Genomic DNA, 72,089 nt, shown 5'->3' on the forward strand with positions numbered 1-72,089 from the left:
AAATGCAGTCGACCATGCACAGTGAACATGCCGTACACTGTGGCAAGCACCAAACCCACTTTCCCTGCCGCACATGAGTAAGGCTTTTCCAAATATGGAGTCAGATGTTCAGTGGCCTGAAGGCCTTGTGGAAGAGATCTAGACCTCAGCACTAACTCAGCACTAACTCACTGCTTGGTGCAGTGAAAAAACATTCATTTGTCCTGTGGCCCTGAAAGCAGCTAGAAGCCGCCCTCTCATGCTGGCATGGGGTGACTGTATGACACGATGCCATCTTCAGAAAGATGACAAGCGGTCCAGAGTGGTGCAGGGGTCAGAGCAAACACCAGGAACTGCAGTGAAAACATATAACTCTTCAGCGGACTTGGCTCTCACCAAGAACAAGAACAAATATAAATCTAAAGTCTTGTGTTTTTTTACTGTCAAAAACATGAGTTTTGTTTCTTTACCAGATGCCAAAATCCCAATAGGTGTCAACTGGTGTTGTTATTTGCTGTTTGACAAATCTTGCCACCCTTCTCTGCTCTATTTTACTCTCACAACCGGCTCGAAGTATAAAGTCCACAAACATGTTTGATCAATTGAACACACCAAAGGAGTCAACTATTCATCAACCTCCATTTTGAGTGATTACATCTGATCCAAGCAGCAAAACCACGGGTGAATTTTGAAGCCAATAAGGAAGTAGCAGCAACAGCATTCTTCTAACGTCCTCCAAACGGCTCCAAAAAGACTCCAAACCCAACTCCATGCTGTTCAATGGGACCACGGGCAAACTAAAAATATAAAGTTGATAAATATTTTCCACAAGAGGTTAGGTTCAAAATAATTGTGTCATAAAATGTCAACATGGCGGCGACTACAAACACAATCCCCGTGCTTCAAAACAGCCCTTCAGAAGCCACATTCACTACATCCATCTGTTTTTACAATCTATGTTCTGATCTTCACTGCCTCTGTTTTCATTTGTCTCACATTGCCAGGAAAAAGCTTACGTCAGACAGGAGAGAGCGCAGCCTTTCACCTGTGTTTCGCAGGTAGAGCTGTATTCATCATGCTCTCAGGGTTTTATTTTGCATATTAGTCAGTTTCCCTTAGCTACTGAGTTATGATGAAGAGAAAATGGAAAGGACCATGAAATTACCCCACAATAAAAGTTTGCATGTATTACATATTTGATTCAATTGTTGAATAAGCAAAGCATACATAGAGTAAATCACTGTACCGTGACAATAAGAAACATGAAATGAAGTATCTAGTGCTTCAACTGATATATTCAATTGATTAGATTTAATTTCACACATGATATATACACTTATATTTGTTTAACCCTAACCCTAACCCACCAACTGGTCACCATGATCAGATTTATTACGTTGAATAAATGGTATTACGAGGAATAAATGGTCAAAAATGTTACAAAAAGGAAGCATATTATTGTTTTTACAAGGCTGACCTATTTTTTTATGCTGCTGTAAAGTTTGTTGTGACAGTAGCACAACACCTGACTGATTACATTTAAACTTCAAACTGTAGTGCCCATACTTAAATATTCTTTGTGTTTAACATAATAGGTTTGATTACAGGCAATTATTAAAAATAGTGCAAGTGCTGTTCTGTATGACATCGCAACACTTTCCATGCACATTAGGTTAGCACATGCACCGGAGAGATGGCCCTATTTCTTTTGGCGAAACATTGCTGATGACAGTGGAGAAGAGCCTCATAAAAATGCAACAACCAAAACAATCTGCTGTTACTATGACAACATTACCATTGCCTTCAGATGTGGGAAGCCTGTGTGAGGTGGAACATTTCCGAGGGTGTTACTCATGGTTGATCTTCACATGGTGCATGCCCATGACTGTGTCAACTTCCAGACAAATTTAACTTCAGTGAGATTCTGTGCTAAACAAAGTCTAACAGAGAATAAACCACAAACTCGCAGAGTGCAGCTATGAATGGAAAGGAAGAGGTGATGAACACTCATTGAAGTTCCCACAGGCCAAAAGTCACTTTACTGGTCTTCTGTTGCCATTAGAGGCTGATTGTTGCAAAATTTTGAATTATTGTTAAATCCTAAATAAACATTGTACAGTGTTTGCATAATACAAGTAGTTGTGATTGTGAGAAACTATCTTATACTATACTATACTAACTTATAACAAGCATTTGCACTATTTACAATGTCTGCTTTGCGTACACCAAACTTTGCACACTGTGACACTTTTCAGTCTCAGTAGGTAGATGTAGATGTAGGTAGAAGATGTAGTAGATGTAGTAGATATAGGTTCTCAAATGGACATAATCTATTTTGTGTATCTCTTTCTATTCAGCATTATGGTACATTGAAACAGCGCACTTTGCCGCTCACTTCACTTTCCTCCACAGCTGCAGCCGCACTGTGTATCACGCTGCCTGGAAGCTATATAGCTAGATTACTGAATGTTGATATGTGTGATCTACTCTCCATAGTTTGTCTTCCACTGTCTCCGTATGTGAGGTCTTGTTATTGTTTTATGAAACTCTGCAAGTTGTCAATATGCCTCGGCGTAAATGTCACCATGACAAACTGCTGCGTGTTTATAAAATGCTTCTGATGCTGTTCCCCTGCGGATTTTGACCTTTGACCCCTACAGTTTTCACTCAGGCATACTTTCTAGGTTTTATTTAGCATCGGTGTCTGTTTGCCTCGAACTGCCATCCATCTCACGGAGAATGTGACTCTCGTCTCTAAAACCATGGTGAGGAAAACACAAACATCTCAAACAGGGAGAGTGATGGAGGGAAGCTCAGTGAAGCAGTTCGTCTGAACCGGTGGACGCTGTCGGTCTAAACCAGATGTGCTGACAAAACAGCCAGCTGCTGTTTTGGCAACTCCTAAACAATACTGTTAGACAAGAAGTTAAATTGCAGTTGTCTTACAAAAATGTATAGTAGGAATTTAAACACAAAAGAAGGGAAATACATCAAATGTTATTGCATATTACACAGGAGTTTTCTCTTTGGTTTTATAGCTACTGTGTTTTTCTATCCGAACATGGTCAATATATAGGGTCATTTACTTAGACTAATTACTCCATATATAAAATGACATAGGCTGCAGCTTGTCTCACCAAGCAAGTCAGTGTTAAAGAGCCAAGGCTTGATTTAAATCCACTTTGAAGGAAACCCTCTGTAAAATACTATGATATGTATTTCCAGCCTCACTGGCTAACAACTGTCCTCTGAATCAATATTATATCCAGAAAAATCCAGACTCATTACCAGACAACCGACCCCAGGCTAATACTGGTTTGTAATGCTTACTTCGCTACAAAGCCATATAGAAGTAGAGAAGTAAAAAAAACAACAGCAGTAATATCTATAGACCTATTCGTTTGTAGAAGCTGTATCTTTCATTTTCACATTTTTTTATTGATTGTATATTTATGTGTATCTATCTCTGTTTTTAAGGCTGCAATGACCCAATTTCCTCTCAGGGATCAATGGCATTCATCTTAATTATATGAATCTTAATTACTTGTGCTGTGTAAGAGCAATAATTCTGATAACTAACTAATAATTTTATCATCCATCTACCCAAAACATCAGACAAAAACAAGTCTTCCAATCTAACTCTTTGATTCTCTTAGCACTTACTGTACCAGAGGCTTCATCCACACTCGCACAGATCCAGCTGGACCAGATGGACACGCCAAGTCCTCTAGTAAGAGCTTCCGTCCATGAAGTCACCATCCAAAGCCAAAAACATACAGAGGGTTAAGTCCCAGAGCCTCATACATGATCCAGTGTCAGAACAGGAGGTATGTAGGAATTATTTTACACAGCTCTGTACTCCATGGAGTAAATGGTGCTGATGCTGTTGTCCGATGTTCTTGAAAATCTGAAAATCATATGTAGATAAACAGCCTGGAAACCAAATTTCTAATGCTCATCCGTGCGCTTAGTGACCAACAGTCACTGATATGTCCATGGGTAATCTGCCTCCCTGCTGGAGTCTGTAAAATGAAGGAGCCAAAATCAATACTGATAATAAGCCATCAGTTGAGCAAAAGAGGTCAGTGCTTCCAGACATAGAGGGATTAGAGTTGGCATGCCTGTCTAGGTACAGCAGTTTGAACATTGCTGTCTGTTATGGAAATCTGTGAATGTTATATTAGAAAACAACCCGACTTTTATTGGATGTACAGTCCATTGTCTCCATGGGTTTATTCAGATGGTTTGAGAAGATGGCTACAGTTTTCAATGATTTTTTGCACTTTTTTTTGTTTGTCAAACATTAGCAGGAGAATATTTGTCATATTACCTAAACCATCATTCATATTTCATAATTGTTAAATAGTCAAGCTCTAGCAGACTAAATGTATTTATGAAAGTAATGGGGAATTACTGTGTTTTTGAAAACCATTCCCTAGTAAAACATGTCTAAAGGTTACAAGAAATAGTCTATTCATGAAGCAATATTCACTACAAATCTTGCAATATCTTAAACAATGCATTGACACTTTGCTTAGAGACATTGGTTGAAAGTGGTTGGTATATGGCTGAGGTACAACATCAGAAAAGTATGGGGTGTGAAATCCAACAGTGGGAATGAAAAAAAATTATTTGGAGTGAAAATTACGCTTTTGTGTGTTTGAAGCAATAACATGGGCATTAACTTAGTATTAAATCTTCTTTCTGTTTCCTCTGGGCTCTCAAAGCTGTGTTTAATGAAAGAAACTTATCATCCAGTAGTGCTTAGCACAGGCAGGGGATCTTTGATGTAGCCTACTTACGAATGTGCAAGCACCATCCGTTTCATTCATTAAGGCCCTGGTTCAGATTTGGCTGACTTAAGTCACATTCCTCAGTTCTTCAGATAAGCCAAGAGATACCTATTCATATTCAGATTTCACTGAACTCGACGGTGCATCAAAAATGTAGAAATCAGCTGTTTGCAGTACCTGCCCTTGCGATGCCAAGTTTTTGTCATCAGAAGGATTTTGGGAATGGGGTTTTCAGTCTTCCCCTTTAGCAAAGCACTTTCTTTTAACTCTAACAAATTGGTTTTAGCTGATATACTGTTGCCCAAATAATATAGTTTAGGCTTCAAAAAATGGAAGACATTTCGTTTGTTTTTTTTTATTTATGCAATTTACAAAGTTATTTTTATAATATGATCAATTTCTGTTGGGTTCAAGAGAAGGACTCACCTTTTACCAGATATCAAACATATCTGACTTAATCCATGCAGACAGCAATTATGAGCACTCATGCTCTGACATTATTATTAATTGAATTATTTCTCTGCATCAGATTCTATTGTCAGTGAGCTGTTTAAGGCTGTCATTCTTTTGTATAACCATAGGCTATGAATATTATTATTATTAGCCAATGACACTGAATTGTAGAAATGTTTAGATGTGACTCTGACGGAAACTCAAAGATTGCATTTGAGGCTGGCTGTGCGGACTTTGATCAGAAGGCCAGACAATAAAAATATTTTATCCTTATCTATTTGTCTAGAGAGTTTTGATTACTAATCTATTTTAAAAAATCTTCTCCCCTGATACCATAGTTTTGTCATGTTTGAAAATACTCTTGAGAAATAAGCATTAAGGAATTATGGCCACATAAAAATGCGATTCATGCCCAGAGGAAAGATGTCTTTACACCGGTTGGCCTTTGAGGTAACGGCTCCCCCAAAGTGAAAAAAGCCATAACTCTGCTCTTGCTCCCGAAGAGAAGGTGTTGAAATATACTTCTATAAGGTCCTGTGTTAAATATGTCGTAAATATTCTGTTTTCAAGTTGGTTAGCAGGTCAGAGGTTAACATGGATACTTTCTTGGCTTCTTTGATCTATTTCCTTGGGAGGTTGTCCTGGGGGCATCCATGGAAGCCTAGTTTTTAGCCCAATGATTTATGTTGGTCATGAAAGATAAAAGAGTATTAGGAAATCCTCTGCCTGTGCCAGTTATCTAATCTCCAAACCTAAACAAGGATTTCCCTCTTTCAATGTAGATGTTTTGTGTTAGTCCACCTCTGGGCTTTTCATCTGGTGACAATGAGGTGAAAAAGTAAATCACGAGTCTCTCTTTGAATCTGGAGGAAATTTTTGACATGTGACCTCTGAAGTCTCATCAGTGGACCTTGTGTTTCTTAAAAGTATTTGGATTTTATTAATGCAAAATACTAAGGTGAATTTTTATGCTCACCACACAAAGTTCATTGACTTCCATGCAATGAGAATGCACTTCTAGATTCACCTCCTCTGACACTAAAGTCATTTACATGCCGAAGCAGGTTGCCTTGGGTCTATTTTTGTCATTTGTGTGATGTTGTCATCAGCTTAGTCTACATACTGCGAATTATTGGAAATTTTGAATGTAACTGATATACTTACTGGGTTTGATACTTTGTTGTACAGACAAAACAGGTGGTGAGCTTGAAACTAGAACTAAGCTTTTCATTTGTTTTGAAGTAATTCAGACCCTGGCTTCTTGTCAACACTAATTCGTCGACTTTATTCACTGGAAATCCCTAAAGGTTTACTCTTCAGAAAATATACATGGATTTCCATTTTCATTGCTGCTTTAAATATTTGGATTCAGGGAAACCTCAACATCTGTGGAAGAGTTTTTAGGTCACTGGCTGACAAAAGAGGCCTCTGACGCAGCATTTTTTTTGCAAATCAGAAAACTTTTAAAGTCTTACAACGACAGTGCTGCCTGTTTTGGATGAGATTAACAATAATGAATAAGATGATGCTGAGCTCACAGTACTGTTCCAATCAGTCCGCCATGGATGAATGGATAGATCGCAGTAGGAGAGTTTATTCAAAGACTTCCCTTCCCACGGGCTCAAGGCATTGTATTAATGATGTGTGTTTTGGCATTGTGCTGAAGGATTGTATTTTATAACTATGCAACACCAATCTTTTACTGCTCAAAAGAGACCAAACCAGGTCAAACTAGACCAATCTGTAAACACCCTTGTGAATGCAGACCAATGCTAACATCAACTTCATGGTAAGAATCATCTGATGAATCAGGAAGCTGTGAGATCACCACTACAGGAAGCTGAAGGACCTCTGACATCACTCCGGGCCAAGTGCGGAACAACACTAATGGATAATTAAGATGAATAGTCAGGATGTCCTGTGCTTACTTCTCCAGATGTACAGATATAGTAGTTTCTGTCTATTCCTGGCTTTTGTGGTGAAGAACAATATTGATAGTAAAAGTGATTATGATAATATTGACCATATGTGTAAGAGGTGTAATTGTCTTATAATGCAAGAAGGTATGGAAGTAAATGCATAAGATATAAACACTACTTGTATAAGTGATTTATTACAAGTATCTATGATCCAATTCTGACTGCTTGTAATTAATAATGTAATAAAAATAATGTTGTCTTTTCAGTCTGTTATGATCTCCAATGTAAAAAATCCTAAAACACTCCCAGAGGCTATTTTATATTCTTCTAGAAATGTTAAAGATATATCAGTTTGCCCCGCTTCTCAACTAAAAAGAATTGCAGAAGAGGCTTCAGCCGAATATTGAAGCTTATGAGGCCACCAATACCCCTCTCTCTTTCTGGATATCATGTGGCAACCTCATTAATTGTGTAACGAATATAAAAGCTCAAGGTATAAACATTCTCCTCTTTTTTCAGGTTCCTGGACTGTATTCTGTCTTTCCAGAAGGAACCAGGCCAGGAAGCCCTGGATGATCTCAAATTCTGTCAGGAAGCTGTTGAACAAGGACACCTGATTCAAGATCACCCATAAAATATACCCCACTCTGGGAAGCATTTTACATTAGAGAAGGACTGTCATTTTGGAAATAAGAAGATTGCTGATTAATGACTTTCTAAATTCTACCAAAGGTAGCTTCACGTCTATCGGTGATGTGAAGTTCAGCTTCTCTTTGGAGGGGATTGATTTCAAGTTGATCCAGATAAAAGAGTGAATCTTCTGTCCATTTTACCATTAATAAATCATAGTAATTGTCTGGCACTCTCTATCCATTCCTATTTCCTATCATTACATGGGGGCTTGGATTAATTATAGACTATTAGACCAAGAATACAGCTCTTGATGAGGACCAATTATAATATGGCTTATGGAATTAATTTTACTGCAGATTTGATATTAAATTAGCCAATCATATAGAGAGAGTGTTGTCCGGCCCTGAATGCAGCAGGGAATAAAGCATTGTGTGAGACCTTGTCTCAGTGTTTTCAGATATTTTTTAATTGGTCTCCGTAAGTCCTCTTATGTTTAAAGTCCACTGCTATTTGTTTCCAGCAGACCTAACAATATTGATCAGTGGCATATCTGATGCAGGATAGCTATCACCACATTAGCTGCCGGATGACTGCTCTCACAGTGGAAACAAGTGTGCTGGCCCTTTATAGATGCTCGGGTGGAGGGGTGGGGTGAGGTGGGGAGAAATGCATGATTGCAGTGGGTGAAACTATGTTGACTTTAAAAACTCCACTAGTTAACACCAAAGTCCTGTGGTAGCACAGTGTTGTAAGAGAATCGCTGAACAAAATATTTCATTTACGTGCTATGTGAAATCACCGAGCTACTTCCTGGTATGTGAATGTACCACAAACCAGTCTAGAGCAGGCTCATGCTGGAATACCATACTGCCTGGTGTATGAGCGCACACTGTATTTCCCTTATGCAGGCTCTTAGGACTCTGCGTGGCCTAAACAGTGTATACCGTAATTCCCCAAAACACTGTTCATTGTAAGAAGTGCTATGAACAAACAAAATAACAAAGAAACCAACAAACCCAAACCCAACCCTCCTCCCAAGCACCTAATAAACCTGTAAACAAGTGCTTAACACAAGAAAAAATTGAGACAGACAGACAGGCAGGCAGACAGAGAGACAGACAGACAGACAGACAGGCAGACAGACAGACAGACAGACAGGCAGACAGACAGACAGGCAGGCAGACAGACAGACAGACAGACAGACAGACAGACAGACAGACAGACAGACAGGCAGACAGACAGACAGACAGGCAGACAGACAGACAGACAGACAGGCAGACAGACAGACGGGCAGACAGGCAGACAGACAGACAGACAGACAGACAGACAGGCAGACAGACAGACAGGCAGACAGACAGAGAGACAGAGAGACAGACAGACAGGCAGACAGACAGACAGACAGACAGACAGACAGACAGACAGACAGACAGGCAGACAGACAGACAGACAGGCAGACAGACAGACAGAGAGACAGACAGACAGACAGACAGACAGACAGACAGGCAGACAGACAGACAGACAGACAGACAGACAGAGAGACAGACAGCAGACAGACAGACAGACAGACAGACAGACAGACAGGCAGACAGACAGACAGAGAGACCAATAGAGAGTTTTTAGTGAATGAGCTAACCACCAGGTGGAGGATGAATCAGCTGCATTACCCACTGGTCCCACAATCTCCCGGCCTTTATAGTGGAGCCTCTGACATCAGAGCTGAAGTGTTTGTGAAATGGTAGCAGGGCCTTCACTGTTACTCAGAACTGATGAGTAATGGATATTTCACTATCTGATTCTTCATGCTGGCTGTGTTGAATATTGTGGAGAAAAATGTGTGGGTTTATATGTCTGTGGTTATTCATTTACTTGTTTAGTAAAATTCCTCCAACAGTGTGTAATAATATGCTAACAAGCTTTGCTTGTAATGACATTGTTAACTACCTTATACTGTAGTACAGCCATCCATGATACAATCAGGAAAGAGTGGTTAATTCTGAAGCAGGAGGGATAGCACATGTAGTGTGTCTGTATCCTGTCCTTTTAATTATGTATTGACAAGACCCCAGGGAATGACCTAATTTCATAGCTAACTGTTCAACAAGCCATTAGTCGGCTACGGTCCTATGGGACATGGTAGGAGAGCAGCACATAATACAATACTGCACAAAGAATAAATAAGCCTTCTTCAGACTGGAGTGGCTTGTTTATCTCTTGTTTCTGTATTGTTAAGCAGCTACTTGTACCTCCCTTGCCAGGACACTCAGCCTCTTTGATAGTCAGTGCCAAAGAAAGAGGGAATGGCTATCAGTTTTGGAGTTAGTTGTGTGACTCAGATGGGACACTCTAATCACCTATATTGAGGGGGGACATGCTATCAGAAGGAACTGACCCTCATTTTTAAGAAGTTGGGGTGAGTTGTGTTGTTTTGTGATAATGATGGACACTATTAGTTTCATCTTTTATTCTCTAATATCTCTAATATCAAGGCTGCCCCACCATCTTAGTAGCTACACCCTGTGCATCAACGTCTCAAAACACTGACCATCAAAACAATGCCATCCTAACATGCCTCAGACAGTTGTATCAAATTCCCCCATTACCTTTTTATCAGACTCCTACATGAAAATGTATTTCAACTAGCCTACTGTATATTTAATGGATTGTATGTTCAGTTATTAGCGAGGTACAGAAAATGGGACAGGGATTTGTCCTGGTAGCACTGGTGCAGAGATACACTGATAACTTACACAGGAACTCAGTATATACTGACACCTGAAACGAGGTGCAGGAAAATAGTTATGAGCATCATAAACATTCCTGAGACTGAAAATGATTTCATGTGCAACAGCTTGTGCAGGCATCATGAATCATGCAGGGTTGTGCAAATATCTCTGGGGTAATAACAAATATAATAGCATGGGGATAAACTGTAACAGTAGTAGGTTTATGGACTGTTCTGTAGAGGCTGGTGAGGAGGAATACAGACTGGGTGTACAGTTGATTTTTAGTGAGTAGAGTCCCAGCTCTTGGGAAGAGGCGGTAGAGGTGATTGGTACCATCTCCCATGGGCAAGTTTTTGAAAAAGTGAATTACCTGGTTATGAGTGTACATGGTTGGTTTCTGTCCTACCAACCTTTTATTAGGCTTAGGGTTACAGTTAGGGCAGAGGACAACTTGGTTGTAAGAGGAGATTGGTTGCGATACATTGAGCTTCTTCATGGAGAATGTGTGTCACTGAAATAAATCACCTATGTGGTTGCAACAAATAAAAGTCAATTCTCCAATGATTATATGAATGGTTTTGGGCTATTATTACTATATTACTACAGTCTATAAAGTTCAAGAGGAATGCTATCGCTTAATAAAGAATATTCTTATGCCGGTGTATTTTGAGTATAATGATAAGGACCTTAGCTTGGTTTTGAAACTGACACAAAAGGTAAAACAACAGCCCAGGCTTTTTCATTGTCTTGATGAGGATAGAAAATGTCTAGCAACAGTCAGTTTGGCTGAAGCTCAAGCAGTAAAACCCGGTGTCCAGGCCGAGGAAATGGAAACTATGGTTCCTGTAAAATCCATGGGATGTTGCTACATTTGGAATTGTTTACAGCTTGTTTTCTCACCATGAACTCGCAACATACTAATCACCCTGCTGTGTGTTTAATTTGACTAACTGCTTCCACTCAAAAAGAACAGACATGGGAAAGACTATGCTTTATAGCAACTAGGAGAACTGGCAGTGCCTCGATGCGAGTGACGTGATGTGAGAAATGTTGTGCCTGCTGGCCTGTGAGGATATAAGCTGATTCCAAGCTGATCTCAGGCTGTTTTAAGTTGAGCGTATTGCTTCCAGGTAACTATGTGCCCTGTGCTTCGTATCCCCTTTCCAGGTACAATTCCTGATCTGGCAGTAGGACTGTTCTAAAAGTTTGAAGCCTAAATAAACTCGGGAACTGCAGGTGTTCATTCTAATCCCTTTGACTGACCGCCAACAAACCTTGGAGACCAGGCATGCCATGACGATAGCTATTATGCAATAAATGTACCTTCATCTCACTGGCGAAACAGGCGGCGCGTTCTTGTCGTGACAGCTCAAGTAAATATTTGACAAAATTAATATCTCTGTATAAACACCCATACACTCCATACATTACAATCCTGCCCTTGCTTTTTACAGTATCCTGCAATCACAAATACATTATAGAGGATAGATTATAGAAGAAATAGAGGATACATAATATTGCCAGGTATGGGAATAAGCTGTACCAGTGCAATATCAATACTCTTGTGCCCCTTTTCAATGATTTATTGAGGTTTACAGTTACAGTAGTTGTAGCAGTAAAAAATCACTTCAGACACATCATTTCCCCCAACACTTCACCCACATCAACATTCCTCACCTAATAGACCGGCAACAACTCATTCCGACAGATGACCACTTTATTTTCACTGAATGCACTTACTAATTAATTTTAACAGGGCTCTCCGGCCACAATCTTTCAAACACATTCGCATGTCTGGGAAATGAGCGGAGCCTTCCAGCTTCTTGTCTGGTTAAAGCTGCATTACACAGAGCCGTGGAATCTTGTACATGGTGACATCATCAGACATCATCAGCTGTTGCTACTGTGTACTATATGGCTGTGAGCGAGCGACGAGGCCTCTGCTGGACTGGACCTACCGTGTGAAGTGAATCTGTGGGAGGGAATAAAATACAGGTGAGGACAAGGAGACACAAATTCTAGCTGCCCTATATCGTCTCAGGCAATGTGAGACCGCTTTCAAATAAAACTCTGTGATTACCAGGAGCCATTATGGAGTATGGGCACTGCAGCTTGATATGCTCCACAGAGACCAGGCTTGATACCACAAAACCTGACTCACACCGTGGCACTGGGTGGTTTTCATACTATGCCAGCAGACACAAATCCAAAGCAGTGTACTAAGAAGAAAGGAACAGGTTTGGTTAACATAATCATAATCATAATAAACAATAAATGCTACCATTCTAGATAATAAGTGTCAAAGTCCAAGTGTACAATACTGACACTCGATTTCATACCTTGCCAGCGGACAGAAACCCGAAAGAGTTTTGCAAGGGATGCATATGACCTCCAACACATATGTATTTTGCCAAATGTGACATCTCTCCGGAGACGTACGTCAACTTCAATTGCCACTCATTCCCCTGGTAAATCACATAAAGCGACTTAAAGGATAATTCTGGTTATTTTCAACCTTATTTTCCTAGTTTTTGCCATTATAACGATTGATTGAGTTCAAAACTTCATCAAGTACTTTGCTGTAGAGCTTTATCTACCGTCTGGTTGCCGGGAGCGCTGCTGCCCAACAAACAAGATAGGATTTTTCACTGCAAAATGTTGTCCTCTGTTAAATGATGCTGAAACCTTTGTACATGCATTTGTTTCATCAAGACTCAATTACTGTAATGTCCTGTTTTCTGGCCTACCAAACTCCAGTATTAAAAACCTCCAACTTGTACAAAATGCTGCTAGAATATTAACTAGAACCAGTAAATTTGATCACATTATATCCATCTTGACCTCCCTTCCCTGGCTCCCAATGACTTTAAAGTGCTTTTGCTAATGTATAAATCATTAAATATAATGGGCTTGCGCTGTTATATTTATCTGACCTTACTGTTACCTTACTGTCCTGGGAATCAGGAAGAAATCAGCAGGCAGCAGAGTGTTTTCCGACAGAGCTCACTACCCCTGGAATAAACTTCCTCTTGTCATTAAGGAAGGTAATTCTTTGCAAATCTTCAAATCCAAGCTCAAAACCTGTCTATTCACTTGACCGACTCGCTTGATCCCTGGTGGGGGATCCGTCTTTGAACGTTTCTTCCATTTTTGTTTTTTTAATAAGGTTTTTCTTGTATGGAAGAGGATTACATGAATCTCAGAATTCTGAGAATAAAGTCAGAATTCTGACTTGTCGGAATTGATGTCAGAAGAATGAATTCATTTTAGATTAGCGACTATGATTACACAGAAAAGTACAAACAAACAAAGTACAAACAAAAAAACACTAGGTTTGCTAAACTCATTCCAACTACTTCAGAGTGCAGATATTACACATCCAGCAAGGACTTAAGTTGCAAATTTATGTGAAGAACATCTCTGGAAACCCCATCCTTGCATAATAGCTGCCCATGGAGCAGCACAAATATAAAAGAGGTAAGTCTGAGGCAAATATCTGCGCACGGAGAGTTAAATCCCACTCTGCAGCCTTAACTCAACTCTGAGTTACAGCCAAAAGGCCTATACCCCACTCATGGGGTCAAAGCTATGTTCCATTAGACAAAATAACACATTCATTATTCTACTTGTTTAGTCTGAAGGATGCTGCTGGCATCAGTGCTTACTGCCTGACTTAAAGAGCATAACCCAAAGGTGGTGAGGAGCTCAGGCTTCTGAATACATTGATGTCATGTTCAATGTCTGACTCATGGACTCTACACTGCTTTGTCATCCTTGTCTGTCCGGGCCTAGCCAAAACAGAGCCTGGTGAGAATGAGTCACTGAGATCTACCAGGCCTGTCTCAACTGCCTCAGCTCACTCCTTCTGCCGTCTCCATGGGTCAGTCAAGTCAAATCTCACACAAGGGGTTTGTAAAATATGGCCAAGGGATGTAATGCTCTGTGTAAGATGGAGGTAATGTAGGTTTTTCTATTGTCCAGATGGAAATAGTGGTGAGTTACTGTACTAGACCACCCTACAGAACTTACATGATGTCACTGTGATGTCATCTCCACTGAGACCTAACTGTTGCCCTCAAATCACACCAGCTGTGCTTATCTAGTTGAAGGTTTAGTGAGAAGCTAACCGCATGATACCATTAAAGTCACATGCATATAAATCACAAAAAAATAACAAAGAAGTTGACTTTAGGTCAGGCAATATAAAAGCTGTGCTGGTGCTGACTGCATTTGGGATACGGGGTCAGAGTTGACAAACATGACCCTGTGTCAGAGGTCAGACCTTGGAGGCCTCATGAAACCATCTAAGTACTTCCCTGTAGGAGTTATGTTTATGTTATGTTATGTTATGTTATGTTATGTTATGTTATGTTATGTTTGTTATTCATTCTTAACATAAACACAAATATGGCAAAGAAAGAAATATACTATCATTAGTGTGCATGCTGTCACTAGGCTTGCATCCCATTCCTCTTAATGTTATTGCATACATATTTATAGGGCTATATATAAAGATATCTATATCTATCAATACCATTCAACCTTTCAAATGTGCAGTAAATCAAGCTTATGTGGGTTTTTAGTTTTCATTATGATACCATTTGTGCTTTTTAAGTTTTTGTCAGCCAAAATATGAATAGAAATATATGATGCCTGAAAAAATGTATGCTATGATTTTGACCATTCTGATAGGTTAGCTCATCACAAATTTGAAGTTCTAGTTTTATACAACAATAATGCTGTCACTAACTTTACATTTACTGCCCTGCAGTCAAAGGGCTTAGTCATTTATATCAACACCAAAGCCCCAAAATTCCCCCTATAATAACCCAAACATTTGTTTTGAAGGTGTCACCATGGCACTGTCACAGTGAGTGTTCTCCTCAGTTTATCTATAGCGCTTTAGCAGTAAAGCTGCATTATTGTCCAAAGGCCTCGTAATGTAAAGTCATGGTTTACGAAGACCCCAAAATGTTTTCCACTCCTGATCTGTCAGAATATGGCCCACTGACTCATATACCGTGCAGCTACTGCGTGGCCATACAGTAGGTTTTGGGGCATTGCAGGCAATCAGAGGCATTTTGCACTTTAAAATATGTTTTTTAGGCCTAGAATAATATGTTTGCACCTTGTAATTCCTTTGTAATTGTTAGTTAGTTTTCTCTCCCATAAGTGCAATAACAAAAAAAGATAATAGACTTAGCAATATTATATACGCAATGAGGGCATACAATACTTTTTTATGTTCATCTCACTTTTGTATTTAAAAAACTATTTTGAATATGAATTTGAATGCAATCTTTAATAGCCTAGTATCATCATCTTTCCAAAAAAATAAGCTTGTAGGCTTCCACTTTCATTTCCATTCTCACTATATTAACGGCTGTGTAACGGGCCTGTCGTTTGTGGACTGTAGACAGAGGACAGATTAGTTTAAATTCGAGACATGATATGTAAAGTGAAGAAACCTAATCTCTATTATCTCCATTTGAGTTTTTTTCAGACTTTGCACCAGTTTTCAAATAGAAGAAAATCCTACACCCTACCCTTGCACATGGTTTATAGAAGAATCACTGTTTCAGTCATATGTGATCTTTCTTAGACAGTTGCTATGCACAACCCAGGTGTTGTCTTTTGACACCAGGTTTCAAGACAGAAGAATCGTCTCCTAATTGTTGACCATGGTGTTTGCTTTGCCCACCAAATATACTGTTTGGGAATCTCAAGAAACAGCAAACAGCTGCTTTCTTTAAATGAAAAACACCTGACCCTGTTGTTAGAATTCTACCACTGACAGGTCAATGCTGCACCAGTAAATTTACATGCTAAGTATCGTTATTACTGCAGTTTTCACTGACTCCCCTCATAAACCACCATACAAATCCAGGTGCCGATTACCATTGTAAACAGTGTTCACCTAAACAAAGCTTTGAACCCCAAGCATTGTCTTTCACATTGTAATTATGTAAATATTACAGACCACAGTGACAATCACTCAAGATGTACAAATAGCTTCACTGAAAAAACTGGCATAAATGGCTTGGAGGACCATAGGCCTAAGTGATACAAGAATGATCAATTAATGTGCATCATTGCAGTATTGTATCTCTGAGGTAAATCATACCTCTTTATTCTGGCCAGATGTAAGCGCTGATCTTGAAGAACTTTATTTCCTTGTTTTGTTTCATGAGAAGAATCCCATCTCTTCCTCTCGTCTGCCTTTTATGGGTTGTGACTGACGACAGCCTGAGGAAGGTGTCTTCAGTTGGGCATGCTGAGTTGAGGAGGCATGCTGAGTGAATAAGAATCTTGTTTTTTCGTTGACTTCCATTTTTTTTAATATATCGATTCCTATGGGACACATGTGCACTACTGACTACTGGCTGTGTGTGTACACATAACACTGTGAGTGTTGTCATAGGCTTTTTAAAAAAGACTGCAACAGTTCCGGGAATCTTTCTAAAAAAGCATATTTACATGTTATCATTGGACCATGGCTTTTCAGTGCTTTATTCATGAAATATACAAAACACCCTGCAATATTTTGCTCTAGAGTCTGAGTTTTCTTCAATATTAGAAAGCATATACCACGTGTGTGTGTGTGTGTGTGTGTGTGTGTGTGTGTGTGTGTGTGTGTGTGTGTGTGTGTACATATATATATATGCTGTGTTAAAAAGCATGTTGCATCCATATACAGCAGCCAGTTTGAAAATTTCCTACAAAATTGTATTCAGGTCCATGTAGAAATCACTGTTATGATCAAACAATGTATTTAAAAAAGAAAAAAAAAAGGAGCCTGAATACGTTTCTAAGAGTTAAATAAGCCCATCTGAAATGACAAATAAACATAATTAGAACATTATACCATGTCTACAGGGCAAATGTATAATGTATGTCATTAAGTTGAAGATAAAGGTGAAGACAAAGGGCCGTTTTAATGAAGAATTTCCATTGATTTCAGTGAGGGTCCATTTGACCCTGCTCATGGAAACTTGTAAGTCTGCGAGGTCATGCGTGCTAAAGTTAAATGATGTCAGCCCAAACATTGTCTCCATCACGTCCAATCAGTATGTGTAGAGTGCCAGAGGAACATATCCCCTGGCAGTAGCTGCATCCATACTAATTTCCATAGCTTCACCTGACAACACAGGAAAACAGAAAGACAAGTGGAGTTTGTCCATGTCAGTAGTTCATTAATTTCCCATCTGCTTAACTGCTCCCCTACTTTCTTCATCTATCACCCCCCAGAAGCACACAGGGAAAGCTAATATCGCAGGTTCAGAGAGTACTGAGCAGATGTTTCCATTCTGTGTTCTTGTTAGGGGTCCAAGCACTGCAGGTGCTGGAACCATGTTGTTTTTGTTAGGATTTGTCTTCCGCTTCTTGTGCTTCTTGTTTTTCTGCCTCAAAATAATCTGGGACTCAGAAACTCTAAGTCCCAGAGCAACCAGATTTGGTGGATAAGTGTCAACCCTCCCACACTGCTCATCCAAACAAAAACAAAAAAATCTATACACCAATCAGCCAGATGGTGGCGGTATAACAAGCAACTTCTAACAACAACAACAATAACTCCTGAACTGTATAGTGCAGAATCAACAATTTTTTCCTCAGATTCCTTCATTTTCCTCAGACAACTCTATTGCACATAATGGTTTTCATTTCCGCCATGGTACTATTTCAACCATTTTTAATTTTTTTTTACTATTTCTTCTACAAAGTTCATCCAATCTCCATAAGATTTGCACGCAGCATATGTGGACTTCCTAGATCATGGCTGTTACACATAATTTTGAAAATGATACATGTTGATGATGTACAAAGTTGATGGTAAAGACACACAAACAGGATTTTTTTTTTTTTTTCTAAATAATTGTGCCATTAATGGTATATAACGGATATAAAATGGGGTTGTTTTCCTAGTAATTGACAGGTCTCCTGTCCAGTGATCGAGAGGCTGCCGATTACGGGCCAATAGCAGGAGGAGCTGTGGCTCTGTGGACAACCCCCGGCTTCGCTTTAGATGCTCTTGCTCACAAAAATGTCAATATGGCGACCGTGAACCGAACCCAATCTCCAGGCTTCAAAACGGCCCTTCAGAAACCTATGGGTGACATCACACTCACTACATCCATCTTTTTTTACAGTCTATGGTTGAAACAGTGAGATTTGAATGTTAATGGGAAAATATCTGTAGCCCTTTCAACTTTCTGCTAGCTTGAAAAATTTAGCTTAAAACATACCATTGTGTTGGCTTCTGTGATATTCATATAGTCTAATCTCCAATGGCTTACATAGCCTGCATTCCAAATACATCCATCGTGCAAATATTAAGTTCTACATGCACAAATATGCAAATTGGCTTTGGCAGAAATGTCTAATGTACAGAGTGAAATTCTATGGGGCTCTTACATAATTGCAAATCATTTATTAACTTGTCAAAATAAGACTAGAATACTGGAATATTGTGTCCATAAATGTGCTTATTGGTTTATAAACAGGCCCACACTGTCAAACATTACTTGTCATTGCCAAGGCCTTTTGATGGAGACCAATTAGGCCTGTTTGTGATTAGTTGAATATTTTTGTAATTGAATAGTCTCATCAGTCTAGCAGAACAGTCCAGAAGTTTGAGTTTATTTGGATCTCTTTTAGTCCATTGGGCTAGTCTTCCAAGAGTGCATTATGTAAATGTTAAGTATGCCAGAATATAGCAAATTCTTCTCACTTCTGAAGTACAAATAGCAAAATACACAAAGCAATTAAATACATATTTGAAACAGCTCTGGATACTGGAATACCAATGATTGATCGTTGTCATAATATGGAATGGAGTGAAAATTTTGGTAGGACATAGCCTGAGAGCTCCTGAGCTCATCAGGCTTTAAGGAAAATGTAATAAATTTGGGGGCCGTATAACCAGGATGGATGTGGCCCCAAGCATCTGTGACCATTCACGTGTGTTTCTGATCATGGAGATCATGTCACCTCCCTTCACTGCAACAGATAGTATTACAACTTACTTAATTAAATAGCTAGCGTACAATGAAAAGATATGAGGCACTTTGATAATATGTTGATGCGTTTTACACATACAACACCAGTTTGAGGCTCATGCTGGTCGCAGCTAAAAAGGAAGAAAAAGGGAGAAACTAGGTGTAAACCTAAGTGCTCTGTCAGTCGAGTCGGTCCCGAAAATTTCAAAATACTTCACTGCACATGTGCCGTTGCGGGACACAGCTATAAAGACTCTATGAGCCTAACCGCTGCATCACTTTGAGTTTAGCTCTGTTAGGAAAGTGTGGAGGAAATTACACTATTATACTATTCTGTCTTTAATATATTATTCTGTCTTTAATATATGTACTGTACTCTCTTTGTATTATTATGAGAGCTCATCTCTGTGTGGAAATTTACAAACTGCTGTTCAGCACTTCTCTCATGCCTTTGACCTGACCTGAGACAGATAAGATAGTGGCTAGTTGAATTGGTCCTTATTTGAACAGGAAATCTTTTATCCCTGGAACCTGGCCATTCTCAGTTGAATGGTCTCTTGTCTTCAGTAATTGGGCCTAGAGGATGTTGCTGAACTGGTCTTTTGTGAGACACCACAACTGTTATCTTAGCACTTCTGATGAATGTGATCCAGCCCCCTTTGTAAACTGGATTTCACCTTTTAATACTGCAGGCAAACTACTGTTTTGCGCTCTTTTGTTCCACACACTTGATGGGTGAACATCTTATGCCTTGTTTGCAAACAATAAAAACAACAGAAGGACAACTCTACTTTCCAAGTCTCTTTTATTACAGAAAACTTCCACCACAGAAAGCATAGGTTCGCCATGCCAGAAATCCAAGGTTGAAAGCCAATGTCCACCAGATGTGTTTTTGATTAGACGTGTGTGTCGGAGCACCACACACGTTATCCGGTATTACTGCGTCCCCCGGCGTGGTGCGGAGCCGTGCGTGAGCTGCTGGTCTTCTTGCTTCTTGTCTATTTCCAAATATGGGACCCAAGAGATGCAGTTCAGCAGGCAGTCAGCACACGGCCCTTAAAGTCGAGATGAAATGAAAAATGCCTTTTTAACCCTTTTAGATCACATCCCCGGTCATATTGTGCACCTATATATGCCAAAAAAAATACAAAAAATCAATTTCTTTGTATTCTTATATCAAAATTCAATCATGTTTTCTTCCTGTAAAACAAAATATGCCGTGTGCTTACGTAAGCATGCCCATAACCAATTTCAACCAATAATATCATGACATCCACCCATCAATCAATCTTCAACTTTTAGCGCACAGAGCTAAGAGGCTAAGATTCATTAGTTAGCTAGCTAGCAACAGCATGGTACTTCGGTGTGTCTTCGGGTGTTATGACACACCCACTTTTCAACGTTCAAATCAAATTCCTCCCAACGTTATGTCCCGCCTGTCTTTCCTGTTTCACTCGGAAATACGTCACGATACGGAAGTTAGATACTCTCGAAATGCCGTTTCATCTCGACTTTAAGTAGAAACCTAGCTTGAATGTTAGAGGAACAACATGGATGAGAGCACCTTTTTCATTGGCGTTATCAAGAAGACACCTCCCGTGGCATCTTTCGGGTAAAGGTTAAGAGAGACCCAGGCCTTTTCATTCTTGGCCTTCCCTCAAAGGAGGTGACTCTAACCCATTTACAGTTCAAACTATGTGACAAATTACTATTATTGGCCAGAAAATGTATTTTGATTAACTAGACCAAGGATAAGCCACCTACTGCCACATTGTGGTACAGGGAGATATTTAGGGTCCTCCCTCACGAAAGAATTAGTGCAGTTCTGAAGGGTAATGAGAGGTCCTTTACTGAAATGTGGTCTCCTTTGCTTGACTACTTACCTGGGGAATTGACTCTGTTAGTGCTGAGGGGCCAATACTCCTTGCAATGGCCACACCCATCCAGAATAAACTCATAAGTGTCTTCTCGTTGCTTAAATACTGCTATGTTTTAGTGTTTTAACTCAACTTAATTCTACTTCTTGTATCACTGTGTACTATTGTGAAATGTTAAAGTTGATATGACTATTATATATGGCTACACTAATCAATGATGTGTCTATATGCAGGACAATATGGAGGAAAGCTTCTGTGTGTAATGCCAAGGTGAGGGAGGGGGGCGGTCAGCTGGGGGATTTCTCTGTTATTTTATTTTATTTTGTATTTTTATTTCTATCTGTGTGTTATTGATATGATGGCAAAATGTATAACTCTTGTTTCTGTTGAAAACCAATAAAATTCTGTTTAAAAAAAAAAAAAGAAGACACCTCCTACCACACTTGTCCCATTAGGCCCATGGCACCTCCAGGAGACTCAACAGTAAGTTGTGGCAACCCAGAACCATCCCCCTCCACATCCTTTCTCAACACTAATCAGAACTAGAATCAGCTCCACTCCCTTGAATCTACACTTAGGCTTACACCTAGTTCACAATGTATTACCAAATAATGGCTTTAAACATCCCATTCAACAATTCAGAGACCAAATTATACCAGTCATAGGTTGAAGTGACAGCTGTTCCTGCTGGCTTGAAACAGGTTGTTCAGCAATCCAAATTGTATCAGCAAACAGTGAATTTAATTATGTAAGATAATCATACTGAATGCAAAGAACTCTACATGACCAATTTCTGCTACGCCATCATATGTTATATATGTCCCGTCTTAGTCATGATATTTTCATACATACTGATATTCTTTCTGTTCATCCAGAGCCACTAGCTGCTATGTTTGGCTGCTTCAGAAGCTGCCTTTGTGGCCCGCCATAATCTCTAACCATGAATCTCTAACTGGTTGTGGATGAAGCTACAAATCAATGACACCCAACTTCCACAGGGCATAGCCTGGTTTTCCAGCCTTGCTGTTCAGCCTCATCTGCTTGCTCAATGTATCTAAGCTTCTTCCATTCACACACCTCATCTGCTGTAACCTTTAAAGCTACAGTGAGTTCTACAAGGAAAATAGCATTGGACCACAATACATATTTTGGTACGGTGCTGACTATCTCTGTATGTGCTCATATTTCCCAATCCCTAATTTCCTCTAACTGCTCTATCTTGTCCCTACTCAATAATAAATCTTCTGTGACTTGTTCACCTTATGTACAATGCCAAATCAATGCTTAAGGCTCTCTCTCTCTTAATAGTTCGGCCAATTGCTACTGCCAGGGACTTCAACACTTGGTTATGTTTCCATTATCAATATTAACTTTTCATACTAACATGTTGCTGTTTATAAGATCAGAGCAAATGTAGGGTCTTCACCTACTTATTGAGGTTTTTGGGTGATTGAAACAAATCATGTTTCACCAGTTATGCATGTAATACTAGACACCTCCATATCCCAAATTTCTCTCCAACTAAACATCTTCTCTACACTGTCTTTGTTCATCTATTGTCTCTACTTAGATTAAGAAATTGCTTTTGCACCCCTTGCTGCTTCCTCTCCCTTTTGATGTATGTGATTTCTTTTCTAATGGTGTTGCTTTGTTCCAACCCTGCTGTCCTACAATATCCATGTGCTGGCTTTGTGGGGCTTTACTTTAATCCTAGTCTATTATTCAACTTGATGCAAGCGCCTTTTGCACAGTGCAGTGGCATAGTTATAGTTATCATATCATCCATATATGCCTTATGGGTGGGAGGCGAATCCTTTCTTGCTGCCTTTCGCCACCATCAACCCACTTTGATGCCGTAATGATTACCTTTATTGCCATATTTAATGCTAGTATATTTCATGTCTTGGAAATCTTAACCAGATTTTTGATGACATTTGGTACTTCAATCGCTACCCAAAGATGGTTGTGCGGTACTGAGCAAAATCTCTCAAAATACAACATGGAAATCTCTCTTGTGTTATATGGCTGGTTGAATTTAGTGCCAAAAAAAAAAATGTGTGTATGTCCTAAACAATCTCAGAACAATCTCTCTCTCCTGCACAAGTCAGTCAATTTCCTACTGTCACCTAGATGTCTTTGGTTCTGATGCTGCCTTCTGTCTTTTTTCATAGACTCCAAACATTTCTACTCTGAGGCCACAGCTAATATTGCCCATTTTATGTAGTTCATTCTCAACTGTTCTTGAACTCTCTGCCCTCTAGACCTTGCACTCCATTTACCAATACACAGGATCTGATGTCACTATCTCTTGTGCTGTCTTTGGAGAGCATCTATGCAGAAACCTAGCTTGGATGTTAGGAAAAAAGTGGGTGACAATGGGTATGTCATCGGGTTACCAACTAGGCATCTCCAATTACAGATACTCTGTTGAATTAGACCCATGCACCTCCAAAACAGTAATCACTGTGCAGTGCTCATAGCTGATGCCTGTGAAAAGTCACTGTCCTGTTCAGGCTTTGATGTTGATGAAGAAGTTGACTGTTTCTCTCTCTGTGAGCCCTTAGATCCTGTATTAACCAGTGCAGTGCAAAACTCAACCAGGTGTTTTACATTTGTGATGGAGGCCTATTAAAGCTGTGGAGAGACGTTTATTTGGCAGTCTAGGGGAGCGTGTCAGACAGACCTCATTACTCCAGTGTTCCACTAAGGAGGATCTGTGTGCCTTCTATGTAGGTGAGAAGCGTGGCACCCAGAATCCACATAAAGGCCAAAAAAGAGGGATACACTATGAAAGTGTATGTTTTTCCACTTCCTTCTCTGTCACTAGTTGTCAGATTTCCCAGATTATTGGAATGACAGATGATGAAAAACAAATATTGACTTTGCTTTTACTTAAGCTTAACATAAATGTTACACGAGAAACACAAGAAAATTATCTTTGTTTTTTGGCTATGCTACTAGCTAGTTAGCTTTTTTGACTGATAAAGTACATTTCTTAACATAACTATTATGTTATTTTGTTATATGATACTGTGCTTCCTCAGAAATCAATTAATAGCCAGGATAGGCTATTCAAAATATCATTGTGGGGCAAAATGCCCATAGGGGGCATTATTACCCGATATTGGGGGTCTTCCCTCAAAAGATCTACACTCACACTTTAATAAATTACACAAAAAACAATTTGTTATTTTTTGTTCATATCGATTATTCTCCTTTTGATTAGAAATCTTTATATATGTGTTCCCCCTAGAACACAGATGCTTAATGTAAAAGAAAAATTACATAAACTCACCTCTCAACACTGAAATGAGTTGGTATTCAATGATTAGCAGGACTGTTACCATCTAAGAACTGATGGTGGAGGGTGGGAGGGAGCAGAGTCTTACCCTGCTATATGTTATTCCATGAAGAGCCTTCCATATTACAAGTGACTCCATGACATTTGTGCTAAATCAGTTGTCTTTCATAATAGCAGTTAGATTTGTATGACTCCTGACCTCATGTATGAACTCATGACCTGCACAGTATACAGAGGGCAATGTGTGACATCACCATTTCCCCTGAACCAATCAGAGTCCTTGTTAGAGAAAGCCTCCCCCCTTTTAATGAGTATGAGTAGGTCCATTTGCACACTAATCTGTGGTTGAGATGGCATCAAGGCATTCATATTTAACAATAAAAAAAAAAAACTTTTATGGATAGTCTTCAGACAAAAAGCAAGCACAAAATTGTAAATGTCGGAGTAGACTAGTAAACCTTCCTCCAGAACTCTTGAACAAGGCCTAGCAACTGTAATGGTATTGCATCATTATGGTGGAACTGAAAAAAAAAAATCACAGATACATATTTCTGTTTCACACCAAATATGGCAGGCTAAATAGGCTTCTAATTGTGTTATGTCAAACAAGCATATTACAGATGGTCACCATAATGTATTTTTCCCTCAGAGACGCCCCATCCCACCCACCCACATGTAGACAAGAGAAAATTCAGCCCTCTTGCTTTACAAGGTCCTTAATATAAACTTTTTTTGTAGAACATTTTTCAAAACCAATGTTACAACATGCTTTACAGCATATGGAAAGGCAAAAAGTTATCAAGAGAATAAATAGTGGGCCCATGTCAACTGCTGTTTGTGGTCAGCTGAGGTGCTGAAGAGGACATTGAAAGAGATCTAAAAAAAAAAAAAAAAAAAGAAAAAGACGAAATTATATATCCTAAAATAACATGGGAATTCTTTCAGTAATGGCATTTGTGTTGAGCACAATGACTTTAATGAAGTAAAAAGGCATTTTATTACATAACTATTGTTTTACTGATGATTATGGTAGAATAAGGGACAATTAGAAACATGCATTGAAATCACTTTCAAACAGTTGCGTGAGTGATGGTAAAAGGGTTGACATGTATTAATTAGTAGACAATGCCGCTGATAATGGGAAATTCTGATGCACAATGAGAAATTGTTGTGCCATTGTTGGATATAGGACTAGATCTATAAAAAGAAGTATACACACACCGTTTACAGGGTCCCAGGACACCCCAGGGTACCCCAAGTATTTTAATAGCATGCCTAATGTGACTGTAGCCCAAAAGCAATGTCTCTTTTTGTCAGTTCAACTGATTATGTATATAACATTTTTTTCTTTTGAATAATAATGTCAAAGTAATTTATGTAATGACATTTGATAAAATAATGAACGGATATGGAGTCAGTGAGTTTGCTATGTTTAGGCTTGGTCTACTGCAATGGAAAATGTGCAAAATCTCTATTGTAATATCCCTGCATGAGCATATTACACTGTTTATTATTGAATTAAATAATAATAGAAGGGTTTTGGCCATTTCTGCATTGGAAAAAGAAACATTCAAATTGTTTTCTTTCATTGCCATTGTCAACACAAATTCTGAATCACCCCCCCAGGGCCTTCTGTCACCAGCCTGGACATTATCCTCTTCATTAAACCACCATCCCCCTGTCTATTCTCTTCCATCATCACCTGAGTGCCCATGCAAGTGTTTCGTTTATTCGGACCATAGTGTCTCAGCAAATGCGTCTGAAGACGTCAAAGACATTTAGCTAAAGTGGTCTGACAGACTTAAAGAGGTCTGAGTGATAACAGACCAGCCTCCAAGCCAGAAAACATAACCCATTGGATACCTGCTTGGCCATGGCATCATAACAGGCAAGGACAGATGCCAGACTTGTTCCCAGGGTAAAAACCCACTGGCGTAACAATGTAAAACTATTAGTTTAATCTAGAGGGGATTACCATTCACAAGTACAGAATCACTTGTGATGCTACTGCCCAAGCAAACAGTTGACCATGCTACCCTTACTGCTTACTTGGTTATCCTATTCATTAGATATCACAGACCTGACAGCTGTGAATGTCATATCTCCTCTTCCTACCACATCCTCTAGGCTAGCCACTAATCTGGCAGTTCAGTCAATCTAGACTCTGTGCCTGTGACTCAGCAGGCCACCTTCCAAGAGCATGGTGAGGGTGTCATCTGTATGGGTCAATGGACAGTGTCCACACCATACTGATGCATCAAATGGCATGGTTACATTACATCCATTAACATCCAGATTCTTGAATATGAACTATTTCTCCTATAAATTATTTAGCATTTCTCTCTCTGATCCGATGTTCTGTACATGTATCATAATATACAGTCTGTGGCCTATAAAGAGTGCAGCTGCTTGGTGTTCTATAAGTAAGAGAAGCTGATGAAGCAGACTTTCTCATTTCTTTGGTACAGCTATGTGAAAAGGATTGAATTTTACATTAGCAAAACACCCAAAAATATATAATGCACAGTATAGTTTAGAGGGCCAAATTACCCTCTATATTTACCTCATTCTTTTCATGAAGAAGTAAATCTCCCAGCAGTTCAGTTGCATTGCTAAAATAAGGTCAAGATGGTATTTACCTGATAATGTGGAAAGCCTCTGAGATTCTCAGCAACACTAAGCAAAAGTTGTATCTATCTATAGCTTTTGCAGATGGCAAATGTGCCCCTAAAAGTACAATGATCTCAGTTATAAGATTTTAGAGTATTATAAAGACATTTAGAGCGAGGACTGTGACCATCGTATAAGGGATCTGCAGTGCCCTCTACAGATGAAAAGTTGAATTGCATAATGACTTGGAAATGTTCTAAAGGGGAGTCAAAAATAATCAACAAGCTGAAATCAACAAACTTTATTACATACTGCATGTCCTTTTAACATAGCACATCAATGATCAACATCAGAATTTATATGGCTCTGATTTCAAGGTATATAAATCACTAAACAAAATACCCTGTTTGGACAAAGAACCAATACAAAGTGCACAAATAAAGTTTGTTCAATTCAACTGCATCACATTACAGAACTGCTATTGTGTTTCCAGAAAAAAAGGGGAGAACAACTGAATTAAAGCTTACATTCAAAAACCTAGGGAGGGTCTATTATTTGAGGAGAGTTTCATGGAACATACCTAATATATATTTCCATTGGTGGTTACAGAAGTGACCCATGCATCATATTGCAATCACACACACACATGCACACACACACACACACACACACACACACACACACACACACGCACACTCACACACACGCACACACACACACACACACACACACACACACACACACACACACACACACCATAAACCTAAATATAAGCATATTTGGCACCATATTTTAGCATAGAATACAAATTACAACTTGCAATACAACATTGTTAGTATATGGAGGTAATATTTGATTTTGGCACAATACAAGAATAGATACTCAAGGTTAAAAAAAGGTTCATGTCATAATTCTACTTATTACATGCACACTGTAATTCGTTGAAAGGTTTTTGTCAGGGTTAGAAACCCACTTGTACAGCATGAATTTCCCAACATTAAAATGTTCTTTTTTTTTAATCAGTTTCATCAGCTCAATTAGACAGTTAACTTAAAGAATAGCTGCTGACCGGTGATTCTCATTACTGTGATATCCAGTAGTGTATGGGTTACTCTTAATAACAAGCAAAGCACCATATTTCCTTGGAAAGTTCAAAATGGGTTACAGTTCTCCTCCTCTGTTATAGACAGTAAGAGTCGTAACGAATAATGTAAACAAATGGTAACAAATCAGCTGATATGACCTCTGTAAATCCTTCAAGCCAAGATGTCATGGTCATCAAAATCTAACACACAGAAAGCATATATTGCACTCTAGAAGAAACAGAATGAATCCTCACTTTACCACGGGGTTGTCCTGGCCTGTTCAAACCATCTTGACAAACAAAAAGTTGGTATATAGATATAGAATTAATAAGGTATTCAGTAATACTATGTTTATTATAACACGTTGTGTATACTAACATCAATATATAGAATATTTCAACATTATGATATGAAAGATACATATTTATAAATTGCTATGAATATAGGCATCTGCTTCTATTCTGTTGAACAGATGCAGAGCCAGATATAACATAATAACTATCCTATGATTACTTATTTTCATCCAAACAAATACAAATAAATGCATTCACAGTTGGCCTACAGAGTAAACCAACGCGAAACTCCATAGTGAATATGAATTGAAGCCTCCCATGCACAGAGAGGGTTCAATACAGGTCGAGACTGGTTTTAAAACAGGCCAGAGTGAACCTTACAACCTGAGCATGCATGCTAAGTAAGTAGAAGAGCAATCTCTGGTGGACACATACAAAAAATACAAAACATCTCACTTATTCAGATATACTCAGATTTAGCAAAGCTGTAGCCTGTTTGTCAGTAAGATTTGTGGTGCCTTATTGAAAATTAGTGACATCATGTCAGTAGAACTAAAAATACTAAAGTTTAAAGAGATTTATCTAGGGCTGCAGTAAACATCAATCTGCAATGAATAATGTCAACAATGACCTGTGACCAACAACAAAGTATTACAATCTCTTGTTTTCGTTTAATCTTATTTCAGCCTCTCAACCTCCTTAACTACATGTTCAACTCAGATATATAGTTGCATCAACATATATTTGATTCACATCAGTATTCTATCTTAGAGCAGCAGAAACACATATACACTGTATATGGACAGAAAACAAGGAACAAACAATTCCTTCATTTCATGGAATCTGTATTAACCTCCATCTGTGGTGGGGCACAGTACTATGTGTTGAGATGTGAGCTACTGAGCATATCCTGGGGAAAACTCCAGCTGTGTGTATTCGTCAGAGACAAAAACACATGTAAGTCTTATGCCTCAGGCTTGATTGGCAAGCTGCCCTGACTCCCTGATAACTCCACTGTATCTTCCACAGATGTACCGAACCACCAGTCAAAACCGCCAACCCCTAATAGTAACACATATGCAACACTAACTTTACATGTAAAATGCCTGGATCCAAAGACATGCAGGCAATGTCCACCATCACGGATGGCTAATTCACTAACAAGTTCAACAACAAACAAGGAACCTTCATAAAGCTCAATGGAAATAAGGAGCAATTTTACACTTAAAAGGCCAATTAATTCTAGCTGCATGCACTTTGCGCAAAAAGGCAAAAAATGCCTGTAATCTTATTCATAACATAACTCCACGTTTGTCTATGCAAATTTACTCAACAATGGCATTGAGAAGCTCACAATATCCACAATCAAATTGGCAAGAAAAAGCAAATACTCTGCATCAAGCCACGCTCTAACTCTATTATAAGCATTTTGCCAGCTTTCTACACTGACATGAAAATGACCACATTAACTAATCGTAATCTACAATCGTGTTCTAACAGCTACGATCCATCTTCTCTGAGACCTCGAGTCTTTTAAAGCAGAAGATAAAAAGATGCCATTCACCCTTTTCACTTCTCCTTTACTGTTCAATTTGACATCTCTGGTTCTACTCATCATTGCACTGACCATGCTGCACTGGTGTCTGTTGAAGTGTCTCTTTACTGAAAACGTATGTGCAGAGCTAAAGTGACATTTTATCAATGGGGGAATGGTGTTGTGATGTCAAAAAAATCTAGAAATTGTCGCACCCAAAATGTGCAGCAATGACAGAGGTTCTCTCTCAGAGACCACCAGGTCCGACAAAGCCAGGGCCTTCTGGACTGAGCAAACTGCAGCCACATGCAGCATACAGTTGCAAGCATGTGTGTCTCCCTACAGCTGCAGGGGGCGGTAAGATGCCTGAACAGAGCCCTAAAGGGACCAAAATGGAGCCTAAATGGAGCCTTTAATGGTCACAGTGCTGCCCAGCTGCCTAACCCTGCCACCCTATGTAACCGCCTAGAGGCCTGTGAGATCTACAATCGCCTTGATGAAGATGGTGTCATCGCGGATGTACGAGTTCTTGGCATCAAGCTTGGAGAGTGGGCAGAAGAGCGGACAGCCACTGGCGATGTTCATCTCACTCACGGGCCTCTGGAAGGAGGATGAAGTGACATCAGGCCGGAAGGCATCGATGATGTGCTCCCTGTTGCTCTGGTCCAGCAGCATCAGAGTCACCTGGGAATAAGACAGTGGGGAGGAAGGTAAGCAATAAGAGAGCTTCTGTCTTCAGGTGGAACAGTGTTTATCCACTATGGAAACTGCTTCTTGGAGACAACTTTGCCTCCAGGTCTTTTACCTTCTGGTTGAAAGGCCATTTGAGCAGAGCATCACTCAGTCCCCGCATCACCACAAAGAACAGGGACAAGTGGCTGCCGCGCCCTGTCCCATCTCCATTCAGATAGATCCGCAGACACATCTTATAGCCATATTTACTGGTGTAGAAGGCTGAGGGAGAGCAGACGCACCTCTTATTCAGCTAGACTTATCTGCAGATAATGAAGCGTCAAAAATAATGGCAAACACACAGATTGGTTTAATATGCATGAGAGAGGTTACCTGGTGAGAACATGGCAGGGGCTCGACCTGCGATGGCATCCTGCCTCTTCTTGGTAAAATCCGAGATCCTCCAGACAAAGACACCATCAAAAGTAGTGGCAGACATTTCCCTCAGCCGGCCCTCCATCTCAGCAACCGTCAGGTCCTTCAGCCCCACTGTCCTCTCCAGCTGTCGCACCTGGAAATTTAACATATACTGCACTTGCACAATCTCACACATTTTTGAAGTCCATTCAATATTATAGTACACAATAAATTTTCCAGCTACGCCAGCTGCAGCTACTTCAGTTTTACACTTCATTACAGTTCAGCAGTTCACTCAGGTCCTACCTTATTACTCAGAGCCTCAATCTTATCCTGGTCCAGTCTGTGTTGGCGGTTGCTGGCTTCCATGGTGGTAGCAAACCTCTCCACCTCTCTATTCAGGACACACACCACATTCTCAAAGGTGCCGGCCTTCACTTCAAGGTCTGTGCACCTGCGGCCCAGCTCAGCCACCTTGGTCTTCTCACTGTGCAGCTGGAGCTCCAAAGCTGCACCGACTGAGCTGGGCAGCGGTGTGAAGGAGGTAGAAACGGAGAGAGTGGGAGCCAGAGTGGGAGGAGGGGGGAGGGGAGCTGAAGCAGGTGGACCGGGGGGACCGGAGCTGGAGGATGAGGAGGAGGTGGCCCCCTGCACGGGAGGCCCAGAGGAGGTGGTGCTGAGCTGGGAGACTCTGGCCTCGAGCTCCCTGAGGGACTGGTGGAGTTCCACCAGTTTGTGTCCAGCTAATTCCAGTCCCTGGGGCTGCAGGCCCTCCATGCTCACTTTCATGCCCATGATGTAGTGCAGCAGCAGGTTGAGGTGCTCATAGGCGCAGGCACGCTCATGGTCATGAATCTTTTCCTTCTCCACCTTCACAAAGACACAAGACATGAGGAAAAGAATGAGATGGGAACAGCAGTGAAATAAGCGTAGGACTTATCTGGTTCTAAATATTTGAGGAAACAATAAGGCTACTTACAGACATATCACATCCCACAACATGAAATCGACATGGAGTTCTGAATTTGCTGCAGAACTTAATATGGTCCACATACTAGGGAAGACACAAAAAACACTATCAAATATTACCCTTAAGACTACCTTAAACATACACCATCTTAAATTATTGCATTAGCATACAGTAGCTATGTGGGACTATGCCCTATTTTCAATACTTTCAATTATTAGCAAAAAAATTCCCCAAAAAATAGCTTTTCTGCCTTGTTTAGTGAATAGAGATTTACCTTTTCTCTGGGTATTTTCTTCTTGGCACAGCCTTCACAGATCATTGGGTACTTGGGACAGATCTCATCATGTGCCTACAAAAACATGGAAATGTTTCTTTGCACTGCTTTTCTTGACACACAAAGCATCGCTGTAAGCTGCAGCACAGGCCAAAAGCCTTGCATCTTCAGTTTTAATAAATTATTTCTAACCTTGATATTTTTGAAGTGAAATGGCTCCTTGCAGTACTTGCAGTTGAGTGTTCTCTCTGGGCACTCTCGCTCGTTATGGCGTTCTTGTTCATTGAAGCGGATTCGTTCTTTACAGGAGGGGCAGGGGATGATCATGAACTCACATTTCCCCTCATGGTTCAGCTGCAGAAAATAGAGCTTAAGTTGAGTGGCTATGGCAGCCTTTACAGCATGGCAACCTCAGTGGTGTGACTGAGCCTGAAGTGTCTAACTAGATCAGTAAGGCGGGGCTAAGCTCGCAAAAATGCCTTCATAGACACCAGGCAAAATACCACATTTTTAGATTGCTGGTACATCTTAACATTGTGTGTTGCCAATGCTGGAGACAGGATAATAAAAACAACAAATTACCAGTTACACAAAAAATATTAAAAGAAAAAAAACCCATCTTGATTCTATACCACTGTGTAAAAGATGTTGTTGCTTTGATTGTAAAAACTATTAAACTAAATCAAAAGTTACCTCACCTCATACTCTTTAATACTGCCTTTCCAAGTGCAATTTTCATTGATACAAACAGCAGATAGGTTTTCAACTTCCCTTCGAGCTGCGTTATCAGGAAATGCCTGCAAAAAAGCAAAATAAAACAAAGGCATTTGCTATCACACTGTCTCTGTATCAAGTCAATCCTGTTGTGCCTTATGCATTATTTATGTTGGGAAAAGTTTGTGTATTCATTAGCGATGGGCAAGAATACATAAACATTTTGTTACAAATTACAAATACTACAATACAACAAATGTATCTAAATCTATTACAAATTATTGGTGGTAAAAATGTACATGATTGAAATATATGTATTTTCTGTTTGAAGCAGAGGGATTTGAACATTCATGAAGAACAAAAAAAAAATCCTACCACCTGTTAATTTCCACCAGATTAAAAACGCAGTTGACTATACTGAAAAGTATGTGTGTTTCTAAGTAAAGTGTCATTCTGCATCTCTATTTATTGGATATAATGATGCTTGTTTGATTCTTCACACCTGAATCTAAACCACAACAACCCATGATATCATGTTTGGATAAAGGTAACTCCTTCGATCAGATGCAGAGAATAGATTATCCCTGGACCAGCATCCTTTGCCTCCTGACCTTTGTGGCCCATTGACTAGAGTATGTTTATCATCATCATTGCCCATATTCTGAAAATTACAATATTCTCACGTTTCATAGAGTTTCCAGTTTACATGCATTTATGCATAGTCTGATTGATGCTGGCGATGCACTACATAAGTCTGAGCCAAAAAACATGGGGACAGTCCGCAGTTAATCTTGTGGTGTAAGAGGGTTAAGGGCTCAATCTCATGCCTCCCAATCATGCTGCAGACTCATGAGAGCCACAATTATTTTTGACTTACGTTTGATTTGTATGACTTGAATCTACAGAAATCTGGATGGGCTCCTGTGGTGTGAGATGACAGCAGTACAAATTTGAAAACAAGGCATTCATTGTTCCCAATGAATTCAACAGTGACAGTACAAGACATAAAAAAGTGACAAATTGAAAAGTTGGTATCAGTGATGTCTAGGCTACTGAGACATTCATATAATCTCCACTAGCCTACATAGCCTGCTTTACATAGAATGTTTTGAAAAACCGATTTCACTGTGTGAAGGAGGCTGGTGAGAGCTGGACACCGCCCATTACAAATGTTTTGTTGATTTAGGCCCACAACACTTCCAGAAGGCAATATTCTGGTGTCCCAGAGCCGCTGCACTCTATATCCAATTTGACCACACTAAGGCATCTATACTTAGGCTTACGCTTACACCCAAAAATATCTCAACTTATGACCAAGGCTCAATAACGTTGAGCCTTCTGGAGGTGTTCTGGGCCTAATTCAAAGAAACATCTGTGATGGGAGGAGCCCTCTTGATAACCCCAGTGACATACAGTACCTGCACTCACACACTCAACCCTGTAACATTTAGATTAGGTGGCTGGTGAAAGGTGTTGCCTGTCTGATGGTCCTGTAAATTTATCACAGTGTAGACTGATGTCCTCTGTAGTCACAATTTTGATTTTAGCATTGGGCCTCTATATGAATGCTCACCCAGGAATACCTGCAGGTATACAAATTACATAAAAATCATACCTAGTGAATCTTTAAGCTAGACAGCTGACCCACTGACAGCCAGCTCAGCAGTTCAGCTCAGCTCAGCTCAGCCGGCTCAGCAGTGCAACTTACCAACAATTAAAGGCTACAGGGACGGCAGACCCTGCTGCTGAGCAGTTCAGCAACTGCATTGCACCAACAGTCACAGACTTAAAGGAGAGCTGATCCCACTGATTTGAAACAGCCCACGTAACAATTCAGAAACTGCGTTGTATCAGCATACAAGACTTTGGTGTGACTAATTAATTAGACCAGGAGTTGTGGATGGTACATGATTATTTACTTCTGTTAGGTATGCTATCATGTTGTATAATAAATTAAGGTTCCTCTCTTTGTTCCTCTCTCAAAGTGTACATCCTTCTCTCAATCAGTCGCCATCACATACTGTATATTGCTGATCCACTTAGCCCTTGTTCAGAGAAGCGGACCAGACACATAGCGGGAATTCTGCACGCGAATCGCAGCAGGGCTGTTCAGACCAGGAGCATATTTCTACACGGTCCAGCAGCCCTTCCTGAGTAAAATGCACAACACAGAGGTGAAATGACCCGTTAAAATAGGCTGTACTGACATTGTACTCCAACAGTCGCAGCAACAACATCCCACGCCTTTTCTTTTTTAATGTTGTCTTTGAAGAAACAGTGCTGACGGTCAAATAGCTCCCTGTATTTTTTCACTTAAGTGATAAACTAAAGTGAGTAACTTAATATTGTCCATCTTCACTTTCTACATGGACTCTCTGGCACATCAAAACAGTCACATGGATTTCTTTAGGATTATTTTCAGCCTGTGTTGTGACTTGTGATTGGGCAATCTTTGGACAAGCCGGCCCATATCTCTCTCTCTCTCTTTCTATATATATCCATCTATCTATCTATCTATCTATCTATCTATTTATCTATCTATCTTTCTTTCTTTCTTTCTTTCTTTCTATCTATCACTCCTGTTTATTAACCCCGAAGCCCCACTGTAGGCAATGATTGAAGATTGATGATTGATGATTCTTGTAGAGCTGTTGCCACCCCTCAAATTGGTCACTTCTGGGCGTGTCAACTAGTGGTAGCAAGTGGGAATTAATCCACTTTGTCCAACCCAAATATTTTGACATTCAAAGAGTTCAGATAGCGATGTAAACTTCAAGTAACCAGGACATGAAGTGGCATGTTCAATTTGTGCTATTGTCACATAATCCAATTCATGGAGGTGGAACCTTGTCACATAATTTGTGTCCAATACACGCAGTCTGCATTTCAGACTTCATGCTCATTTCATGAAATTTTAAGAGACTAGGTTGTGTCTGGCCAAATGGATTAGTTCTCACATGGCATAAAGTTCTGAATTCCCCTTCCCTGCATCACGTGCTTGGTTCGTGCCGCAAGCTATCCCAGCATGCACTGCACAGCGAACTGCTCATTTCATAGAAAATTAATGAATGCAGAATTGGAGTTTGGCGGATCGCATTTGGTGGGGCTTCACTGTAACAGGCAACTTTTCTCGGCTGACAAACTTGTTGACCATCCACACATTGGCCGACTTTCCCTCACTCAGCACTATATGAAATACATATACGAAATACTTCCAGTGACTTGTTGGTCATGTTGCTCGCAGTCTGAATGCATAGTTACAGCTTCCTACTGGGAATACATCGTGATAATATTTTTTCTTGACTTAAATTGTAATGTGTTTTTTAAATGTGCAAGAAGGGAGTATTTTTACATTTTAAATAGTAGTATAAGTCCTCGCAGCCAAGAAAACAAGCACAGATCCTGTACAGGCCGACGGCGTGTGTTCAATTCAATCATTTTTAGATCATTTTCTATACATTGACCAGCTTTTGATTTTGTGGGGGCTGTGCCGATATTGTGATGGTGTTTTCTATCTGCCATTTCTATTTAATATGCCTGGGTTAATAAATTTGATAAATTAGTTTGAATTGCATTTGAAAAATCTAATTGGTATCAGCATTACTGTACGCTAACTGAGTACCAGTAAATACAGGGGGGGTGACAGCACAAGGTAATGGTTTGCAGTGGCAGGAGGGAAATAATTTGAGGTTGTACTTGCTAACAGAGCACAATAGCTAAAGCTATTAGCTATTACCAAATATCAAGGTAATTTAAATCAGCAATTTTAATTGGTAATTTAAATCGGCAAAAAAATCTGCAAGGAATTTCCACTGAATCCATCAGTGTTCCCTGATGTACTAGTCTGTAGGAGGGAGTCACCCAAGTGCAAAAGTCACCTGGGTGACTCCCTGACACACCAACAGCCCCATCAGCCTCACCAGGAAAACCCATCATGGGCTTCAACAAAGCAAATGTTCCAAAGAAACTAATCTGCATTTTAATGAAGTCAAAACAATTTCCCACAGGATCTCCAGTCTATGCACTAATCAAAAGATCTGTGATCAAATGGACCTAAACAGCATGGTCTGGTCACAGACCATGCTGTGATCCCCAGGGGTCCAGATCCCTGTCCCATGTGGTCTCACCTGACCAGAGAGTGGCCTGGTGTGAATGTGCCTTGCCTGTGCACACAGCAGAAGAACAAAGGAATATTTCCCGCTCTGTGCAAAACTCTCAAAAATTACTTAAGTAACAGATGTTAATTGAGCTTTCTGTCAAGGACTCAGTGGAGAAATGCATCCAGTGTAACATATGAGTGTTGGATTGTTTTACAAAATGTGGAACATGTGGAACATTAATGTACATAACACAGTCATGTTTGGTGTCAAACAAATCACTAATTTGTTTTGGGTCACCAAGAATGTGTTATTACTATGTACCATAAACATAGTTTCTGATACATTCAGAATTCAGTCACTGTGCCTTTCAGTTTGAACTTTCGACTTACATCAGCACGGGACTCTAGCCTGCAATAATCTTGCCTCCATTCAACACAATGGCCGAGGCGCACGCAAAACCTTTCTTGCGCGATAATGTGAACATTCCTTAACTTCTGAAAAGAATGAAAAGTGAAGTGAAGAGTGAAAAGAATTAATTCTTTCAGATTAATTAATTAAATGTTCAATGTTGAAATAGGTCCTTTAGCAGAGCCTAAGTGGACCTTTACCTTGGTTCTGTATCATCAAGCCCCAAGATGGTGGTGCCCGAAAATTGACAATATTTATGCTTCATCAAAAACATAACATTATAAGCATGTCTAACTAAATTGACCCTCCCTTTTCCAAGTCCAATCGCCCAAACCCCATACCCAACCGCTTTTTTAGTATTATTTAGTAATATTACTGACTCTTATTCAGCGTGACTTTCAATGAGTGCAATGGTTTAATTTCTACAAGCATCCAATATTGAGGAGTGCAAGGTTCAGAGCCATAGTGCCCTGACAATATAAGTGACAAATATTCCTGAGACTCTATAATGAGAAGTGTTTAGGAAACAAATAAGAGCTGAAAAGAGACATACAGTATAAAGGATTATTTATACTTCAAGAAAAGAGCATACTAGAACAAATAGAGGAAGAAAATATGGGAGATGAGGATGTGTCAATGGCAAAAGGGAGATGTATCTTTTCTTTTCAACCATTGACTGGCTGCTCTTTCCATCTGCTTCTGAAGCTGCTATGCATGTGGCCTGACGTAAGCCCTGACCACAATCATGGCACTCTACTCTACCCTGGCTTGCACAAGTACATGAGCACCAACGGCCCTGCTCCTTTGCTGACTACTCTGGTTAGCCAGCTGTACTTAGATACAATATTTGAGCCAAAACAGCTAAAATACGGTAATTGCCTGCCAATTAAAAAAACATAATTTAAACCCTTGTGAGTAATTGTCACACCCACAACTCACTTTGTAAAACCTCCCACTTTACAGCTCGCCTGCCCTACATGATGTGTGTGTTTGGATGCAACTATTCTCATGTTTGTTTTAGTAGTGTATAAAAGCCACTCGAGTCTACCGTAGCCAAAACTGCTAGCTCAGGGCAAGGGGAAACTATGCTAGCTAGGTGCAGCCCAGGAAGCAGCAGGTTGCTGTAAAGAGCAGGTTGTGTTTTGACATGTGATTGCACCCCACATGGGGGCAGGGCAGAGGTTTTGAAGAACAAGGGTCACGATTCATTGAATTGAACTTGGATATTATAAGTCCAAGGTCTGCATGACCCTGCTGCACTTGCCCTACATTAGCCCCATGTCTAAGTCCTGATTGTGCATTTAAGGAGTCCTGCTAAGTTGAAGTAGCCACTACATCTCTTACAACTGTCTGTTTAGATTCCATTAGTGTCAACCCGTTTTATATCTTCTATATCTTTTAATCTTTAACTTCTCCATCATCATCTTGGGTATCTCTCAGGTGGAGCATCAGCCCAAACAGCAGACTTAAGCTTAAGTTTAACGGTAGCTTCCCTGTTGACATTGAACTCTCTATGCACTCAAAGCTTGCATTGTACCATCTTCCTAAGTGCTTCTCAGATGTAGTTTGAATTTCCTCTTTGAGATTGTACGGCCTTTTAAATCCAGTCATTATCTACTCAGGGCCACCAAACACACACAGCAAGTTAGCCCCCATAGTTCCATCTCAAATTTCTCCAAACAGCTTGTGCAGCGTAATCTAAGTGTTTTGCAGCCAAACAAATTAACTGTGGGTCAGAAAATCTGAAAATTCCTATATTTTTCTCAACATTTCTTTGTTCTAGGACAACAGTTGTGCACCTAGTTGTGCATGCACGCTACAGTAGCAAGCACAGTCTTCCACCAGAATGTTGTTGAAGAAAATAGAGGAAGTAATGAGGTAAATATTGGACTTTTGGTCTCTTGCACAAGCTGTTTGGAGAAATTTGATGGACATTTTATGTTGTTTTCAGAGCTGTAAAAGATGGCCCCGTTAATTTCAATAGTTTGGGATAAGGGTGAGATGGAACCACAGGGGCTAACTCACTGTGTGTTTGGTGATCCTAACTTTATTGGAGTTTCAACTGACTTGGGGGTGACTAGATTTTTAAGGACTGAATTTTCATTTTGGGCACATTATCGGCTTCCTGTGATGTGCTTTTCATACATGTAGTAATGTATAAAGTCTATGGTCTTATATGCCAATTAGTTATCTTCCATGCTTGTTCTCACAGACTAGGTCTATTCCCTCCTGTTAGCTGTCTTTCAATGCTGTCACATGGTCTTTCCTTAGTCGTCAGCTCTATTCAGCAATCACAAGAGAAATCTCATTGAGACATTTAGCAATACTCAGGATACAAATACAAATTCTTTGTAAATATTCCCATTAGTTAATGACCAGGCCCATACTTTTCTGAAACCTTATGATGCAGGCGTATTGTAGGCCTATTGGTGATCAGGTGAATATTGTTGTCATCGGATAGTCGCAGCAGTCAAATCAATATAACATCACTGAGCTACCCAAATACCACATGGGAAGATATGTCTGGGAAATGCAACTTTATGAGTTTCAGAACTCTAAAATGCATTCTAGAAAACTGTCATAAATTAAATTTAAAATACAGAAATACTGCCCACAGAAGAAGTAATTTTACAAAAAACTACAAAAGTCATTAAATATATAGTGGAAATACTGCCCACCTCTAGTATTTGCGCACACATGGTGCAAATGATATGGATTCACTTTGACTAACTTTCATCACACAACATACTTTATGAGAAATGGTGTGTACAGAGAAAGCTTTTTATACAATATAAATACACTGATACTCACGCATCCTTGTTTCAAAATTGATGTAGGCTCCTCAAAAATATCCTCTTTAATGCAAGCATTGCATTTCTGAGGTCCATTACTGCAATGTGACAACATTAATATGTTAATAAAAACCCCAAATATGTAAACATCATATAGCCTAGACATATGCATAGCAGTCTTTGGAGTTATTATAAGGCACAGTATTGTCCAGTTGGATGTCTCACCTCACAGTCCTGTTGAAGCAATAGGAACAGAAGCGATGTCCACACTGGGCTTGAAATGGTCTTCGGAGTATGTTATGACAGCAGTTGCACAGGTGCTTGTCCTCCAGCTTGTTGGCCAAGATCTTCTTGGGGAAGCCGGGCTTGTTGCTCTCCATCGATGAGGGAGGGGAGGGCTCCTGTGTGGCCATAGTGTCTGTTCACACGTCAGACCTGGGAAAGGGGCAACATCCAAGTCAAGACATGCATTTTCAGGCTTGATCTCAGATGAAAAATTGTTCAGTAAACTGTCAGCGTTTAGCCTTTTGGATGCAACAGTTAGTTCTGGAGAAATAAATACAAAGGAATTACATCAAACCAACTGTAAACTGTAGTATATAGTGGCTCTTTTGCTGGACTGACAATATCCTGCTGACATTATTGGTCAGCTCTAAAAAAAACAAACAACAAAAAACACCTGTCAGCCTTAAAATATGAATGTGATGCGTGAAAAATCTTATCCTCTTCTTATAATCCCATCACATTCAGCAATGGTTCCCCACGTTTCAATGGCAGTGCATCATAGGCCAACTGAAGGGCCCACATCCCTTTGTTTACATTTCGAGTCTGCATTCATGGTTCCTTGTCGTTGACTTGGCACAAACTGATGATCGCCGGCTAGCTCCCTTTCTCTGCAAACAAAGCTTGCACAGCCTACCCGGTTACACGAACGGTGCTGTCAAATCGCATATCCATTGTCTCTTTTTCCCTTCCTTTTCCTTGCCGCTGTTGCTAAGCTATCAGCATCCTTTAGTCAGAAGTGGTACCCAGCACGCCGCCACGCCCCTTTGAAATCAGACGCACAAGCTTACCAGCTACAAGAGACAATTTACTGAAAAGGGTAGCAACTGCTATCGCAATTACTTGAGTTTAAACTTACCAGCGTTTTGTCTAAACTGTCATCGCTCGCCGAGGCTGTAAAATCCTCCTCCTCGCCGCAGATTCACGCTCGTGAAACGTACCGATATTATATCTGGTTTTGCAGCCGACTGTATGTGTTTTCTTTAACGTTAGCCACATAATATAGATGTGGTACCCAAAAGCGATGGCTGTTATTGTCCAATATCGCCATTGCACTTTCAGACTGAGTGTTACGTCATGCGATGGGTTGAACATGGGTTGATAGGCAGGCGAATGTAGAGCCGAGCAAACCATTGGTTCAAAATACAAGAGCTGGGTGGTGATGATCAGACGTTATAGTGAAAACATAATAACTGATCAAGTAAAAAGAAAAACATCCATAGTAAATCATAAATACATGCAACTATAATGTAATGCATGAAAAATGAGAGGTGAAAAGAGAATATGAAAAAAAAAAAAAAAAAAAAAGAAAAGCCCATTGATTCATAGGGCTCTTTTGGCCCTGTAATAAATTGGACACAATATTATTTCAAACGTTTGCAACTTTGTCTGTGCGCAAAAAGCTCAGTGTAATAACGACTGTAATCTCCTACTTCTTGAACTCAAATTAGATGCGAATTTTGGTTGTTTTATAAATTATTTTCATAATCAGTTTCAGTTTTTTGGTCAATGCCAAAACGAGAGTGGATAATAAAGCATAACAAAGCAAAAATAAAAAATCCAAAGACAATGTTTAGCAAAATATACTCAGTGATCACAAACTGGCTATTGAAACTGTGCCCTGTGTGGAACAGGAGAAGTTGAGACAGAAAATCACTTTCTCATTCACTGCCCAAAATACAAAGAAATTAGACAGGAATTCTTCCCCAAATTCATCCCAGACTTCCACAGCTTTCCAAACAACAGACTAATTCAAACCCTTGGAGAAAACAGTAATAGTGTAGAACTGGCAGGGAAAGTAAGACCATTATTTATTTGACTTATACACTGTACAGAACTGTATATAATGAGCATTTTCTTACCTTTTATTTACTTTTATGTGTTTTTATTCATTATTCATTTTTATTTTTCATTGTTTATGTTAGTTAGGACCAAGACACGTACAGTCACAATGGAGATGAGGAGAAGAAATCGGCCAGTTTGGGTTTGGAAGATGAAAAGGTGACAGGTAAAGGGGGAAGAAAGTGAAATATTCAAGATCAGATGTGCAAAGAGATGACAAGGGAAGAGTAGAAACAGAGGTCCAACCTATCATGACAAGGAAGAGGAACCTTCCCACAGGCAGAGGAGCTAAAAGGTTACAAGAGCACAGACAGTGGATGATAGGTTTAATGGAGCAAACGGCAATAAAACATTAAAAAAGGAGACAAGGAGAGAGAACAAGAGACAATTAACACTGCACTGCCAATACTGGAAAGATGTAGTGAAAGAGGAGGTAGAACAAAGCTCACTGGCACTTTGTCAAGACGAGGACTGAACAGAGGAAGAGAGAGACGCGTCACTGTCAGATTTGCAAGATGAAGAGTGGAAACGTGAAATGGGGAAACATGACATTGAAAACAGTCAATTGTCTCAGAAACAAGTGCTGGAGAAGGAAGAGAGAGGAGAAAGGAAAATTAAAATCAAGTGGACAAGAAAGAGGGAAATCATATAAATAAGAGACAGAAAAGCCAAACCAGGACCCAATTATTTTCAATTAAAATAACAAAAAAAGAGTTGAATGAAATAACACAGTAACAATAACCTTAGGCCACTATTAAACAATGCAGGTAATTATGAATTCTTGAAGAAGAATTTATACTATACAATGACATTTAAATATCAAATGTAATGACGAAGCATAGTAAAAAGACACATTTATTGGTTACGAAGCTGTCTGCAGTGTTTTCTATGAAGGGTTTACAGTATAGTTTAGACCAGACAAATTAGGCAAATCGTCCGCCATAACAAGGAGGAGGGTTGGCCAGGAAGCCCAGCTGTAGTCCATCTTGGTTGTGCTACTAGCCTTCAAATGCGAGAACATCATAGCTTACCTGCAGAGACAGTGGTTTCATTTCTTTGCCAAATACAGAAATAGAAATGCCAAAGTTCACTGCACTGTACCTCTGCTCTGCCCACATGAGAAAGGCTGTGTCCCAAGCATTTGTACAAAAAAATTGAAGATCATAGTATAGAAGTATAGAAGTGCAGAAGCCCTTGAGGTGCTCCAGAGTTGGTGAATAAATTCAAAATGATCCTTGGATAGGTGTGTCTTGAAAACAGGATATACCAGTGCTGAGAAGTGGGCAACAACAGAGAACACCTAAGGCAGTTACCTTTTATTTATACCTTTCAACCCATGCAGGGCCAGGGAGAGCGTGATGTCAGATCACAAGAGAAGTATTTCTGCCCAGGAATCATTGACAAGCTGCATCTTCCCACTGTGGAGTAGTGTGCAGCTGGTTGGTGAACTCTTGAGACAGACAAAAAGCACAAAACCTGTGAGATCAACTGCAGCCAGCTGAATTCATATCACAGAGGTATAACTCTCTAGGGAAGGTATGCTGAACAAATGGTGCAACACATCCTATCAATAGAGAGCGATGACAGAGATGCACTGCCACATTCCATCAGGGTATTAGATCTAGCCAGTCAGCGCATAAAGAAAAACCACCAGGGCCCTCAAAGTCCGGATATTCACAGGCGCTAGCAAAACCCACACACTAACAGGTGTCAAATATGTAGCATTAGACCTTAATTCATCAAGTCATTTCAATATTTATCTTAACCATTCAGAAATTTCTTTATCTTGCATTCACGACTTGTGAGGGGGTGGTTACTCTCAATTTATAATTAATTAATGTGACTAAGAGGTAAACAATTGCATGTTAAAGCAACCATAACTCCTACAAATACATGGCTAATCTTGACTGCCGAAGGTTCTTATTGCAACATCATTGCACTGGTAGATAGGCCCTATTCTCAGTTACACCTTTCACAATAATGGCCCCATGTGAGTAAAATAAATGATACTTCCTGATATAGCACCAAGTTATTATTTTGAAAATGTGCACTAGTAGACCTAGTGGGGTGGGTGGTTCCGTCGGGACCCCATTAGTAATGGGATTCCCTTGGGTGCTTATGAGGTTCTCACAGATGTTAATGGCGGTCCCATGAGTTTACATGGGATTCCCATGGGGGTTCCATGAAAGCCGAAGACTCCCTATGTAGCCTTTTTCATTACCCTAAGCAGTATAACCAACCTCACCCTTCTGAAGTGGGTTTACACAGCAGCTCAGTAACCGAATACTGGTATATGTTGTTTGAGCCAAGGTTATTGAAACAGGTCTTGACTTAATATCCAAGTCATGTTGGTGGCCTTCATTTTTTTTAAATTACTTTTCACGATATTTTATCCCATTATTCATTGTTGTTTGTAACTTGCTATTGTTTATTATTTCAGCATTTTAATTATTTCAACAGTGTGATTCCAGTTCCTATATAAGCTAGTTTTTAATTATTAAGTTATTATATTAAGTTTAACTTATGACATAAATAAATAATATATTTGCAGGAAATATATTATGCCTATTGTCCTGACAATTGTAATGACTTTTCTTAAGAAGAGTTGATTTCATTTCATTTCTGTCATCATAACTTGCTCTTTATGTTTAAAGTGTTACCCTTAAATGTGATTGAAAGATATTGTACAGACATTCCTAGTTGAGTGATTTACATAAATATAATTTATTGGCAATTCATGTCTACAAGAACACGTGAACAGCACAAGTTGACCTTTTTTGAAATGTTTGGAAAACATTGAAACAACTAAGTCCATGGGACCTAATACCTGAAAAATCCCATTACTATAAAATGCAAAAAACCCTTAGATAAATACTACATATAAGCTTAAAATGTCTCTTCACTAAGACTAGCACTTGAAATATGCTTCAATTTACACTCTAGCACAATATTAGATAAAAAAGAGAGATAAAGTCCTGAGTGGAAAGGGGAAAGAAACTCCTATTGCACAATTTAAGGAATAGTTCACACAATTTTTAGAAAGCTTTCTGTAGGAGCCAACTGTCCACAATTTGGCAACAGATAGCTGATCTGCAGTGTTGAACCGGCGTTTTTTAAAGAAGGCGCAGCTTCCATCCAGCTTGCTTCTTTTATGTTTCTTCAAGTAGCTTCCGGAGGTTCCTTTGAATCTAGGATGACGAAAATATAACACATCTGAAAACATATGCAGGCACCTGCTGAGCGAACCATATTCAAAAACAATTGCACGTTTGAGAAAAAGGCAAAACTTAAACAATGATACACCCACGCATTCACATTGATGTTCTGACAGCTAAATATAGGGTCATTGTACTGCCTTGTCATTTTGCAGTGAAAGAAATGCCACTGGGGAAAAGGGCTATTGAACAGAATAAACTGTTGCTACTTCAGCAGCAATGTTGCCACATGGTTTATTAGCTGTGCAGTCCAGGACAACTGGCCAAACCTTTTCTAGCTTGAACAGGTTGGTGGACAGTTCTCCGTAAATCTCAGCATTGAAATCATCCTGGGATCTGTGGTTCACAAGATTTCTGGAACAAGATTTACATTGAATTATTATCCACAGCCTGCACAATGTAAAACAATTCAGCCATAGTTATAAGGCAAATGTGAGTTTCATTCCAACATGACATAGTTTATCCACCATTTGAAAACTGTAACACCAACTCTGACGAAGGGATTGTCAGAAAGATTGTGCAGTAATCTTAAATTAATCTTACAAAACAGCAACATTAAATCTGATGTGATCACTAGTACTTCTGACATACTGGACAATGAAATGATTTCGCCCAGATGTGTATGTGTATATATATACACACACACACACACACACACACACACAACATTTGGAGGGGAAAAAAACTTCATTGCTCAATATTTCAAAAGTACAGGTGATCATATTGGATGTAATGTTACTGTCTTGTTGTAATACATTTATACACAACACCCACATGATACGTATTTGGAATGAAACTCTTCATTTTCATTCATATATGTTTACGTTTTTTCCAAAATAACATGAGGATCTAGCACTTACTCATTCCGCATGTATTCCCCCATGGAAACCAAGGAGTTCAGGCGCTGCTCAAGAGCCACAATCTTGAAAGCCATGTAACAGGAGGACAAGACGAGGACGCTCACTCTGCGGAGACACACAGGCAGCGGCAGGTAAACATTCCAATGCCAAACCCACGAACAAAGGGTTTGTCATCTTTCATTGTCCCAACATGCCCAAATGATGGAAGGCAGATTTATGAATTGTCTTGTCAGACTACTGTAGTTTCTCAGATGGCACATAATGAAAGGTTACTCACAAGAACAAATAGATCAGGAGGATGGTGTGTAGTGACACGGGCTGCAGGGGTTTGTCTTTGAGTGCGACCCCCTGGGCCGGCTTGGTTGGCCCTACAAGAGAAAGCAAAGTTAAAAGTGCAGCAAAAAGAGACATATCCATTAGGTTCATACCATTAACTGTACAACGTTGACATATTACTTTTTGGAGATAGATAAATAAGCTAAAACATGAAATAATACAAAGAAATAGACCTATGATTAATATATTCATTACTCTTAATTTACAAGTCATCTCCATTGACGCTGTTTTCTCTCTGGGAAATACTGAGTGCCTTAACAAAGTCTTCTTCTATCTCCTAGGAGGGATCCTTATTGCGCTACCGTTCTGAAGGGCGGCTCCGTGCTTTGGGCTGGGAGTCTGGAGGTGAACATCTGCATGGACCGAAACCTCTCCGGCCTTCACTGCACTCAGGAACGTGTCCGGGAGGCTGGGGAAGTCTGCTCAAATAAACAGAGAGAACCTGTGACCACTGCTGGCTGCAAGCTTTAGGTAAATATTGATGGTATCACAAACACCCTCATAGTTCGACGTGCGCTATACGTTAGCCTGTGAAATGAAAAAAGATAGCACTTCAAAGGGCTGAAATAAGCAATAAGTTGAATTATTAGTCAAAACTTCAAAGGGAAGAACTCCAGTATAGACTTTGCTGTTTCTGTGCCACCTGTCTTGGCCAGAACAGAAAGCACTGCCTAATGACTCCAATTTCACTTGGCTTCTGTTCAGTCAACTCATTATCTGCACACTGAAGACTGTCTGAGCCATACTGACACCTGACACCCAAAGCACATATGGTGTGAAGACAAAAACTCTACAATATGCACAGTAGATTAGGTACAGAAGTATCTAGTAACTTTGTGTGCGACTATTCCTAACTCTGTCATATAGTACGGAGCACGCACCAGCCATTTTGTCATAATCTGGAGTCTGGGATCCAGAGCTGCTGCTCTCCATCATGTCCTGCCGTCTCTGGTGTACAACGCCGTCCAGGTCGGAGAAGTCTGCAGAAAAGTCCTACAGTGCACATAAAGGAAAATACTCCATGGATTCCATACATACAGAGTGGAAGATTGTATAACATAAGTCTGGAGCATTTCTATAGGCAGTTTCAACACAATGGAAAAATCCCCTCACATACACTAAACGCTCCTTTACAAACACAAACACACACACAGACCCCTTACTGACCAGAGGAAGCGACGACGGGCAGCTCACTCTGAAGCTATTCTCACATAAGGAAGCGATGGGGCTGCTCCCAGTATTGTCCACCTGGAATGACAGTGCACAGGGATTAGTGCATAGAATAGAAACAAATAGGCCCATTTGAATAAAAAGTTAAATAATAGCTTTACACAATCCAAGTTTTTCACATTAGACTTTCCATGCTTTAGCTACACATATTTACATAAATGAATGCTAAAAATATCACAAATCACTTTCAATGTTTCAGAAAGCTGCCAACCAAACAAGCACTTTTTATTGCAATAATCACAGAAAAACTATAGAATCATGTAGGGGCTGATTAGTGTTTTTAGTAGAAATAACTTGCAGAGGGGACAGCACTTACATCCAGATGAACGCAGATGGATTTCAGAAGTTTGTAGGTGGTGTCTCGAGAAAGGAACGACACAAACACATGCTAGAAAACAGTAAATTAGAGTCAGTTTCTTATTTGTGTCAAAGGAGAAACAAACTGAGTTCACAGTATGAAGGCCAGCACAGTCTTACCCGCTCACTTGTAGTTGCAATCACAAGGGCGTTTGGCACTAAAATTGCAGTTTTTGTCTTTTTGATTAGTGTCACAGAGATCACTGGGATTGCAATCTGGCAACAAAAAATGCACTTTTTTTTTTTTTTACCAACGATCAAACACCATCATATGATATCAGACAATTCTGTCAGAAAATATGAAATGACACTGAACCCAAAAACAACTGCCATACCTTGGTATCTCTGCCAAAGACTTTGGAATGGAAACAGATCCAGTTATCAGAGACAAACATTCTGCCCTGATACAAGATATCTTTCTGCAGAGCACAAGTGTAACCTGTTGGCATATATTTCTGATTTAGACTGATTCAACAACATCCCATAACAATGTAAAATGTTCATGCTTCTCACTTCCAGCTGAAAGGAGAATATGAATAATGAATGAACTTACTTTGTTTGAGTAACTCATCTTTGCTTATTTCCTTGAATAACTTATGATACTGGGCATTCGTCTTTGATAGCTAAAAAGAAGAGAAAGGAGAATTTTGGAAAACAAAAATTGTAATATAAGGTTTTGCATAAGGATTGTTATGATCTGCATGACTCCCTACCTGGCTGGACTGGGATTTCTTTCTTTCAAACTTCCTCTCACAGTCACTTGGACTCGGCATCGGGGAAGGCTGCTCTGCAGGTTTAAATCTGAAAAAGGGTCAATGTTTATCTTTAAGTATGCTGCAGCAAATCATGGTAACACTTGAAGAGAAGTAAGTTGAAATGGAAAATTATCACTTCTTAAGAATAGCGACAACTAAAGCCAGTGTTAACACTCAAGCATGATTTGTAATGAACTAAATAGGCTCGCCCCAAACATTTACTGTCAAAACAACACTCCTTACACAAGAGACAAGCTTATCATGGTTATGTAAGGCTGCTTACACAGCAACACCAACGAGCGTAAACAGCACTTGTCCCGGGTCATGCAGGTATACTGTAGGTGGCATAATAACACTATAGATGGAAAGTGAAGAAATAAAGTTGATAACATCTTGAGAGGATCACACAGACAGTAGTCCAGGAGGTGAACAATGATCCAACTTAGACCATTATGGGATTTGATTTTCCATTTTGTCACCTGTGACATGAAACACTGTTAGAAATTGGACTGTGATGTTGCTGATTCAAGGGGTTAAGAAATTATTCTCTGGATTAATCCTGATATTATCATACAATAGTTTTAGTTTTTGTTATACCTCAGAAAAGAATATATATAATCAATTTAAACCACAGATATTACCATCAAGATAACTTTTTTTTTGAGAAAGCACAACTTTGGATTGGAAGCAGAACTCAACCAAAGCATTACCAGCCCACTCAGCCTTTATTCAAGTAAGAAATCTTATATTTAGCAGGACAAAATGCACTATATACTGGACTGTGTGCTTCACCTCATGAGGGGGGGCTTCTTCCTGCTCTCTGAGAGCTCGGACTCTGTGTCCACAGACAACTGGAGGTCTGCAGGTGACCTCGCACTCCTCCGCTGTCTTTTCTCACATCCATTCTCCGCCTCAGACCTAGACAGATAAAACACGCAGCGATTATACTCTAATTCTCTGACACTCACATCCGGCACCTGCGAGAAAGTAAAACTTTTCAGATGCATTTGCTGTACCAGAGGGGGCTCCATCATAGTAAACACACACACACACACACACACACACACACACACACACATCACACATTTCACTGTAAGTGCAAAATAACTTTGCTTAAGATGAAATAGCAGGCCATCAACCCCTATTTATCTAGTTTACCTTATCTAACATGGATGTAGAGGATTTTCACCTAAGGTTTGAGTTGCTGAATTTGTAAACAATGACACATTACAGCTCAGCAGTGACACCACTGCAAAGCAAATAGCAGATTTGAGAAAGGACCCTGAACCTGAATCATTACCAGAATCTAGACTTAACCGTGCCACGCGTCACACTCCCCAATATAATAATATAAAGACGCTACACCCCTTTAATTTAATGAGTATGTCTGTGCTGGCAACGCAGGCAGCGGCCAAGACAACTATAAGACAGCACTTTCCAAATGGCTTAACGATGTATTTATGCATGCAAAATCAACTAACAGAGAGTTTCCAGCGCTCTTTTACGCAGCCGAAGGCCTACATTGTCTCCACAGAAGTTGCAAAGCGCACCGGGCCCTCGCCGTTTCCAGACTTACGTCGACTGTATCCCCCGGGAGTCCTTCCTCCTGACCCGCTTGGCATTCTTTAAAACCTGTTCTGGTGTGGACAGCGGGGTCAGAGGTCCGTCCGGCTGCTCGATCATCAGGACCATCTCTTGAGGGACTGCGGTTTTACGCCTCCCCCATTGGTTCCCGTTTCGCCCTCGCAGCAGCGCATAGAGGCTGTAGAGGAAGTCTTGAAACGGGAAATTTGGGAAGATCGTACGATGACCAAGACACCCTACAGAGGTGGAGCCGGGGAAGGGAAGGGGAGGGAGCATAAGGGAGCAACATCAGGAACAACAGGGATCTGGCTTGTGTTTCCTGGGACTGGCAAAGTTGGCTTGTGCGATAAACTTAGCGGAGATAATTCATTTCCAGTAACCTATGGCGCCACAGTCTCAAATCCAACGATTATTATTGGTAGGTAGGCTATATAAAGGAAAGAGTTTAACAGGTTTGAGCTTTAGCGTTAATAAGGCGTCATCCTAATCCATTTTCTACTGTCAAATGTCTCACAAGCTTAGTAGCTTCCCGCCTGGCATATTTCTTAAAGTATTCTTGTTATTCACCTTCCTAGATTAGGGAAACTATTTCTGCACTCACAAAAACTTCACTACAATAAGTCAATAAGCATCAAGCCATTTTCAAGTGCATTGGAGAGTCAGTACCAGCAGGGGGCAGCAGAGTCTAGGTAATGTAATGATCTCTTCTGAAACCTGCTGCTGTTTTACCCTCAGCTGACCTTGGCCACATGAAACAATTTCAGAGGAATCTCGTAATTCAGTGTTGGGGTTCCTATATATTTCTATATTTTTAATGTTATGTTTACACATACTCAACTTTCTATATAACACATAGGCCTATTCATATTAAGTAATCCATAGTTCATCAGCAGCTGAGACTGTTATTAACATTTGTAGGTAACAACTGTAAGTAAACCCATACATGTAAGTAAACCATACTTCCCACTCATACAGCTTTCCCAGTTATATTGGTAGAACTACAATGACAACATGTGTGTTCAAAAATGTACATCTTCCGACTACAGATTCAGTGTCACCCCCAGATCAAGGAAAGACATTTTCAGTGCTCCCAGTAACAATTATGTGAAGACACTCATGTTTACCACAACATGCATGTTTTTGCCATACAGGCTGTTAACGTTTTTCATTGTTACAAAGTTATTAATTTAATGTACTTAATTCTGTTAAAATTCTCTTGAAATTCAGGAATATCATTTTACTGGAAGTGTGTTCCCTGACTGCAGCTTTGTTAACACACCTGTAGCCTAATAGGTCTATAACCTGCAGGCGGATTAACAAGCATTAGAGTGAGAGAGAGAGAGAGAGAGAGAGAGAGAGAGAGAGAGAGAGAGAGAGAGAGAGAGAGAGAGAGAGAGAGATACAGTACCTGCTATTCAGTTACATTTTACCACCATGGATAGTTCTCTTTTAGAGAGAGAGAGCAGTAGACAATCAGCTTGTGTATGACCAATAAAGAGAAATCTTTTCATGTTAAACCTGCAACAACATCAGGGAGTTTCCTGTATGCTGCCATAATAACAGGCATGCTCATTAGCCACAACAGCCAAGCTTGACTAGGCCTAGTCTAGAGAATATTTAAGTAACTAATGCCTCCTGTCTGTTAAGGACATAAAGTGGTCTAGTGAGCTGGGGAGGCATTTCAGTTCTCTGCCTCAATATAAAATGGGCCACTGGTATTCAGATGTGGAGTTATGTTTTCATCCTGTTCCGTCTGTCTGTCTGTTAACAGGATAACTCCGAAAGTTATCAACGGATTTGCATGAAACTTTGTGGAAAGTTTGGTCATGGGGCAAGAAAGAACTGATAAAATGTTCACACCGATTAGCCAAAGGGGGCGTGGCTTCTCATAAAAACACATATAACTTCCAAACTGATTCACGTAACACCATGAAACTTTGTGGCCTATCAGCAGACAGAAGAAAGGGCAAACCCTCCATTATCCAGTCAAACAACATGGGGGAACTGGAGAGCTCATTTCCTGTTTAGACATAACCACCCTGATAATTTTTCCAAGACTTGGTCCAGTGGTAGAAGGGCAGCAAAATCTGACACGTGGAACTGGCATATTTTGACAACTGCATAGCGTTGGCGGAGGTATGCACTCTACTGAGTGCTACCTAGTTTGTAAAGTGTCTGCAATGTCTTGCAATCTCAAGCTATGTATCATGGGCATGTTTGTTTCGAACTGTATTGCAATATTTCAATGAATAAACTAGCGCGCGCCACAACTACGTGCAGACTTCCGGGGATGCGCGCGCCACAACTCCGCGCAGACTTGCCTAAAAGGCGCATAAACAGCGTAAATTTTGGAAAATGGAAAAATCAGCTCCGTCAGTCCCTGCCTATGCCAATGCTCAATGCCCATGTGCAGTTTGAGATTGATTGGCCAACCCATTGAGGAGCAAAATGGATGCGGACAGACGGACGGACGGACGGACAGATAGAGATTTCCTCATTCTATAGTAGGATAGTAGGATGTAATTTATTAATAAATAAATAATAATGTACAACTCTTTAGGTGCCTAATTCTGCCTAATTCTCTGCCTAATTTCCCATCATTCTCGCTGCTGCATCATGGTAAAGAAAGAAGCATTATTCTTTACTAAACTTGTAATGGCTCAGCTACACCAGACATGTTTCTATTCTGTCCGTTTGTGTCAGAAGGATCAGATCAGATACGCAGCCATTAACCTCAATGCAGCTGCTCCACTGGCTGCACATGCAGCATGTTGCCGGATCTGAAACAGAGTTGTATCGGAGCCGTAACGTTGAAGATATGCATGGCTTCTATTACGCAGCGGTCAGTTGTGTAATTGAGCCATATAAATGTATATAATTGCCAAGAGTTTGCTTAGTATAGTCATGTATCTCCATGTCAGTAAACAAAATAGAGGATACATAAACCAATGTCACTGAAATAATCGTTGGAGATGAGGTTTTCCATGGATAGCTGCTGAGACACCTTTGGCAACAGTATGCCTACACTCTTAAAAAAAAGTTACATAAGTTCCTCACTGTACAACTTGACTTGTATATGGAAAAATAAGCAAAACTAGATAACTGTGTTCACTTATCCATAGGTAAAATGTAGATAGGTGCAACATAACCGGCAGACCACAAACAGAAAGAGAACAGACCTGGTGTAGCAGCTTAAAATGCTGCAGCTGGGCCGCAACAAGTTCAGATACACGTTACACATGCAGTGTGGTTTAGGCATTAGACTAAGCGTCAGACAGTATTCTCTTAAGATGATTTGGTACACTCGTGAAAAACATGTCACATAATGTGTGTTAGTTTGAAAGTCTTGAGAAAATAACGTTAACTATGGCTGGGAACACACTAGAAGACTTTTAAAGTTGCAACCGATTTTGAAAACACATTGCATCACATACATAACAATGGATTTCACAGATTGCTTTGTCTCTCAATTGTCCTCCCTTAATAAAAATGTGAGGACCAAGTATCAAACACTTAACAATATAACTGAGATTATCCTACTGAAACGTCAGTGACATCAAGCCCTCTAATCTCGTGGGAACTTGCACAATCCAATGTGAATAAATATGTATTATATGGACATTAATGCAACGCAATGCACTGCAAATAGAAACAAAAAACCACAACCACATTGTCAATTAGTATAATTAATATAACTTTAGGTTGATGAAATCCCAATATCCATCCAAAGGTGGCAGGACAGTTATGTGCGATCCTTCTGCAGCCTCTAATTTGAGGGATGTAGGGGCGCTGCGTAATTACGCACAACTCTTCCAATATGGGTATCTTGATTAAATCTTGTGCAACCTAAAATCTTGCTCAACCTCTTGCCAAATAGACAGTGAAAATCATCAGGAATACAGGAGACAGACATCGACATCCTGGAGACACGTTGGACACAGTGGTTCACAGCTCCATCCAAACACACCAGGTTGCCGGGGAAGCAACAGCTGCATGCGTCGTCTCTTTCTTCCAACAGGTTTCCCAATAGCAGAGCCTGAAGCATGCCAGTTTGTAATTGCAATAGAGATAGACATGTGGCTGAAGAACAATGTGATACGAGCACAATCATGGCTGTAATTGTTTTGGTTAAATTTGAAAGGGCCGGGGCAGGAAACAGGAAAGGAAGTAATTTTTTATATATATATATTTTTTATACCACAAAACCTGGACTGAAGGTTTAAAATGTCCAACTATGCAGTTTGTTATTTGTGCATGTCATGACACATTTACATGTCATCTTGGTAGATGCATTACAATGACACATCATATCCATATCCTCTCCTCCACCTAGGAGTCGCTGTTGCAAGATTTAATGAAAAAGTAAAAGCAGGGGGCAAAAGACTTGTCAGAGTTCATTAAGTATCCAGGGAACAATGGCGAAGCCGGCAATGCAAGCTACAGCTAGCTAGCCTGCCATTAATCATGGCTGACAGGGAACCAGGGTTAAAGGTGGGAAAGCTGCCAGAGACTCTGTTAGTGATTATACTGCCTTCTCATTCACAGAGAAGGAGAACTGAGAGAGAGAGAACTGAGAGAGAGAGAGAGAGAGTGTCTGTTCATTGGAAAAAATGGATATTAAATAAATAAATGAGAAATGTGTTCAGTATTGATCTTCAATGACAAAACATATTTTTATAATTATTGTGCTACAACAACTATCTATGTATACTATATTTCCATTGCCGTCACAATAAAATGTTGATGATCCACCTCCACCCTTTGTTTCATAATGAAATATGTAAAGTTACATGTACATGTGCTCAAGCAAATCAACAATGGTCCCATATAATGGCATTAATTTTAACATTAAAATCAGCACATCCAGTTATACCAGTCGGATCCCCAGAGTTCAAGCTAAAGCCTGCTCTGTAGCCAACGGGTTAATTAGATTAGATCACACATTGGCTGACTACACATCTATACTCTGCATGTGTGTCTGAAAGAGTGGGACTCTTTCTGCCTTTTGCCTCCCGAGAAACATCTCCCTCTGCAGCCAGTAGCTCTCTTCGGTGCCTGTCAGATATTCCACCACAGTGAAAAAGACGGAGAACAAGGGAGGCATAGAGAAAGGAAAAGGGTGGTGAGAGACAGAGGCAGGGAGAGAGAGAGAGAAAAAGAGGGAGAGAGGGAGAGCAAGCAAAAATGGTACTTGTGACGGGGGAAGATTGAAGTCCTGTTAAGTGCTCTGCTTGAAAGCATGTCTGGCCTCATTAGCTGTCAGTTGTAACAATACTGAACTGGCAGTGAAGACAGGTTGGAGTCTAGTGGTCATAAATCACTCCTCGACAGCTGCCTGACAAGCTGGGAACCATGTATACAGGCACGGGAGGCACCCTCTCAGTTTCGACACTGCACAGGCACACTGCACAAGCATGTACGCCCACACAGTAATCGAAGAAATCGTTGCTATTGCCCTGATTTTAAGGAGAGGGTGGATTAGTTTGCAGGATTTTGTGATATGGTTATTGCTTTCATTGTGTGTCTGTGTGCGTACATGTGTGTGTCTAACCCTCCTCTCCTGCGTGTGTGTGTGTCTCAGTGGTGTGGGGGTAAGAAGCAAGGCCTGCAGGTCATTAATCATGGCCTCTGACATGCAGAGCAGGAGGCCAGGGCTCCCCTATGCATACAGCTGCTGGGCCACACTCAATGCACAGGAGATGTGTTGACCCTCATACACCCCGCTCCCAATGCCCGTGGCCCTCATCTGTCCAACCCCCTCAGTGTTAAAGTCAGTCATGTCTGTTGTCAGGCAGACCTCCCCTGAACCAATCACACCGCTCCTCCTGATGCCGATTCCTCTTACTACTCACACAGTGTGTTCACAGGTTTGTAGGCTTTTATTTTTCATTCCGTTTTGACTCAGAAACAGTGTTAAGTGTTTGACCCCTGTGGTGTAGTAAGTGATTTGGAAAGAATACAAATATACAGTATTTTGTTTGAGTTTGAATTACAGTTTCCAGTGACTATTATGTCATGCTCCAGCAAACAGAGGCAATATCTGCCATTGTTCTTCATGTCCAAATAACCCAAGACATAAAAACGAGAAAGATTAATGTGCCATCTCATTCCTATTCCCATCCACTGACATGACATCACCCAGACATGCAGCTGCTTGCATAATGATATAAACCAGTCAGGCTCTGAAACATTGAAACACTGTTTCATCACTCACAGCCGCTAAATCATTGAGTCCAGGCATAGGACATCTGTTGAAAGCTGATTCCTTATCAACCTTCCAGCATCATTTTGGGGAGCATCTGGAATTTCCAAGGATTTTGGCACAGAAAAGTCACATAGGGCTGGAAAACTCACAAAGCAGCTTCATTATTTCTAAAATGTGTCACATATACACCAGGTGATCTAATGTTGCATGAAATGCATTTTTAAATAAATGTTGTGCATATGAAGGAAACCAGAGAAACCTAATTTAAATTGCCTTGTATCCAAAATTGACATATTTCAAATAAGAGGACAATTTGTCATTGTAAACTCATTGTCAAATTAGGCATACGTTTTGATGCAGTGATTTCTGAGTGGTAATAAACTTGGTCTCTTTAATTCTTATTAATTGCTATAATTATTGTTGATCTAAAATATGCATTCAGCCAGCCATGAAGCTGAATTTTGTGTCACACAACCATTTCCTTCACTAGACCTTTGGCCTTACTATTTATTTTACAGTACCGTACTTCTCTGGATCAATCTCTTTTTCTTCTGGCTCTCTCACTTTTACTGACTTAATATACACAAACACACACACGCACACACACACACTCACACACACAAGGTCTGCTACAAGTTAGTGGCACAGATCAGGTCTGCTGGTTAGACTAAACAACAGCATTCGAGTGGATTTGCTCTCCCTCATTAATCATCCTGACAGACTGAAAAACAACATTTCCCCCTTAATGACTGTATTTGGGTAATCATGTCTGCTTATTTCCATGCATGCCTCTCTTTCTCGTTCTCCTTTGTACTCGCCCTCTCTCTCTCTTTCTCTCTCTCTCTCTCTCTCTCTCTCTCTCTCTCTCTCTCTCTGTGTGTGTGTGTTTTGGAGCCTCTCTCTGACCTAGCAAATGTCTGTGGTGCGGCGCCTGCTCTGGGTCACAGTGGCCAATTAGAGTGGGTTATATTCATAAAGAGGGGGGGGGAATAAACCATAAGGAATGAGAGAATGTGACTGGGAGGATCCAGATGCGGAAGGCAGAGGATGCTGTCACTCCCTCGTGTGGCTAACCCACTAGCCCCCGCTAGCCTCCAGGCCTCTGCCGGTCGCTGCCAAGGCACGTTTTTCCATGAGCACCGGGTTTGTGATGCATGAGAGCTGACAACCGAGCCAGGAGCCCTCAGAGCACAGCCAGATCAAAACCAGCTGGGGCCGTGCACATTAGCAGAGAAACCATAATTGCCTTTGCCCTCTTGTACACTACTGAACTCCCTCTGTCCACATTTCTACAACAGGCAGGGCTTGGGGGGACTGAGCCATACCTAGGGAAGGAAAGAGAGGCGGGGCACATCTAAGGAGCGCCCCTTTTCGCAATGAAAGCGCAAGTGCAGGTTAATTTATTGTTGGACGTGGGTAATTTACCATAGATGACTGTGATGGATCAACCTATTGTGTGCAGCTCGGTTTCGCAGTGGTTTCGCGGTGTGTTTTTGTGAGCAAGAATAGTGTATTTTCAACATTTCTCCCTGTCTGTGGGTGGATGTAAGTGATGGCTTTATGGTGGTTTAGAGACATCAATCTGGCAGGGCTGACATCTGGGTCCTCTTTATTTTTGGACCACTTGAGAAACCCTCATAGTAAGATGATGGATGAAGTGATAAAGCTGGAGAGGAGACAAAACGCGGGAACGCGGAGGAGTTTTCTGGGAAGCAGTTTGCGATCTCAAGCTCACAGACAATTCAGGAGAAGTGTCAAGGCAGATGTTAATAATTTGTGCTCATTAGGTCTCTGCTTGTACTTTTAATGAAACAAACAATTCCGCTATCACTGAGAACAGAGGGAAAAGATAACTGCGTTCAGTCCAGAAATACTAACCTGTGTACAGGCTGTGCACATATTGGTCAGTGAGTAAAATGAATAAGGGAAAAGGAACTTTGACATGAACTCACTTGACTGGGTCAAAGAACACTTCTCATTTCCTGTTCCCAAAGTAAAACTGTGGATGTCTTTTCAGTCTTTCCCTCTATATGGTTATGAAAAGAAGTCATTCAAGTATCTTGTGAATTCCAACCTTTCCTGCCTGGAACCTCACTCTCTTCCTCCCTTCCTCCCTCCGTACTTTTAGCCTCTTTGCCATGGTTCAGGCTGATAGAGAGGTTGAGGCTTGTCATGTAATGGAGGAGCAGCTCCACACTCTGTCATCGTTAATCACTGGGACTGTCAGCTGTGCACCCGGGGCAGGCACCCCTCACCTCCAAGAACAATGCCCGGTGTTGGAGACAGAAGCTTCTTATTTATTACAACAAAACATTTTCTCACCAGTCCCTTCATAGGTTTAGCTGGGAATGCTCAAGGGACTGCGGTAGCCTAGAGGTGAGAGAAGCAGGTTTGTTACTGGAAGGTCGCTGGTTGGAATCCCCTGACTGACTGGGGAAATGTGGATGGGGAAAGTGGATGAATGTTCAGCGAGGATAAAAAAAGGTTGAAAAAAAAATGCATAGAAAAGAGGAATAAGATGATTGATAAGATGAGGAAAGGGGAGAAAGGAATCATTCACATGGATCGAATAAATGAGTAATGAGTGTATTACAATCAATTTATAATATACTTATTACCTCCGCCAAGGAGATTATGTTTTTGGTGCCGTTTGTTTGTTTGTCTGTTTGTTTGTCTGTTAGCAGGATTATGGAAAAACTACTGGCCCGATTTTCATGAAACTTCATGGAAGGGTGTAGCATGGGCCAAGGAAGAACCCATTAAATTTTGGAGCGGATCCGGATCCGACTCACGAACAAGCAATAATAGCACGAACCTTGGCGGAGGTCTGCGCTCTCTGAGTGCCCTTCTAGTTTATACTATAATATACTTACCTATATCATTTTTCTCTGTGTTCAAGTCTTCAGATTTTGTAATATTTTCTATTTATTTTTCTACTATTTCATTCATTACCAATAGGTGGCATGGCATCACAATCCATCCCTCCTTCCCATTTGCTTCTGTTGAACACACATCACTGAAAAAACTGGAACATCATATGCACTGAAAATGTATATTATGACTTTAATGAGCTCGGCTTCTGAGATCTAACAGATGGTGAAGCAGGCTCTCCCACTAGCCAGGAACAGAAATAACCTGAACATCCAGACTGTCGACGCCTGAGCTTTTCACATCTAAGACTGGCAACAACAGGAGGAAGATCCAGCACATGATAACTTCACCTCCAGCAACTCTCAGGCTGCTGTCTGACAACAACTAACAACAACCCATCAACAGCCAACTCATTTAAAGTTGAGGCGAAGCTGCTTAATACACTAAGTGCCTGTTTTCTGGGCCATTTCAGGCAACTTGAAACCTCCCTGTCAGGCCGGCCCACAGTGGGCCTATCTCATGGCCTCCTGCCGGACTCAGACGCCCCACTGCTCTGATCCTGCATAACAACATTTCAGACCGCTGAAACAGGAGCAGTTTCTCTTGTTACAGCAGGAACGGGCTGTTTTGACCCCTGCGGCTCCCTTGTCAGAGTTGTGAGTGACCAGTGTGGGTCATCTATACTTCGCCGAGGGTGTCACAGTGTCATGTTGCTAGGAAATGGCATATTACCGCTGCCAATCATGCTGCCGCCGCGGTAACTTGAGCGACTGTCAGGACTTTATCCTGAACATGTCAGGACAGCGGTGCTTTTGCTCTGATGCTTATCTGGATCCTGTGTATGAATGACATCCTGATAGGCTTGACTCTTTCACTGAGGGAAAGAACATTTTCTTTCCTGCCTTGGTGTTCACTGACGTCGCCTCCCTCAAACTGCATGGCATAAGACTAAATCCATAAGCACCAAAACAAACAAACTATAGCTTTCAGGTGAGACTGCGTTCACTGCAGAACCAGGGAGATGAGAGCTGCACCCCTGTGGTCTGCTCACTATCCGCCGTCTGCACAGTGAAAAATTAGCTGAAGCAAAGCATACCCAAAGTCATCAATCATCTGATTCCTTCATAGGAAAATAGTGGCTGACAGAAACCCACTCGGCATCAAAGACAGGCTGACACACATACTGACAAAAGCTTATATCTCCCTTCTACTGTTCCACCTCTGTGTTTCCCTTCCAAGTAAAGAGTCATTTGTAGAACTGGTATACAAAATATGAAATGGATTCTAGGCCATATTTCTGAATTACGTGATTACACAAAAACACATTTGGAATGTACTGCCTTGTAAAGATCTAAATTTGCTGAAGACCTAGATTCTATATTATGTTTGTTAAGACAGAAAATGTCACTTTTGTGCATGTTAAGTGCATTGGATTGGATTTCTCTATGGATCAATTCCCATAGTTGTGAGGAGTTATATCAGAAAGACCTCAGTGAACATACCTGAAATGAGGATCAAAATCTGATTGTTTTAAGAGATTGACATTGTTAACAAAAACAGCAAAACTTCCTTTTTGAAAATGATGCTTTTAACAGCATAACCTCATTTTGGTTGATCATTTTAAAACTCATAAACCTTTGCAGCAACTAATAGAGCTAGTGATTGGCTACTTGATGTCATGTCAGTTATATCCAGATGTCAGTGGATACTGACCTCTCAAGAAAATCAATTTCAGCCCATATGTTTGGTGTAGGACTACAACTAGTAGTTGGTTTCTGTACCCATTTGAAGAGACAAAACATAGAACTGTAACAGATTTTCATGTTTAGGCTGCCTTTCTGAAGAAAAGCTGATGAAATTAAACCAGATCCACAGAAATGAAGACAAAGGAATTTACATCTTCAGTGTAATTTATTTAACAAAATATGACCTCCCATTAAATGGATATCACCGCCTGGTGTTCCACTCAAATATTTTACAAAAAATATCACATCTCAATTTTATTCATTTGCTGTACAAATAAAAATCAAGAAGCCAAGGAGTCCAGACAGAGATGTGATTTTAACATTCATTCTCAAAAAGAAAAGTGTTAAGACACAACATATTCAACAACTTTCATGTGGTTTTCCAAAGATCTGCTTATAGGATTGTAAAATGAGAATAGATTTATATAGTAAACATAAAAGCCAGGCGCTCAGTATAAAATAAATACAATTTCTCAGTAGGAATAAACAAAGTGTAAGGAAGATAAACAAATCTCAAACCATGAGGCTGAATAAACAATAAACGTGTACGCTGTGTCAAGCTTACATGCATCTCTTGTGAGGAATAAGCGACTGTGGCCAGGCTTCCACTCAATACTCCACCCCATGGCTGAAGGTTATTGCCATTCCTGCCACATCACCTTTTCCTGCACTAAATCATTACTTGCAGCATGAACCCTGGACATCCAAGAGCGATTACAAAGCATCCTACCATCATTTCGCCCAGCCTGGTGCTGCCAAAGTCACCTCTGGGCAGTCCTGTCTTGTTGTTTCATTACGGACAGTATCCAAGCAATGTGCAGACATGCAAGAGCCACATCTGTCCTCTGACCTCTAGGAACAGGCCTCAGCCTGGTTACGAACATCAAATCTAATAGAAAACATTGGGAAGTGTGAAGAGGCTGCCAAGTCAAAATCCAGGACTTGAGCTACCACATTATTTCCAATTGAATCCACAGTCTTCGGACAGAGGAAGCAGTGACTTGCCATTAATAAGTATTTAAGGAACTTAAACATGTAAGTAGATGGAGTGCGTGTGTCACTGATAGCCCAGAGCAGAGGCAGATCCCAGTCTTTGACTGTAGAGAGCGTAGTGAGGGTAGTATGGAGCTGTGGTGGGCAGAGAGTGCAGGGGGATGGAGGCTGGTCCAGGGGGCAGATGGACTTTACTATAGGGGTGGTAGCGAGCTAAACCCAGGCTGGGGGGGGCCCTGAGAGAGAAGGAGCCGGGCATGGAGGCTGGACTACTCTGGTGGGGGAGGTGAAGGTGACAGGCAGCAGGTCCAGAAGAGGAAACAGGGCAGGCAGAGAGCAGCTTAGCGTCCATTCCTCCAGGCATGGTTGTGTGTGTGCGAAGATGAGCCAAGAGTTCGTCTGAGGTGGCAAAACGTTTGTCACACGGCCCCCCAGCTGAGACCCAGTTACATGCGTGAGGCATGGGATCATTGGGAAGCATGAAGCCGTATGTGTAGAGAGGATGGGAGAGGGAGGAGGTCACACTGGATGACAGAGAGCTGGGATGGAGAGAGTGGAGGGGGTGGGAGGGATACACCAATGGGAAGCTTGATTTGAGGGTGGAGGAAGGGTCGTGGATGCAGGAATTGCAGTTGCTTCCGCCAAGGTGGGATACACTAGGATAGCTTAGACAGTAGGGATCCCTACACAAACCCTGCATGAAGGAGGGAGGGGAAGCGCCGGTGAGAGGGCTGGAGCTGGGGTGTTTTCCTGGAACTCCCATGCTTCCCACACTGAGGCTCGACTTGGTAGGGTCCAGCCCTGGAACAAACTGGGACGGGTAGCCTGCATAGGCCCCCACTACAGATCCATGGTAGCCCATATTAGAGGAGGGCAGGGGGAAGAGGGATTGGCTTGTCTTGTAAGGAGAGATGGGTGTAATGTGTCCGGCGCCAAGGTTAGGCTGGGCAGGCTGGGAGTCCGCCTTACCCCCCTCATGGTTGGAACCACTTTCAGAGCTGCCGTTGCTGCAGTTTGTGCTGGCTCGAACGTGGCTGGAGTTTGCAAGGTGTGGACTGTCCAAGTTTGCCTTGTTTACTTCAGCATCTTTTTTGAGATGGCTGCTACTGCTGTTGACGCTGCTCGTGCTGTTGGGACTGCCCTGCTCATGTACAGTTTCTCCATTTTGAGTCTGAGAGTGTGAGGTCTGCTGTCCACTGGGGGACTGGCTCTGTTTATGAGGCTGCGGCGGCTGCTGTGTGTGTCCCGGTGGGGTGCCGCTGCCTGCTCTAGAGTTGGGTGAGATGGCGTGGGGCGGAAACGACTGCAGGCCGTTGGTCGAATTACCATTAGTGCTGTTGTTGTTGCCGGGTACCCTGAAGCCAGCTTTATCACTACTGCCACTGGAGCTGCTGCTGGTGACCCCGTCTCTGCGACAGTCTCCGCCCCCTTTGTTGTAGGGCTTGAAGCTAGACTTGTCCTCCTGGGAGGGGCGGTGTTCCCCGAGCTTCAGGCCTGAGATGGACGACCGGCCGCTGGGCTCCTTGTCCCCCTGGCTGCTGGAGGACACTGAGCCTAGCTTGGAGGAGGATGGAGGGTCTGGTTTACCAATCTGAGAGCAGGTCTGTGCCAGCAGGGCCAGGGGACTCTTCTTGGCATCCAGCTACAACAAAATATAGATTTTGATTAGCTCTGTGATTTTTCATTGGAGTCCACTGTGAACACCAGTAGTCCTATAAACTGTTGATATTCATTTTATCATTTTATCTAGCAATTCTAACTATAATTAAGTTGACATTACTTGGGTAGGAGAAATGTCTGTTTTAATTATAAAATCCATAAGAAATTAAGAATATGTAATCTGTATGATAATGGAATACATTCCATTTAATTGTATTCCTGAATTGTTCATAAATTATGCACTTAAGCAGCTACACAGGGTCTTGATGGGCAAATCATTAGCATAGTGAGGTACAGTATTGTATATTTAAGTGTATCTAATGTATAGTGAGATATGAGAGTATTTGTTTGTTTGTTGTCTCGAGAGTTGTCTAAAGAGAATGTCAAAGTTTAAGGTGAGCTTAAAAGACAGAAAACGGAAAGGTTGGTGACTATTACTGTGTTATTATGCTAACTACTTCCCTACTAAAAAAGGGAATAAGTTAGGGTTACTCGCGATATGACAAAATGCAGTAATAGCCCTTAAACGTTTACACATGTTGCTGTGAAAACAGGAAGCCTATCGTTGCTATTGTGTGTGGGGGGAAAAAAATAGTTCTTCATAAAAAATAAAAAAAAAGTACGTTGACATTTCTTTGGAAAGAAAATAAATACCTCAATGCTCACTGGGGCGGACGTCAAAGGCTGCAAGTACTCCGGGTGCAGCAAGTGACTTGTGTGCGCAGTCAACATCTTGATAACTCGGATAGGAAGTCGCTTCGCCTGCCGAATAGGGTCCAGAGGGGTCAACAGAGACACCACGGCACCGGGACGGGAGTTTCTGCTGTCACTGCTGTCAATACGCTGGGTCCGCTTGCTTACTTGATGCGTAATTGACTCTAGAAGAATATCTTTCATTGGAGAGGGGCGCCGAGCTTTGGGATACACGTTACTTTGGTCCAAAATAGCCTATGAAAAGGTTATGTCCTTGACGTTTAAATGCAGTTGTAATCCATGAACACACCGTTAATGTCCCCCATACAGCTGGACGCCGTAAACGGTCCCAAAGGACGAACAAGCCAGTCCTTTCAGTCCGGTACGCGATTACGACTGAAGCATCTCTTCAGTAGTTATAGCTCCAATTCCAGTTTTATTCCCAGACGTTTTGGATCGCCGAGTGTATCGCTGTATGGCAGAGGTCGGCAAAAATGGCCACAATGTCCTTTCTGTAGAGGCAAAAATGAACACGGTCCACTTTCTAGATTCCAAGCGGTCGGAGGAAAAAGCCTCCGCTGTATCGCTGCCTCTCCGGTCTGGACTTCACCAGCTTGCTGTGTGTGAGATCACAACAGGGAGACTTCAAAGTAAAGGAGCCGCCGTCCAATGGTGGGTGGCCGCATTAGTAATGAGATGGGCTAGTCTCATTTGCATGAAGGCGGAGCAACGTCATCCTCAACACTCTGACTATCCACTGAACGTGCCCAAGTGCCATTCTCCACTGTGTGGCTGTAATAGCAGTGATGTGGAGGTAAACAAAAAGGAGGAAACGTTGACCTCAGGTCGGTCATCGTCACAAGGCAAACATTCACCACTACGAAGAAAAATCAATAAGGCCTATACTAGAAAAACAGTAGGCTAATTTATGCTTTCTTTCCTTAAAAGACCCTACCTTCATGTGACTTCCAACAATATGATACTATTTACTATAATATACTATAATATAATATAATGTGCCCACTATCACTTTATCTCACAAAATTGTTTTTATTCTGCTCCCCTTGCTTGCCGAGTCCAGGTCCCTTCAATACATTTTTACCATGGAACAACCACACTCCTATTACCATCGTAAAACCGCCAAATGTCCCAAACCTACCAATTTTACCCCTTGATTTTACACGAAAACAATCCCTACAAATGTATTTATTTCAGCAGGACATGTCTAAAAGAATAAACATCTATCTGCATATTCATCACCTTGAAAAGTCCTTGTATTGTAACACAGTGCCTAAAATTATGGACAGATAGGCCTCACTGTCAGATATGTACTGTGTCAGTATTTTACTGGATCAGGATAGGCTGAAAGAAAAAGCATAAGGAACTTAAGAGGTTTAATTTATAATTCAAAAGAAAAACTCACTCAATCTCAAAAGTGCATATTTTTATCTTTGAAACTTCAACCACCATCCATGAGAAAAACGTTTTAGATTGTTTTGGATTCTGATGCAACTTCCATGTAACATACTAATGTCAGCAGCCAGCTGGCTACTGACTGGCTAATGGTCACCTCATTAACTATGCATAGGGTTAGGGTTCAAAATATATAGCGTTTTGGAATGAAACCCCTCATGTAGGCTATATATGGCCCTTCACCTGTCTTATCAGCCTAAATAACGAATTGGGGCTGCAACCGAGAAGAGCGTAAAATCCCCCCTAAGAAAAATGTTGTAGATTGGCCCCATTTGCCGAAATTATTATTCTTATTTTGATGTTGGTATGTTCACTGGCAGGAAATCTTCTCCACGCACAGGAAGTGACAAATCACTACTTAAGAGTGAAATACAAAACTTCCTGTTTACCAGCAGCAAGAAAGCACTTCTGCAAAAAGATTTTCCTCACCGCCTCCAATACCCAACAGCTACTAAGAAGAAACAATTAGGTCAATGGCGTGTGCAGTTTACTGACATCACGTTACATGATTTCTGGATATTGAAGTCCACAAAATTCAAACAGTTACATCTCAGCTCCATTAGGGGCTACCAATCTGAGAAATTACCAAGTGCAGCTTCAAATAATTAAACTCCATCATGCTAGCATCATGTACAAAATTGATGGGCGAATTCAGTTGCCAAATATGTCGGCCACCATGGCTTGGAAAAGAGATTTCAATGACTTGTAGTAGGAGCTTCAGTGACGAACACTGCTCAACTGACTGATGTTTCACAAGGATCCGTGGCTGTGGTGATGTTGGTATGGAAGTCTAACGGGAAAAAACCATCAGCTAGGGGCAACTGTGGATAGAAGTGCGTACTGCTAGACTGTGATGTTGGCGCTTTGGTTTCAGTGGCGAGTAAAAACAGCAAGCAACAAGGCAAACAATCAGTTCTGCGAACGTAGATCTAAGGCCTGAGCCGGCACCAAGAACAGTCCATTGATAACTTCACAGAGAGGGATCATACTTTGGTCAGGGTGCTGTGCGCAAACCCCTTATTATAACTAAAAATGCACTTTTGCAAGTGTAATGGTGCAAAGAACAAAGTCAACAGTCGACTGAGCTGTGGAAAAACAGTCATATGGTCAGATGAGTCATCGGTCGCCCTGTTGTCAACAAGCAGATGGGTGCATGTGTGGCACACACCAAAATAAGTTTACAAGCCCGTGTGCTTGTTTTCCACATTTTGATGGCTCTGTCATGGTATGGGTGCATTTTCCTGGCATGGTTTAGGTCCACTGAACCTTTTTGGGGCAAGGTCAATGCCGACAAATACAAAGCCATCCTGCATGTTCACATTCATCCTGTGTGATGAGGCATTTCTACCCTGATGGGAGTGGAGTCTTCCAGGATGCTCCCTTTCCTTTTCAATGCTGTGTGCAGGAATTCTTTGCCAACTTTGTACTGTGATCTTATCCTATGCAGCTACGCACTTTCTATTTTTATGCCTAGTCATGGACCCTCCACTTGCTCTTCTGTTCTCACCTTGGCTTTCCAAGTCACATCTCCACAATTGAGCACATTAAATATAGTGAAGGCGTTTTTCACCATCATTATCAAAACACCAAATGTTGGAATATCTTGTGGAAGAATGATGTTGCAGATACTGGTAGAACCTATGCTATTCCCATTCTTCCTACTATTATCATTATTTTTTGCACTACGTATTTCACTGGCATGAGAACAAGAAGTCCCCTGTCTAGCTTTAATTTATCTCTTTACCCTAGATGTAACGGTCTTTCTATGCTGCTCACGCACTCACGACATCTCTCAGTATCAAAGCTAAATCATTGGTGTGGGAACTGGCCCACATCCTGGGCTTAGAAAAAGTAGAACTTCACCATGCTATTTTCTTGTGTGGTAAAATACCCAAAGTGCTCTATGATGTATGGGCACTGTTTTGAACTTTTGGACAAGATGAACATTTTGGATTTACACTTTATCAATCTTGGAAGGACGTTAGCCTTCAGAAAAAAACATGTTATTTTAGTCCATGAACCTAAAACATACAGTTTAACTGTTGACAAAATCAAACACACTAATGTCCTAAACATTCAAATCAGTCATTAGAATACGAGTTCATCAAGTTTGAATCTTTCCCTTTATCCCTCTTACTTAAAATGTCAATGGTGCTGCTTAAAATGCTTAAAATGTTTTGTTTTTAATTTTGACATGTGGAGTGACATAATTTGTCTTTGTGTTTTGCTTCTCAGCATATTTGAGCACATAAATCAATAAAGTCTACAGAACATGTCACACTGAAGTCCATTTTCTTTTATTCTTTTATGCCATTTTTATAACCAGCGAAGAAAAATGTGATAAAGACAGATCGACTCTATATTAATGGTTCTATAAATCTGGAATGTTAATAACTTTATTGCATTACCGCCTGCTGACTGACTTTGCAATGAGCTAATTTTGTTAACCTAATTATACAATGAATTGGTTAAAGTACTTAAAAATTACGGCTGACAAGAACTATTAGAGGCAGCCCGAAATAGTCGGAGTCTGAGGGGCTTTGATTTTCTGAATCCTTAGCAGCCTCAATTGAGTGCGAAATCATTCCTAATCCCTCATAACCTGTGGGCAAAAGGCTGCATAATGTGAATAAGCTGATGAATATTTGTACATCTCTCGCAGTGTCCTCCTTAATCTTCAAGAGCTATGGTTCAAATGGAATTATAAACAAAGGGTAATAAATTAATACTTTCGCAATAGCACAGTGTTTATTCCCAGTACCATAAACAACAATCTGCACACAATTTATTTCAAAAATTCTTATTTTGACAAAGAATCATTAGCGGTCTTTTTAACAAACATCAGCATTAAGTTGATGTTTCAATAACGCTTGGTTGAAGCAACTGTCGCCTTGACCTCATGCCCTAAACGGCAGAACAACTACCAACAGCCATCCATCAGTGTCCCATTTGTGATAAGGAGAGTGTGGGAGCACCAACTCATCAGGAAACAAGGTCGCAGTCCGCACCACTGCAGAGGAGACATCACTTGTGTGGTGATGGGAGAATACAGACAGCAGGGGCAGAGATTTGCCCAATGAAGTTTGGGCCCAGATTAAGAACTTAGGGCACAAAAAATTACAATGTTAAAGAAAAAAAAAAAACATGCTGCTGTCTCTGCACCTGATCTACAAACACCTGTCTTGCAGATGAAGTCGACTCATTTAAGGAGCTATCTGGGGCTTGGAACTGCAGATGAATGAAAAGGTAGAGTGATAGCTTTTGCAGGTGAATTAAAAGTAGACATGGATCTATGTGTTTCGTGTCTAATGTAACAGTGGACCAAAAGCTGTCTCCATGTTCCTTCATTTCTTTATATGGCCTATAAACAGATAATACACTACATTATGCCATGGCAAAACAACACACTACATTATGTGAAGGCTTCTGAAATGATATTTGAGCTGGAATGTGCTAAGTGTCATTGACTAAAGTTGTAAACATGAAACTGTGTTTTCCATCAGCTGTCTCCATGTAGTAGAGCATTCAGCAAACAACACTAGGTTAATTTAGCACAAATTGAGAGGTTAAAGCATGCTTTCTTTAGGTGTGAAATAGCACACACAAAATAGCTCCTTCTGCTTTATTGAATCACATGTGAAGAGTCATTTGAATAATCTCCTCCTCCATTTTGCGCCTTACAACTGACACCCCTCAATATGCATATTCATCAGGTTAAAAACACCATAAGTCGGTGAGTCGGGTTCTTTCCATATTTTACACATGCAAAATTATTATGGGCCTGGTCAGTAGATCTGTATCTTACATTTTGATGAGCTCAAAAGCATTAGTATCAGTTGATCCAGGTCCCAATGTAATGAGGGAGCTGGATCAGGAGAAAGCTAGAGAAAGGAGACTAGACCTCCTCTGACATAAGATCACATAGGGTAAGACATTTGTTTGTAAAATGCTATATATTTTAAGCTCTTGTGGATACCAGTCATTCCAGTTTTAGTGGCAATGCCTGGTAATTGTGTAGACCTTTAAATTCACAATCATTCCTTCTCTTCACCTTTATTCCATCTGTAGTAGTGGTGTTTATACGCAGGTACTCAAACATTTTCCTTCTCAGCTTCACCTCCCATCAGACAGACGTCATGCAGGTCTGGGCCTTTTCAGGACCATGCATATTAACAAGGGGAAGGTCTGTGGGAGGAGAGAGGAAATGCTTAGACAAAAGGAGGCAGGTCAGAAGAAAAGCCAGAGAAGGCCAAGTGCTGAGAAAGAGGCCAGACTAAACAATAGGGGTCTCCTCTTCAACTTCTCATGACTTGCCTTGAAGTTGGTCATTAACAGCAGTGGCACACTGTCTGTGAGTGATTGCTGTTTCCTGTTGTTGGTGAATTCGGGACAGGTTTCCTCTCATTCCCTTATCTTAAGAACATAATCAAAGCAGCAGCACATGGCAAAACAATGGGAACCCAGTTTGAAAGATGGATCTAAACGGGGCCTAAAGACTCCCATTACGACAGCACCGCATAAATGTTATTTGTACTGTACTAAAAGGCGAAGGGTCTGACTGATGGTCTATTCATTTTTCTCTTTGATGTCAAAGGCAGTGGCTTTTCATAACCCTGGGAAAGTGGATGGTTAGAGATCTATAGAGCATTCAACTTCAGATGTGTCCTGACCTAATGCTCTTTCATTCTGAAATGATTAATGTGTAAAGGTTTTTTAAGATATACCTAACAAATATTCCTCCGAAAGTTAATTAAAATCAAGGGAACATGTATCATGGTTTCATGTTTACTTATCTCCACACATCCAGCTATTCTGTCTATGAAGGACTGGCAGAGTTTGATGGAACATATAGACCAATAGACAGCTGCCAACCCTACAAATATATTGCATAAAGAACCAAAATAGCAAATACACACACTGGCTCACCCATACTTACATATACATGTACACGTACACATTGAATTTTGAGGCTATTTACATACTTAAACACCCCCTTATCTCATTCACATTGATGTGTCAGTCAACTAATGCACACACTGCACATATCGTAATGCTCAGTCCCTGTTTGCTTTATTCTCCAGTGTGTCCACCTGTCCAATACTAATCTTATTAATCACTTGTGCACTCAAATATTTAAATCAGCAGAGCTTTTTCCACTCCATGGAAGACACACACATACACACACAGACAAAAACACACAAACACACACACACACCTTCGCAGCGCCACACATGCGTTCAGCATGTTCTGTGGGTGGAACGATCCAGAGAGATCATGCTGCCAGAGGACGCCAGCCTGCAATCAGATTGTACTGTGCTGTTCACTGAAATTTCATCTGACATCAAAGGTGTTTTTTCACACCCCTCTAGATTTGGCTTTTTATAGAGTATCTTGTTCCAAAAACCCAGAGCTGCCTGCTGGCTACCATTTACTCTAAAAGAAAAAG

General features: G+C 40.7%; 2 protein-coding genes across 2 annotated transcripts; both read right to left on the reverse strand.

The window, feature by feature from the left end:
• Positions 1-30,661: 30,661 nt before the first annotated feature.
• Positions 30,662-51,206, reverse strand: LOC139913657 (uncharacterized). Its single transcript, XM_078286170.1, is given in 24 exon segments — positions 30,662-30,880; positions 31,002-31,150; positions 31,262-31,439; positions 31,592-32,155; positions 32,265-32,339; positions 32,530-32,604; positions 32,722-32,967; positions 33,228-33,359; positions 40,563-40,664; positions 40,769-40,972; positions 45,820-45,855; positions 46,152-46,236; positions 46,743-46,847; positions 47,020-47,110; positions 47,381-47,497; positions 47,960-48,071; positions 48,246-48,326; positions 48,625-48,696; positions 48,786-48,881; positions 49,001-49,104; positions 49,219-49,288; positions 49,379-49,466; positions 50,213-50,338; positions 51,003-51,206. Coding segments are annotated over 24 exon segments (3,237 nt in total). The 5' UTR covers positions 51,113-51,206.
• A 10,763-nt stretch (positions 51,207-61,969) lies between these two features.
• Positions 61,970-65,767, reverse strand: LOC139913651 (zinc finger protein 703-like). Its single transcript, XM_071901737.2, has 2 exons — positions 65,132-65,767; positions 61,970-64,460 (listed from the first exon to the last, which is right to left on the reverse strand). The coding sequence occupies exons 1-2, from the start codon at positions 65,372-65,374 to the stop codon at positions 62,883-62,885; spliced, it is 1,821 nt and encodes a 606-aa protein (XP_071757838.1). The 5' UTR covers positions 65,375-65,767; the 3' UTR covers positions 61,970-62,882.
• Positions 65,768-72,089: the final 6,322 nt, after the last annotated feature.

The sequence above is a fragment of the Centroberyx gerrardi genome, chromosome 2 (genome assembly GCF_048128805.1).
Source record: "Centroberyx gerrardi isolate f3 chromosome 2, fCenGer3.hap1.cur.20231027, whole genome shotgun sequence".
NCBI classification, from domain to species: Eukaryota; Metazoa; Chordata; class Actinopteri; order Beryciformes; family Berycidae; genus Centroberyx; species Centroberyx gerrardi.

Excerpts from the sequence above, each read along its gene's own strand:
- LOC139913651 (XM_071901737.2), bottom strand. The coding sequence starts at position 65,374 with ATGAAAGATATTCTTCTAGAGTCAATTACGCATCAAGTAAGCAAGCGG. Across the intron at positions 64,461-65,131 it reads CCGCCCCAGTGAGCATTGAG|CTGGATGCCAAGAAGAGTCC; the intron begins GTATTTATTTTC and ends ATTTTGTTGTAG.